General features: G+C 40.1%; 4 protein-coding genes and 1 long non-coding RNA gene across 13 annotated transcripts in view; 3 read left to right on the forward strand and 2 right to left on the reverse strand.

Annotated features, from left to right (window-relative positions):
- oxsr1b (oxidative stress responsive kinase 1b) overlaps positions 1–22,154 on the forward strand; it is a 52,636-nt gene extending 30,482 nt beyond the window's left edge. The window contains exons 5-18 of one of the 2 annotated variants that reach the window (XM_053611563.1): positions 4,274–4,329; positions 6,337–6,446; positions 7,741–7,842; positions 8,075–8,208; positions 8,311–8,359; positions 9,491–9,556; positions 9,687–9,809; positions 17,663–17,698; positions 18,196–18,330; positions 18,661–18,749; positions 19,055–19,107; positions 20,153–20,221; positions 20,719–20,783; positions 20,865–22,154. In XM_053611563.1, the coding sequence (XP_053467538.1) occupies positions 4,274–4,329; positions 6,337–6,446; positions 7,741–7,842; positions 8,075–8,208; positions 8,311–8,359; positions 9,491–9,556; positions 9,687–9,809; positions 17,663–17,698; positions 18,196–18,330; positions 18,661–18,749; positions 19,055–19,107; positions 20,153–20,221; positions 20,719–20,783; positions 20,865–20,939 (1,162 nt within the window). In that variant the 3' untranslated portion in view covers positions 20,940–22,154. The remainder of the gene's footprint in view (positions 1–4,273; positions 4,330–6,336; positions 6,447–7,740; positions 7,843–8,074; positions 8,209–8,310; positions 8,360–9,490; positions 9,557–9,686; positions 9,810–17,662; positions 17,699–18,195; positions 18,331–18,660; positions 18,750–19,054; positions 19,108–20,152; positions 20,222–20,718; positions 20,784–20,864) is intronic. The other variant, XM_053611564.1, reaches the window with a different exon arrangement.
- A 2,591-nt stretch (positions 22,155–24,745) lies between these two features.
- On the forward strand, positions 24,746–31,904 carry slc22a13b (solute carrier family 22 member 13b). 5 transcript variants are annotated; one of them, XM_053611704.1, is made up of 12 exons: positions 24,746–25,104; positions 25,589–25,647; positions 26,505–26,762; positions 28,183–28,286; positions 28,483–28,637; positions 28,812–28,980; positions 29,455–29,575; positions 29,660–29,754; positions 29,923–30,137; positions 30,516–30,624; positions 30,796–31,005; positions 31,181–31,904. In XM_053611704.1, the coding sequence occupies exons 3-12, from the start codon at positions 26,640–26,642 to the stop codon at positions 31,260–31,262; spliced, it is 1,383 nt and encodes a 460-aa protein (XP_053467679.1). In that variant the 5' UTR covers positions 24,746–25,104; positions 25,589–25,647; positions 26,505–26,639; the 3' UTR covers positions 31,263–31,904. The 5 variants fall into 5 exon arrangements, with proteins under 5 accessions (XP_053467679.1, XP_053467677.1, XP_053467678.1 ...); XM_053611702.1 differs by having other exon boundaries at positions 24,790–24,837; positions 25,031–25,104; positions 25,589–26,762; XM_053611703.1 differs by lacking the exon at positions 24,746–25,104 and having other exon boundaries at positions 25,113–25,647.
- Positions 31,905–31,990: 86 nt separating this feature from the next.
- On the reverse strand, positions 31,991–44,555 carry LOC128599767 (LIM domain and actin-binding protein 1). 4 transcript variants are annotated; one of them, XM_053611708.1, is made up of 9 exons: positions 43,944–44,555; positions 43,500–43,560; positions 41,739–42,137; positions 41,560–41,635; positions 39,789–39,979; positions 39,402–39,443; positions 33,500–33,630; positions 32,397–32,558; positions 31,991–32,272 (listed from the first exon to the last, which is right to left on the reverse strand). In XM_053611708.1, the coding sequence occupies exons 1-8, from the start codon at positions 44,060–44,062 to the stop codon at positions 32,402–32,404; spliced, it is 1,176 nt and encodes a 391-aa protein (XP_053467683.1). In that variant the 5' UTR covers positions 44,063–44,555; the 3' UTR covers positions 31,991–32,272; positions 32,397–32,401. The 4 variants fall into 4 exon arrangements, with proteins under 4 accessions (XP_053467683.1, XP_053467681.1, XP_053467684.1 ...); XM_053611706.1 differs by having other exon boundaries at positions 32,393–32,558; XM_053611709.1 differs by having other exon boundaries at positions 32,393–32,558; positions 39,834–39,979; positions 43,944–44,554.
- Positions 44,556–49,732: 5,177 nt separating this feature from the next.
- LOC128599846 (E3 ubiquitin-protein ligase TRIM39-like) lies at positions 49,733–56,289 on the forward strand. The gene is made up of 7 exons (XM_053611844.1): positions 49,733–49,865; positions 51,003–51,592; positions 53,154–53,249; positions 53,330–53,563; positions 53,646–53,793; positions 54,873–54,899; positions 55,017–56,289. The coding sequence occupies exons 2-7, from the start codon at positions 51,005–51,007 to the stop codon at positions 55,562–55,564; spliced, it is 1,641 nt and encodes a 546-aa protein (XP_053467819.1). The 5' UTR covers positions 49,733–49,865; positions 51,003–51,004; the 3' UTR covers positions 55,565–56,289.
- LOC128599847 (uncharacterized) lies at positions 54,065–56,633 on the reverse strand. The gene is made up of 3 exons (XR_008384477.1): positions 56,495–56,633; positions 55,055–55,367; positions 54,065–54,733 (listed from the first exon to the last, which is right to left on the reverse strand). It is a non-coding gene; the product is annotated as an uncharacterized LOC128599847 (long non-coding RNA).
- Between the last annotated feature and the right edge of the window lie 14,135 nt (positions 56,634–70,768).

Raw genomic sequence — 70,768 nt, forward strand, 5'->3', positions numbered from 1 at the left:
GTCTGCTCCAGGAAAGATGTCCTCGAACATCAGCACTCTAGGTTCAAGAAGTTGCCATATGGCTTCTCTAATGGAAAGAGCCGACGTTAGACTGGATTTCCCAGAATACAGTGCGGCTGTGCGACGCAGAGACTCGACTCTGCTAGTCAGTGATCCACGAGATGTAAAAGCGGCACATGAGAACGACGGTGTGAAACTCATTACACAGCTCTGCCAGGATCCAGAGATCTATGATGATGTTGATGGAACAGTGAGCGTGTCTTCAACAAGATGGACTGCTCCATTAGGCTGTGTACAGCACAAGCTTCCCCAGAGACCTTCTGGAGATGCACAACTGTTTCATCTGTTTATCACCTTCAGCACTGGACTTACTGCACTGTGTGTCTGTGGGGGGGATGGAGAGAGAGACTGAGAGAGACGGGGGAGAGAGATGGAGAAAGAGAGAGACAGAAGGAGAGAGAGAGAGACGGGGAGAGACTGACAGGGAGAGAAACTGACAGACGGAGAGAGCGAGAGAGACTGACGGAGAGACGGGGAAAGAGAGAGAGAGAGAGACGGAGAAAGAGAGAGAGAGACGGAGAAAGAGAGAGAGAGACGGAGAAAGAGTGAGAGACGGACTGATGGAGAGAGCGAGAGAGACTGACGGAGAGAGCGAGAGAGACTGACGGAGAGCGCGAGAGAGACTGACGGAGAGACGGGGAAAGAGAGAGAGAGACGGAGAAAGAGAGAGAGAGACGGAGAGAGCGAGAGAGACTGACGGAGAGACGGGGAAAGAGAGAGAGAGAGACGGAGAAAGAGAGAGAGAGACGGAGAAAGAGTGAGAGACGGACAGACGGAGAGAGCGAGAGAGACTGACGGAGCGAGCGAGAGAGAATGACTGAGAGACGGGGAGAGGGAGAGAGAGACGGAGAAAGAGACTGGGAGAGAGAGAGCGAGACGGGGAGAGACAGACAGACAGAGAGAGAGAGAATGTATGCATATGTTGTCATGTTATATAAGCACTGCAGGGTTTAACACAGCAGTTCTAGTCCTCGTGCTGAAACATTAGGCAGAACCATGTTCACGGATGATGGGAATGATTCTGTCCACTGAAATCTGTGCGTGTATGAGGACAGTTTTTTTGTTTTCATGTTCCTTTAAAAATACGCATCACTTCACCTGTACCTGTAAACTACTAAACAGTTTACCGTCCATGTTCTGTGTGTTGTTTGTCCTGCTCTCGTCTCACACTGTTGTGTTTGCACTTTGTGTAGTCTTTCCATACTGTTCCATGTTGGTCCTGGAGACATGCCGTTTCGTTCCAGTGTAAGTTCTGTAGAGGAATGACAGTAAAAACCCACTGGACCTGACTTGGTTCAGCTCGGTAGCTGCAGTCTGATACAGTAAGAGTTCAGATATTGTGATGAATTGCAATATGGACCAAAAAATATGTTGCTAATAAATAGAATCCAAAATGGCCTGCTATATCTTCAACTGTATCATGACTCAAAACTGGCCTGTATTAATAACCATAATGCTGTCTGTGTGTCTGTCTGTCTGTTTATCCATCCTATTGTATCATATCCTAATTAGTCTGTCTATCTATCTGTCTGTCTGTCTGTTGATATAATCTATCCTAGTCTGTCTGTCTGTCTATATCTATCCATCCTATTTTATCCGTCTCTCTATCTTTCCTGTCCAATCCTATTCCATCCTGTGTTGTCTGTTTGTCTGTCTGTCTACCCTAGTCTGTTCTATCTAGTCTGTGTGTCTGTTATGTATTACAGAGAGCCTGGTCAGATATATCTGGAGACTTTGAGAGGGCTGTTCATGGGCATGTTTCAGGTTTCTCCAATATCAGTACTGTTTATGAAGAAAGAATCAATCAGTGTGAGTCTATGATTTGGCTCCTCAGATGTGGCTGCGTGTTCGTGTGTGTGTTCGTGTCTGTGAGAGAGAGCTAAACATATTAGTTCTGTGCCTCTGGAGAGCAGAACTGGAGGCCACTTGTGCTACGGTATTGCCTGTTTTATGGTCAGGCCTACGTGACTCGTCTGAACATCTTGAGAAAATATTTCCTGTGCTGCCCCCACTTGGACAGTATGGGCGAGGAGATCAGACAGCATCTGAAAGGCCAACGTGTTCATTTATTCAGCCCTTTCACTGCTCTGACCTTTGATGATCGGTTCGGAGTCGATCCCGCTGGATTTAAAAGAAGCTAAATTGAATTGCGCTGTTATGAGGGAGGGGAAACGTGATTATGTAATATCCGTTCCAGAGTTCCTCAGAGGAGTGGGTGGTAGGTTAATAAATCAGGGAACATTTTACTGAAATATCCTTCCTGATTTACCAACCTACCACTCGCACCTTCTTATCTTGTAGATTTTCATCACATCACGCTGAATTGATATTTCACCGAAACTAGGCAGCTGAAGATTGGGGGGGCGGGAGAAACGTCCCCTGGTTTTTTTTCCCCAATCTTCAACTGACCAGGTTTGGTCCGCCTGTGTCCTGTCTATCCTCAGATTCCTGTTCTTGGGTGACGGGAAGGAAACCTGATGTGGTCTTGTTTTGTCGTTGGTTCGACATGTCCTCTGTTCTGAGATGCTTTTCTGCTCACCACTGTTGTAAAGAGTGGTTATTTGCATCGCCGTAGCCTTTCTGTCAGCTGTAACCAGTCTGGCTATTCGCTTATTAAAGGAGACCTATTGTAAGCCTTTTTTTTACAAGATATAATATAAGTCTCAGGAGTCCCCAGAATGTGTGTGAAGTTTTAGCTCAAAATACCCCACGGATCATTTATTTATTATACCATGCTGAAAATGTCCCTCTTTTGGGTGGAAGCAAACGCACACCGTTTTCGTGGCTACAAGGGAGCTGCTGCTCCCCGCCCCCTTTCCGGAAGAGAACAGCTCGTGCTTCGGATACTACGTTAGATCTCATTCGGACCGCAGCCCAGTGTAAAATGATTCGTATGAAAAGTACGCAGTTTTCAAAAAGACAATCAGCTTACTGTATTGTGCATATGCATCAAAGCGTTTCCGGGTTTAAAATAAAAATGACGACATAGCTCTGGTCTCCGTGGATACACTCCGAGACCGTGGTAGCATTAGCCATGGAATCTGCTAACAAGCTCATACGGAGAGGCGATCTGCAAACGTTCACAAACTATAAAGTACGATACTTGCGTCTTCTGGATACGAAGCTGGATCACGAATAGATGATGTAAAATGATTAAGGTTTTTTTTTAGGGCACGTTTCCTTCTACACTGCGTCTTCAGTGGCTCTGATGCCGGGAGTACACGAAGACTCTTACAGCCCAGAACAGAACGCTTACGAAGCCGAGACATTCTTCTCATCGCTGTAGCCACGCCAGAGCGGAGAACATTTCGGACTGCGTGCAGCTCGCTCAGGGGAGGAGCTATGGTAATGGGGCAGAGTCCCTGGGCGGGGCTTGTTCCGTTGTAGTAGGGTGGTTGTGTACACACTGCCGCCACAGAGTTATGTTCGAGCACCATTTTAAAAAGTGTTTTGCATAATAGGTCCCCTTTAAGCAATATAAATAGTAAAGCTTCCAGTTAGGAATAAACCAGAACATTATAGTAGAAATGTAGGGGGGCGGTGGTGGGCTGGCAGCTCGTAAAGAGGCAGAGGGTCTTAAATTAGCCGTAAAAACGCTTCAGTGTGGGAGTACAATTGAACAGAATTATGGCTTTGAGTCGTCTGGAGGGTTCATCAGGCAGTCTAGACACACAGACGGTTCACCGTGCTCTTTCTGTTCGTCTTCCCAAAACGATCCGTTTCCTTTGAACTGAGGTGACCTCCAGCAACAGCCTTGCTCGGGAGTCTGTCGCCATGACTACGGCTCGCAGGACAGTCCAGTTTGTGTTATAGCATCAAACACCACACACACACACACACACACACACACACACAGAGAGAGACAAAGCTGTCCTTAGCTGAATGTGCTCCTTGCCCACAGCAATGGACCCAGAATCCATTCTTAGCTACAACATCCGGTATGTTCTCTCAGTCAACAGAGGGGACTTTTGATTTAAAAGAGCGACTGCCTTTTAAATCAACTCCTCCAAAACTAAAAGACAACGATCCTGCCTATATTTTCTGCGTATATTATAGATTGTAGGTTTGACGTCGTTTACCGACTGGGCTTCCTGAGGAGTTTGTGGATCGTATACACACTTTACGTTTCCACCATGAACATTCTTGGGCCTCCCTCCCAAAAAAAAAAAGACAGCGTGCGCATGTTAAACTGTGCGTTTGTGTGTGTTGGCAGGGATCTGAAGGCTGGAAACATCCTGCTGGGGGAAGACGGCTCAGTTCAGATCGCAGGTATGTACCAACAAGCACACGCATTCCCATGATTCCACGTCCCTCGATTTACTAATTGGGTGTCACTCTTCAGTCGGTTTCACATCGTTTAGCAGAGCTCAAAGCACTCCGGATTTGAATGATCCGCTCAGATCAAACACACACACACACACACACACACACACACACTTCTTTGATAGTCCTTCTGTACTCACTGCTTTAGAAAACCAAGAACGAATGTGTCCAGTTACATAAACATGCTTACATACACGTCTGGAATGACGACAGTATTCCGGCTTGAACGTTAAACCCGTAACGACTAGTTCAAAGTCACTGTTACGTTTCGTAGTGGCCCTGGAGAGACGTCTTTTCTGATTAGTGTCTATTTCTCCAAACGTTCTTATTTAAACGTTCTGCTTTCGTTGTTTTAGACAAAGGAGGAATCTATGAGAATCTGTAAAGGCGCTCCTTTCTGATGCCTCTAACCCCGTAGCTGTTCTCTCGTCCCGTGAGCCGCCTAGAGGGAAACATTAATTGCTCTTTTTTTTTTTTTTTTTTTCCTTTCATCAGTGGAACAAAAGGAACAGAAGACTATTACCGTGGAAACAGCTTTAACTATTCAGGAATAAATGGTATCAGAGGTAGTCCAGCAGTTATGTTTACATTTACGTTTATTCGGAGAACAAAACAAGTAATGCTACCATGCGAGGTTTATAATTGAGTTCTGGAGTAGAGGTGTAAGAGCCAGAGTTATTTTGTTTTATTATTTATTTATTTCAAGGATAATGTGGGGTTGGCATTTTAGGGGTTGGTTAGGTGTTCACGGAATGAGGTGGGTCTTTAGCTGTTTTTTGAAGATGGTGAGAGATTCTGTGGTCCGGATTGAGGTTGGAAGTTCATTCCACCACCGAGGGTCGGTTAGTGTGAAGGTTCTGGAAAGGGACCTTGAGCCGTGATGAGTAGGCACTACTAAGCGTCGGTCGTTGATTGATCGCAGATTGTGTGAGGGAACGTAAGCCTTCAGGAGAGTGTCGAGGTAGGGCGGTGCTGATCCAGACAAGGTCTTGTACGTGAGCATCAAGGCCTTGAATTTGATACGGGCGGCTACAGGAAGCCAGTGGAGGGAGATGAAGAGGGGTGTGACGTGGGTTCTTTTGTGCTGGTTGAAGATGAGGCGTGCTGCCATGTTCTGGCGCTTGAGTGGTATATCTTTAGTTCATGTGCTGCACTTTAATTAGCTTCTCATACTTTATTGTTGCTTATTAAAGGTCAAATTACGTACCTTCAATTATTTTTAAAGGTACACTATGTTCTCGCTTTAACGAGGCTCAGCCAATCAGATTTATAAGGTCCTATACCGAATTTGAAATGCAAATGAGTTGATTCGTTGAGTTGCCTCCTTTAGGTGAACACGGAGAGTCGACTCGTTTTTTTTGTTTTTTTGTTTTTTTCTCTCGGGGCTAGGCGGCAGACATAGGCAGTGGTGTTAGTCTTGGGGTGTCGTATAATCTGACACTTTCCTGGAAACTCGTTTTGAACATCTGTCGGTGTCTACGAGGCAGCATGACAATTGAGTCAAACGATCTGACTCGCTGAAGAGAGTCGAGATTCCCATCACTAGTTTGAATACGCTTCACAAAGGCAGGAGGGAATGTTTGTAGGCCGAGATAAAACATTTGAAGATCAAAGTCTCGGGGGGAAAACAAGCCGAGTGTATCAAAGTGCATCGACAGGGGGAGAGATGTGTGTGCGTGTGTGTGTGCGTTCCCATAATTTGTAAAGTGTCAGTTGTATGTCCGGCGGGAATTTCTCGCTCACTGTTCACTCCACTGGGAGAATCTCTGCTTGATTAACGCCCACAGCTAAACGGCCTGTTTTTCCCGTAACCAGGACGTGAACACACGTTTTTTTTTTAGTTCACGCCGCAAACGCGTTTCAATCCATGTCTAATCTGGTAATCTAGAGTTAAGATGTTATGACTGTGGGCAGTTTCCACACCCTTGTTGTCTTTTCTTCTTCTTGATGCAGATTTCGGCGTAAGTGCCTTCTTATCCACCGGCGGCGACATCACCAGGAATAAAGTGCGCAAGACGTTTGTTGGGACGCCATGCTGGATGGCTCCTGAAGTCATGGAGCAGGTAAATCTCATTCTCCCACACACACGCACACTGACTCAGCTGGTTATTACTGCATGCATAAACAATGCTCAGGGAATTGTGAATAAGCAAGTCAAATATGCTGAATTTCTCGTCGTGTTGTGTAAGTCTGTACTGTTGGAATCCCCGAGACTCAACCTGATCCGTTTGTTGGCAGAAACCTTTACAGCCGTATTTTCAAGCACGATCAATCCGTTTTGCTGTAGATTAAAGCATTAGTGAAGATCTGGCTCCACATTGCTATATATCTTTAAAGAAAGACATGGCCAACAGTGTTGTGTCTAGTGAGCCAGGTTTTTGAATCCCCCTTAGGTGGAAAAACACGACTTATATGTTCACTACCACTCAAAAAAAAAAAAAAAAAAAAAAAGGTTCCCACCTGGCTTGCTTGTTTCTTATTATTTCGGAATAGTAACGAAGACACTGTGAAAGCAAAGATTCTTAATGTTCCCGTGCAGTGCCTTGAAACATGCAGCGTTATTCAGGAAATCAGGGCGGGACATATCGAGTGGCTCCTCCCCCTTTTGTAAATAGCCAATAGCGTTTAGTTCACCTCACTGCCCAAGAACTGGATGCGAGCAGGACGTATCAATCTGACCCAAGAACGGTGATGTTTAAAAATAATAATAATAATAATATTGGGGTGGGGCACTTCAGATTCTAGAGAGCATTTGATTGGACAGAGAATCTGATGAGCCGCTGAAGTGCAGAATGACATCATCAGAATTGTTGATCCGTACTGGTGGTAGAGAGAGACTGTAAATTGTGAATAAATAAATATATATATATATATATATATATATATATATATATATATATATATATATATATATATATATATATATATATATATATATAAAAATCCAATTTGTGTCCTTTGTTTTGGAACACACTAGCTTACAGATATCTGTAACTGTAATATATTCCTACTGAAAGGGAATTTTTGATTTGATGTGGACTTTATCAGTATTCCTCCTGCATCTTTACTCATTTTCTGCATCTTCTCAACCAGAGTTTGACACAGGAGGTGTTTCTTAAAGTTCTTAGAGTTATTTACAGCCTCATTTGCACCTGCTCTAAATGTGGATGAAGTGGAGGAGCTTGTTCGGGGAAACCAGTATACAGTATATATTCGATCTTGTGTGTCAACTTTTGGCCTGTGGTGTTTCTAGACATCACTGTGAGTTCCTGATTGCTCCTGCTGCAGTGTGATAATGAATAAAATCTCACCTGGAAAAATAACAACTAATCAGGAAACCTTTTACTGTGTGTGTAGGTGAAGGGTTATGACTTTAAAGCTGATATTTGGAGTTTTGGGATCACAGCCATCGAATTGGCCACCGGAGCGGCTCCCTACCACAAATATCCTCCTATGAAAGTAAGTGATGACGACATGTGACTCAGTTCGCTTCTCTGTAAGTCATGTCTACACGTTATTGTATCACCAGGATTGTAAGACGCTCCAACTAAGTTCATGTATGCGGAAGAAGGTCGATAGCTCTTTCCTAGTTCTTTGCTGTTGCCGTGGAAACGATAACACGCATTCGAGCCGAACTGCTGTCTTCTGGCCAATCAGATTCGAGCATTCAGGCTTTGTGGCGTGTTCGCAGGTATTGATGCTGACCCTGCAGAACGATCCTCCGTCCCTGGAGACGGGCATCACAGATAAAGAAATGGTCAAGAAATACGGTAAATCCTTCAGGAAGATGATCTCGCTGTGTTTGCAGAAGGACCCAGAGAAAAGGTGAGGGATTTTCTCAAACTGTGCGCAGGTAATATGGGATACGGGTTCTGTTCAGCAAGGATTGACTATTTGTTTTTTCTCTCTTGTGCTTATTTCATCCAGGCCAACATCACTGGAGCTCTTAAAACACAAGTTCTTCCAGAAAGCGAAGGTAAAACTCTGAACATAACTGAACTGCAGAAGTTTCTCCAAATGGCTAGGAAAGCGTTTCAGAGTGCTGGCAGCGAGCGCATGAATCTGCGGGGTTTTTAAATTTTTATTTCCCCTGGCTGATTCATTCAATCGCTATGGATGACATGAATTCTTTTCCAGCAATTTGGACAATTTCAGTAAGCTTTACTATTACACCGGGTCTCTGTAACACTCAGGCACTTCCAGTGCAGGCCAACAGGGGGCAGCACATTTCTTTTTCTTTCTTTTCTTTTCTATTTATAGATGTCACATATAAGAATACACTGCTGTTTCACCAGCTCCAGAATATTAGCCTTTTTCTTTTTTTTCCCCCTTTTTTTAAAAAAAAAAAAAAAAATGAAAAAAAAAATTTATGATTTCAGATGTGAAATAAAAAAAAAGGTGTCCAAACTCTTGGAGAAAAAAAAAGAGCTGGTCAGCACATAATTGTAATGGTACAAAGTCTTTTTTTAATTAGCATTTTTATTCTTTAATCTAATAAATGTTTTCATTAGATTAATTTTTTCTTTAATCTAATTTTTATTTCATGGATTTCAAGAAGATGAATCGTTATTAATAATAATCTTTATTAATCCTATTTTTCTTTTTTCCTTCCTGTTTCCTCCAGTTTTTTTAACCACTATTATTTGTTTGTATTTCTTGTATTTACAATTTTATTTACTGCTTAGGGTGCAAAATTAGTTCTTTATATATATATATATATATATATATATATATATATATATATATATATATATATGTGTGTGTGTGTGTGTGTGTGTGTGTATATATATATATATATATATATATATATATATATATATATATATATATATATATATATATATATATATATAAAGAACTAATTTTGCACCCTAAGCAGTAAATAAAATTGTAAATACAAGAAATACAAACAAATATATATATATATACACACACACACACACACTAGATTAAATTTTAGGGCTAAATCCAAAAGCCTGTACTGTTTGTGAACTTTTGCATAATATGTGCTGTACTTAGATTTATTAAATTTGTATTTTTTTTCTAACACTGAGTGGAAATTGCTTTTCTGTCATTTTCACTGCATTTTTTTTCTTTCCTGCTCTAGAATAATGAATTTCTACAAGAGAAGTTACTACAGAGGGCACCCACAATATCAGAAAGGTCGAAAAAGGTGAGGTTAAAATAAAATTAATTTTTTTTCCCCCAGAACATGAAGATGCAAGAAAATAAATAAAATTACTGTCTCACCTTGTGTGTGCGTGTGTGTGTGTGCGTGTTTGTGTGTGTGCGTACGCGTGCAGGTAAGGCGGGTTCCTGGCTCCAGTGGCAGGCTGCATAAAACAGAAGATGGCGAATGGGAATGGAGCGATGATGAGTTAGACGAGGAGAGTGAGGAAGGCAAAGCTGCCGTTGCTGCTTTACGGGTGAGAGTGACACAGACTCACACAATTAGACACGCTTTATCTCTCTATCTCTCTCACTCTGTCTACAGCTGTGCTCATAAATTTACATACCCCTTGCAGAATCTGCAATATGTTAATAATTGAAAAATGATAATAAGAGGGATCATTAAAATTGTATTTTCTTTTTATTTAGTTCTGCCCTGAATAAGCTATTTCACATAAGAGGTTTACATTATAGTCCACAAGACACCATAATACCTGAATTTACACAAATGAACCAGTTCAAAAGTTTACACACGCTCGATTCTTAATCCTGTGTGTCGTTACCTGGACGACTGTTTGTATGTTTTGTGATAGTTCTTCACGAGTCCTTTGTTTGTCCTGAGCAGTTAAACTGCCCACTGTTCTTCAGAAAAATCCTCCAGGTCCTGCACATCCTTTACTTTTCCAGCATCTTCTGGAGATTTCACCCCTTTCCAACAGTCGCTATATGATGTCGAGATCCATCTTTTCACACCGAGGACGACTGAGGAACTCGTCTCATACACGACTATTACAAAAGGTGCAAACGTTCACTGATGATCAAGAAGGTAACACGATACATTACGAGCCAAGGGGGTGTAAACTTTTGAACAGGATGATTGGTGTAAATTGTTATTATTTTGTCTTCTGCGAAACATGTAAATATCTCGTGTAGCTTCTGAAGTTCAGTACTAAATGAAAAAAAAAGATCTTTAAGTGTATTTACATAAAAACAGTCGTTGATCATCCAGATAACGACACACAGGATTAAGAATCGAGCGTGTGTAAACTTTTGAACCGGTTCATTTGTGTAAATTCAGTCATTATTGTGTCTTGTGGACTATGTAAACATTTATGTGAAATAGCTTATTCAGGGCATGACTAAATAAAAAAAACTATTTACAATTTTAATCATTTTTTTTTGTCAATTATTAACATTTTGCAGGTTCTGCAAGGGGTATGTAAATTTACGAGCACAACTGTATCTCTGTCTCTTTTTCTGACGCACACGTTCTTCCTGTGGCCTTCTGAGTGTAAAGTGGTGTGTCTGTAAACACCTTTCCTCTTAACTTATTATATCACCCCCCCCACACACGTGAAATATTTGCCATTGTGGTTTGATGTAGCCCTGCATTTTCATCATTTCAAGAGCCCCACATTTGAGTGCATGTGTTCGTATGTTGTGATATGTGTTTTGTCTTTGACACCCGAAGGAGCAGTTGCCCAAGTCGGTTAGCGCACCGCGGCGACAAGTTCGCTTCTCTCAGCCTTTGGAAGTTCCTCCAGATAGGGTTGGGCTTTTCTCCAGCACATACAGATGGCTCCATTAACAAGGAAACACTCCCTTCTAGGAGAAGCAAACTGTATTAGAATGACCAACAGGATGTAGAAGAGTGTACAAAGGGCTGATTAGACCACGAAAATGCTTACTAAAAACATAAATAGGTATTTCATCTACATCCAGACCAAAAAAGGGATTTTTTCTTTTTTCGGCGTTCCTTGACAGCCTAGGATTAGAATAATATATCCAGGTTGCAAAGACCGGGTCCACTTCCAAGAACTGATTTCGGTTCATCAGTTATCCAAAACTCAGTAATACTCAGAAGATGAGAATTAATAATTATACCACAGCAGTGTCAAATCTGACTGGTCAGAAGGTGTGGATTGATTTGATTTTTCTATAACAGCAGCTCTGACAGTAGCACTGGCAGCAAGATCAATCCCAAAACACAAGCAGCTCTTTCGCACGGACCAACAAATAATCTTTGGCTAGTAATAAACAGATTAAAATAGGCTGTTGTATAATGTAACAAGGAAACGTATAAAAAAGAAAAAAATAAGTTTTGATGTGGAAGGAGTCTCCAATACAAAAAAAAATATATATATATATATATATATATATATATATATATATATATATATATATATATATATAAAATGTGTATATGTATGTACTTTAATAACTAAAAAGCAATCTTTTTTTGGTCATCGTTGCCCAATTGCTGTGGTATAAAAGGAATCAAATATCTTGGGATGTGCTGTTATCGGAAAATAATCAGCATGTCTCGTCATATTTTATTTCTTATAATACATAACAGATAAATCTATTGAGCCAGTTATTACAATCACTGCTGATTGGATCACGGTCCAATCATGATTGGATCGTTTTCAGGTGGGGTGGGGGGATGGTGGAGGAATCATGTCCTGAGAAAAGTATTTGGTTATTAATACTCTAAACAGTTCTTGGAAGATGACTCAGACATTCAGAGATTTCCTTCAGCAGATTAAATATCGAATTTGATTAGTGAGGCCAGACAAAAAGATTCCAGCTTCCCCCAACACCCCTACAAGCTTTGCTAACACATAATAGATGTCTGCAGCTGTAATCTAAAAAATACAAACACTTAAAAATGTTCGTGTCTTGTCAGAATTGCAGTAAGTATCCAAGTTGAAATTGATCAGAGTTTACAGTTATCTGATTCAGAGGATGGTGCGAAACGTAGTTTCAAGCTTATAGTTATAAGGGGGGTGGTGGCTCAGCAGTCGAGGCTCAGCAGTTACTGATCAGAAGGTTGAGGGTTCAAGCTCCAGCACCACCATGTTGAGTCCTTGATCAAGGACCTTACCCCTCATGGCTGACCCTGCGCTCGGACCCCAGCCTTGTTCCACTGTGCCGTGATGTATATGTGATAAATAAAGGCTTCTTCTTCTCCTTGAGTTGTAATGTAGAATTTAGCATTATTAAAACGGTGTAAGATGCTCAGATATTGTTGTGTGACTACTAGCATCATAAGCTGCGTCTGAAGTGGTTCATTTTGCACAGCAGTGTGTTCGCATTAGGGAATCAACTGCAGTCTTTCTCACGATTAATACCATTTAATAGAGCACTATTAATACTGTTAATCAGTATTAAGTCAGCTCGTGTAACACAAGGGGGCGGAGCCAACAGAAGGCACTGAAGTTTATATACTATATTTTAAGTTTGTGCTTTTGATGTGTGCTTTTTGAACATCCCGTTCCAGATTTAGTTCCACCTTTGCTGTTATAACAATATCCACTCTTCCAAAGGCCTTCCACTGGATGGGCATTTGCGATCATTCACACTCAAGAACATTAGCGCGGACAGGCGAGGAGGTCTGGGATGCAGTCAGCGTTCCAGTTCGTCACAAAGGTGTTGAATGGGGTTGAGGTTAGGGCTCTTGCAGGATCCTCGAGTTCTTCCACTCCAACCTTGGTAAAAATGATGACTTTATGGAGCTGGCTTTGTGCACAGGGGCGTCGCCATGCTGGAACAGGTTTGGACCTCTTAGTTCCAGTGAAGGGAAATTGTAAAGTAACAGCATACAAAGACGTTTTATAGAATTGTGCACTTCTAACTTCGTGGCATCAATTTAGGGAACAACCACATGCAGGGTGTGATGGTCAGGTGTCCACATACTTTTGGCCATACCGTGTGTTTCAGCGACATTTTGGGATTTTAAAATAGTTTTAATTAGACGCAGCTACAGTGATCGTTATCTTCAATGTGGCCATGCGAGTTGCCATAGAAACGGCTCGTTTCTGTTCCGCCTCGACCCTAGCACTGTTCTTCCTGATCTTATTTCTAAGCGTGATATTACATTTTACCCCATCCTCTGAATCAGATCATTTTTACAGGACAGGAGGAAGTCCAAAAAAAAATAAAATAAAATAAAATACAGTGTATATTTTGGGAGGTTGTCTTTCCTGGAAGCCATTTGTATCGCTCTGTGTGTGTGTTCACAACTCACCTTTTAAATAAATGACTTCTTTTAACCATTTAACGGGTGAATAATCCGTGCTCAGGGTACAGCACTAACACACACTGGCTTCGGGCTAACGCACACTTTTGTTGTTGAACACTTTCACTGAAACCACTATTGGTGTCCTATTACACTGATCAGATATAGATTATATTTATATGTATTAGGAGACAAAGTTGAGAGAGTGATATATTTCACATGTAGACTACTCTATACAGGTGCATCTCAAAAAAAATTTGAATATAATTTTTTTTTTTGTAATTTAATTAAAAAAGTGGAACCTTCATATATTCTAGATTCATTACACGTAAAGTGAAATATTGTAAGCCTTTTTTTTGTTTTACTCTCAATGATTACGGCTTACAGCTCACAGAAATCAAAATTCCAGTATCTCAAAATATTCTAATAAAGAGTTTATAATATAGAAATGTCGACCTTGTGAAAAGTATGTTAATTTATGCAATCAGTGCTCGGTCGGGGCTTTAATTCTTTTACAGGAATTACATCAATGCGGCGTGGCAAGGAGGCGATCAGCCTGTGGCACTGCTGAGGTGTTCTGGAAGCCCGGGTTGCTTTGATAGCGGCCTTCAGCTCGTCTGTATTGTTAGGTCTGGTGTCTCTCATAGATTCTCTATGGGGTTCGGGTCAGGCGAGTCGGCTGGCCAATCAAGCACAGTAATACCACGATCAGCAAACCAGTTACTAGTAGTTTGGCACTGTGGGCAGGTGCTGAGTCCTGCTGGAAAAGGAAATCAGCATCTCCATAAAGCTCGTCAGCAGATGGAAGTGCTCTAAAATCTCCTGGTTGACGCTGCATCGACTCTCGACTTGAGAAAACACACTGGACCAACACCAGCAGATGACATGGCACCTCAAATCATCACTGACTGTGGAAACTTCACACTGGACTTCCAGCGACTTGGATTCTGTTCCTCTCCACTCTTCCTCCAGACTCTGGGACCTTGATTTCTAAATGAAATTTACTTTTATCTAAAAAAAAAATGATTGTGTTCGTGTGTACTGAACCAGACTGAGAGATTAAAGCCTCAGGAAACCTTTGCAGGTGTTTTCAGTTAATTCGCTGATTAGAGTCTTCTCAGGTCGACATTTCTGTATTGTAAATTCTTTACTCTAATATTTTGAGATACTGAATTTTTTATTTCCGTGAGCTGTAAGCCGTAATCATCGAGATTTAAAACATAAAATATTTCACTTTGTGTAATAAATCTAGAATATATGAAAGTTAAACTTTGAGTTAAATTATGGGGAAAAAATGACCTTTTCCACGATATTCAAATTTTCTGAGACACACCTGTCTATTCTAGTTTAACATCATACTGAGGTCTTTAATGTTGCTTCTAAAGTGATTGGCTGATGATTAATCTGACGTAATCAATACATCACAACTCCATTTAGATGTCGAGGAGTTTTAAGTGCTGAATAATTTTAATCACAGCAGACCTCCCAAACTTTGACAACTTGTGACTTACAGCACAGAATCCCCACGGCACACATCCGGGCAGAATCGAGCTGTAATAGGACCGTGGCCCGAAGATTAGAAACTACTTTGTTAAATTTAAACTAAAATAGTGTAAATAACGATTAAAACGAAATGATACAGAACAGCGATTAAATAAGGAAACCTTAAATCTCTGTGGAGCTTACTAATTGGTCGCTCTCAGATCCTAGTGCAACACTGATTGAGTGCTTTATTAAAAACAGGTGGACTGGAAAGATTTTGTATCGCACCACCCGATTTGTAGGTGAGCAAAAATATTGGAACATGCGACTGACCGGTGTTTCTTGTTACCCAGGTGTGTCCTGTTAGTTTGATTGATTGTTTAAACAGTAAATATCTCTGAACATCTATTCTTGGATTTAGCCTTCAGTTTCACCTGTGAAGACTGTTGTTACAAAGGATAAACCAACATGAAGATCAGAGAGCTGTCTATGGGAGAAAAGTGGGAAAATCAATCAGAGGCATTGTACAAAGATTGGGCAATGAAAAAGAAACAAACCACTGGTGTACTGAGCAACAGACACCGAGTGGTTCGGCCAAGGAAACCAACAGCAGCTGATGACAAACATTGTGAGAGCTGTGAAGCAAAACCCGGAAACAAGAGTTAGTGACATCATCAACAACCCAAACAGGGCAGGGGGGGATGTATCACAACCCACTGTTCGATGAAGACTTCGAGAGCAGATATATAGAGTTCAAAATCACTCATCAGCAGTAAGAAAGGGAAAGCCAGATTGGAATTCACAAAGAAATACAGAGATGAACCACAAAAGTTCTGGAACCAAGATAAACCTATACCAAAGTGTGGAGAAAGAAAGGATCTGCTTGTGATCCATAACATACAAGCTCATCTGTGAAGCATGGTGGAGGTAGTGTCATGGATTGGGATTGCACGGCTGCTTTTGGAACATTCTCACTAATCTTTATTGATGATGGAACTCATGATGGTAGCGGCAGAATGAATTCAGAAGATTACAGGAACATTTTGTCTGCTAATTTACAGAGCAATTCATCCAAATGTCATCATGCAGCAAGACAGTGATCCAAAACACAGACCCCTCAACAATGGGCTTCATCGGGGGGAAAAAGTGTAAGGTTTTAGACCGGCCAAGTCGATCACCAGAACTTAACCCAATTGAGCAGCATTTCACCTCCTGAAGAGGAGACTGAAGGGAGAACTACCCTCCGAAACAAACATCTGAAAGAGGCTGCAGTAAAAGCCTGGAAAAGCATCACAATAGAAGAAACCAACAATTTGGTGTCAGGGAGTTGTAGGCTCGATGCAGTTATTACAAGCAAGGGCAATGCAACCAAATATTAACTGTTATTTACTTTCATTTACTTCAAATCTTATCTGTTCCTATACTTTTGCTCACCTAAAAATTGTGTGGTCTGATACAAAAGGCTCCATGTTTTATGCTGTTTAACACGTCTAGATGTAAATATCAGGAAATAAAAGCCGAAATCCTAAACTCTCGTCTCATATCCATCTTCTGAGCTCAAACCCAAACGTCTTTGGTGTATACGGCACAAACAAAACGAATAGGCCGTGTCGTTCCAATAGTTTCGTAGGGGACTGTATGTGGTCCATGAAGTGTGTTATAATGATTTAATGTCTATAAAGATAGAATTATAAAGATTTTTGGCTAGATTAGATTAGATTAGACCTAGAACGTTTCTAGGATTTCTCACAATTAATAATAACCATCACGTATTCCTATTTCTCATTTAGATTCCCGAATTGTAGAGAATTTGAAATGAGGTCATTTAAAACTAAAAGGCTGAAATCTCGAGTGTGTAAGCACTTTTGACGAAGTTTACAAGTGCAGTAAACGGTGGCTGTTAAAATCATTCATACGTCGCATCTGAGTACATTATAAATAATTTAAATCTCACAACCGAGCAAAATTGAACCGTTAAGTGACGTTTATGTGCGGAGTCCCTCAATAAATCAGCCTGTAAAAGGAGTAATATAATGTATAATAGATAAGACAAGCGGATAACGCCCTCGATCCTCCGGCATCATCAAAAGCCGATCGCTTTTGCACCCGAGACCGATTCGAGAGTGAAAGCGATGTTTGTGGATTTAAGACCACGGTTTAAAACGGTGCTGTTGAACGCAGACAGATTCGTGACAGGTCTTTGTTCTAGGAGCAGTTAGATCTGTGTGAAACTCTGAATAGGCGTGTTCATTAAAAGCCGTAGGTTGTATATTCATACGAAGGAGATTTAAAGGATGGAGCCCTGTGAGCTTGGGAATAAAACGGCCGTTGTGCAGGAAGCGGCACAACACTAATGATTTCTGTTTGGAATTTGGGTTTAATGGGAAATTAATAAGTATAAACCCCTTTATACACATTGTATCACAGATATGACCCAATCATCATCGATTTTCAAAACTAAACCGTCATAAGAAGTGCATTTCAAAAATGAACAAAAGTGTGTGCATTGAACGCATAAACATGGCAGCGCTTGGTAACCTGATGATCTTCCCCTCTACTGCTGCACCTTTAACATCTCTCTCTCTCTCCCCCCCCCCCATGTGTTTATAGTCTCCAAGAGTAAAGGAGGGCACTCAGAACTCGGAGGTAAGGACTTATCTTTGAATCTGAATTTTCATAGAGTAGTTTCTGGAAATGCATGCTTGTTCTATTTTGTTGTGTGTGGAATGAAGTGATATTCATATTTAGCGCCTCCCTCTCGTGTATATTGCCAACCCCAATCAAATTGGCCAGTGGATAATGTTGTGTGAGATGAATGTTTAAGTGCTGCATTTTTTTTTCTTTTGAATGTGGAAGACAGTAGATCGCTCTTTCCTTTAAGTGTAAAGATGCGGTTGGCGGTATTCACGTGTCTCAGAGGAAGCACGTGTTAGCCCTCACCCTCCCCAGTTAGTATCTGTGGTATGATTGGGTAGAGAGCTGGCAGGTGGGGTGAGAATTGGCAGGTAACCAAATTGGGGAGGAGAATGGAGAGGTATTAGTTGCTCTGGAACATTCGGATCATTGTAGATGATGATGATGATGATGAAAGGAGTTTGACTTGTTTAATAAGCATCTCTGTGTCATGTCGTTTTGCCCGTCAGCAGCTTTTCCAGCCAGCCGAGCCCTTCGTCAGTCACCTCCAGACGGGTGTTCCTGCCCAACCCGATTTACCTCAGTCTGGTGGGCAGGCCGTGCCGCCCTTACAGTGCCCGCCTGCTCCTGCTAACCCCGCCCAGGTAAACCTTCTAATCGGTCCACAGATCATTCCTGATGCAACATTTTGATTTGCACAGGAGGACATGAGATTGTGGTGGTAAAAGATGTATGACATAGGGCTGTAGAAAATTGTATATCTATATTAATAATATGGATAATAATAATAGTAATAATGATTTCATATCATATCGCCCATTGTTGTGTAATTTGTGTCAGAATTAAAAGTCAGTCTATACAGGATTTCGCAGAGGTTTTTATGATCATCGCGGACAAAAGTATCTTTTTTTTAACAAGAGTTGAGCTCAAAAGCCACTGCTGGAATGCTCACACATTTGACCTTTGACCCTCAGGTTCCAGCGCCGGCCCCTGCCCCAGTTCCTGCCCCTGCCACTGCCAGCGATTCCTCCAAATCACCCATCAGCCTGGTGTTAAGGTTGAGGTATGTGCTTGTGTGTCTGCTCCGTCACTGAGCCTCATTTTAACAGCCGGTCTGCTGTGTGGCATAAATCTGCATTCACATTCCCATCATTAAACCCGTCCAGGGTCTTAAATATGATGCTAGTGCTCATCTTCTGTCAACGCCAAATCACTAAAGGAGTCCTAACGTCAACATTTTGACACAAGAAAGTAAAGATGGGAAATTCTAGAGGATAAACATGTTGAGGAACAGTAAATAATTAAGGGCATTTGCTACACCTATGCTTTTACACATCATCACTAGGTGTTCTCTCGTCTGTTCTCCAGAAACCTGAAGAAGGAGCTCAACGACATACGATTTGAGTTTATGCCTGGACGAGGTAAGCAGTTTGAATTACTAATTGGATTTTTCTTTTTTCAGATCAATGTACTACTTTTAATCACATAAGAACCCATTTCCTAAACGTTTCATTAAGTGACCGTTATGCTCTGGGTTCTCAATAAATTGCTTGTTTTACATTTTTTTATTTTGTATATACACACACACACACACACACAGACACACGACTGAAATGTTTCACATGAAATGTGTTTTTTTTTTTGTTCGTTTGTTTTTGACTCTCAAATGCCGTTTTATTGGACTGTACTGTGTATAGTGAGCATCTGTAGTAAATAGGAAGCAATTTGGAATTGGGTCTTGGAGTGTTGCATTGTAATGAGTATGAAACATTAAATAAAGTTAATCTGAAACATTAAAGGTAATCATTAATTTATATTACATTCCTGGGGCTTTTTTTGACCATAGAAAGCACTATCTTGGTCAGCCTAACATTATAGGCATTTGAATGCTAATATGAAATTTGGAGATCGCCTTATTTTAGAAGGACACATGCAAAGATTTTTCAAATCTGGCCAAAATAAGGACGTCTAGAAGATGATGTTTTTAGGTTTATTACCTTCTAAAGCCACACAGTTTCCAATCACAACAGAGTAGACCAATCAGAACAGACTGGGACATCTGACCAATCAGAGCAGAGTATGCTCTGTGAAAGGAGGAGTTTAGAACGAATCCTTTAGAACGGATCATTTAACGAGTCGTTTGTGACACCGGGGGGAAAATATGTAATGCTGCAGTTTAAATGATGAGCACCTTAAAGTGTTTTTAGACCTAGGATGCGTGTAAATCTATTGTATGAGACCTTTAAAACAAAACTAGGCACGTTTCAAAACCCTAATAGGTGTGCTTTAAACAAATCAGGCAAGACATAAATAGAAGCTAAAGATCTCTCTTTATGGTGAAGTTCCAGGTCTGTGTGTTTACCGTTTAAGTTGTTGCAGGAAAATTAAAGTATATCGTTATTCAACACTGCAGTCGTTCGTCTCTCATCCCTCTTTCTCATTTACTTGCTTTGTGTTATTCTGTAGACACGGCAGACGGGGTATCCCAGGAGCTGGTGTCGGCAGGTCTGGTAGATGGGAGAGATTTAGTTATAGGTAAGTAACCATTAGAATATTTCTCAGCCTTTGTAATGCCCTTAAAGTTTTTCATAAAAAAAAAAAAAAACAACCCACACAATTACTAATTGATCACGATTTCTCAGATGGTGGGTTGTTTGTTTTTTTTGTTTGTTTTTTTTTCCCACTTTCTGTTAAATAATACATTTCTTCATTTTGTACTTGCATAGAAAATGTAGATGATTTTTTTTCAAAAAAGCCACAGAAGCACCAACACTTTCTGGTTTAATAATATGCGTGGATCGCATTTGTCTATTGGCTCTCATATTTTATGATGCAATAAAACATAGCTGGGACATGCTGCTATTAATGCAGATATTCTGCTCCTCGATTCTTAAACGAATCTAACAAAGCATCCAAAAGGAATAAAAACTTCAATGAAATCTAAAACATGTTTTATAATATTTCAATTTAAACTGCTGTTATGAATATTAATCATCAATGTGTTTTTTTTTCCTTTTTTTTTTATTATAAAGTTGCTGCTAATTTGCAGAAGATAGTCGACGAGCCTCAAGCCAATAAAAACGTCACTTTTAAGCTGGTGAGTTCCAAACAGTTGGCTTGTTCCCATAGAAACGAATACCGTTAAGCAGGAACCATACCAACTTCCCTGTCTTTGCAGGCATCCGGCGTCGAAGGCTCTGAGATTCCTGACGACGTCAAACTCATGGGATTTGCTCAGCTCAGTATCAGTTAAAGTTTGCCTCCATGCGTGGACCATGACTTGCCTAAAAATGTGAAAAGCAAACAACAAAAAAAAAAAAACACAACCAACACCACACCAATAGAATGACACATTCATCCCCTGCGCACCATTTGAGATACCACTTCTGCCAAAGAAAACCGTACCGTGTCGTGAGCCCATAGGATTTAACCCGAAAACCTCCCAGCTGTGGAAGGCACTGGGGTGAAAGGATGAGATCAGAATCTATAGGAAACAGTCAACTAAAGTTTACAGTGTATATGTAGAAGGATGTTTTCTTTCTTTTTTTTTTTTCTTTTCTTTTCTCCATCATCAACCACGTTGTGTTCATTTTCATTTTTTCCTGTTTCCTCCTGTAATATACGTCCTGACATTTGCACAATCTGAAACTAACGCCCTAAAATGTTGATTAATGTAATCATGGCCTTATATTCAAGAGCTACTGAATGCATGTTTAAGGAGAAAGTCCTAATGAATTGTGGAGATTTCATTTCCACACAGAATAATAAAAACAAGACAGCTCGCACACTTCAACTGAAGTGAGTGCCGTACTCCAGCACACACTTTTAGCCTTATTGTGACCAGACGAATCTGCAAATCTGCTTTCAGAAGGTTCTCGTGAACCACTTATGTTCCTAGGCACTTTTTTTCTTAATTTTTCTTTCTTTTTTTTTTTTTGCGTTCTCAGCTGCTGTACAGAATTCCTTGTCTGCGTGATGCACTGGTATTTATCGCAATGCAAACATCGTGCTGTTTAGCAGCCCGCATACACGAGTGGGTGCACACAGAAGACACACTTGTACCTGATCGGGGTGGACAAATCATAAATGTATTAACTTGCCCGCCAGGCAAGTAGACTGGAAACTGACTGGACTAAGCAAAGAAACAAACTGTTTGTAGCGTGTCATGTTTGCGACTTCGATTAAAAGTCAGTCATTGGGCAACACTACGCTACAGACTAAATACAAATGTTTGTTTGTTTTGCTAAAGTCAGTAAGAAGTAGGTTTTTTTTTTCCTTCTCCAGTTGTTGAACCTACTTGTCTGCCAGGCAATTATAAATAAAGAATTAATAATCTGGTCACAAAATCTGCTCTTCCCCGGGCAGCCAGGCTACAGATCTGTCCACCTCTGTTAATGAATTTATTGATTTAATTAGTCACTGATTATGCCTGCCCCTCTCTCTCTCTCTCTCTCTCTCTCTCTCTCTCTCTCTCCCCCCCTCTTTCCCCCTCTCTCTCCCTCTCTCTCCCTTCTCTCCCCCTCTCTCCCCCTCTCTCTCCCCCCTCCTTCTCTCTCCGTCTCTCTCTCTCGCTCTCTCTCCCTCCCTCCCTCTCTCCCCTCCTCTCTCTCCCTCTCTCTCTCCCTCCCTCTTTCCCCCCCTCTCTCCCTCTCTCTCTCCCTCCCTCTTTCCCCTCCCTCTCTCTCTCTCTCTCTCTCTCTTCCCCTCCCTCTCTCTCTCTCTCTCTCTCTCTCTCTCTCTCTCTCTTCCCCTCCCTCTCTGTCTCTCTCTTCCCCCCCACCCACCCCCCCCCCCCAACTCTGCAATCACTGAAGAAAATTTTTCCAAAATGTAAATAAAATGTGGTGTTAAAAACCTTTTCAGGTTTTTAAATATTCCCGTCTGCGAATTTTAGGGTTTCAGGTCCTTTTTGTGTACAGTCCCGTGTGGAAATGTAAGTTTAAAAAAAAAAGAAGAAAAAACCTCTTCCCAACACAACCCCCCCCCAACCCCATATTACACATCTTTGTGACTCACTACTCCGTAAAATTAAGTTATTGCTTTTATACCATGAACGATGTTGCTTGGGGATGAAAAACAAAACAAAAACATGTATCTGTCTTTCTGGTGTTACCGGCGTCTGTCGTTTTTAGTCCCCCCCCTCTCTCTCTCTCTGATGTGGCTGAACCAGTACTTGATTGAATCTGCTCTTGCCTGTAAATAACGTGATTTGGGTTTTGTTTTGGTTGTTGCACTCATTGTCCCCCACACCTTTTTTTTCTTCTTCTTTCTTTAACGAATGCGGTTTGTGGGGCGTGACGCCAGGCTGCCAAAGCACACCGAGCTCTTTAGCTCTTCCGTTCTCGGCCACCAAATCCTGATGGGAGCAAACATATCCGTTTCCTTTCCGTGTGGAGGAGGTCTGTCGGATTTGCAAACACCCCCCCACCCCCACCCCCGCCCTCGCCCCACCTCACTGAATGTATCGTATAGTTCACGACCACAGCAGCAGGATAGCGAACAAGCTGCTCATCTTGCTTTAGCACGTAAAGATCCAAAAGCTCTGGCTTTTTATTTATTCTTTTTTTTGAATGCATATCAGTCTCCCATTTCCAGTCATCTGCGTTCACAGTCTGCTTTTATTCATTCATGAAAATCTGACGTGTAACATGTTATAAATGTTCACTATAACTAAAGGTAAGAATTTGAAAGATCACACAAGACGGCTGTCATTTCCCATAACAGCGCTGAGGGCTCACGTGACTCATGTTAAGACTGGGGAAAGACTGCACTTACATGAAGGTTGGAAGATGTTTCTTTCAGGTTGAAGCAGCCTTCACATCTGATTATGCCCCATTTGTGCATCAGTTTTTGGTGGAAAATCCAGTATTGCTGAGGTATTCCTATTTATAGTCTTGAGTTTCCTAGTAATGGCCTTGTTCATTCTTTTACCTTTGAGTATAATTCACTGTCAATCATGCCAGACACTTAAAATGCTAGATATAATATTAAATAATAATAATAATAATAATGTAATATTCAATTATTGAGGATTTAGATCAAGTACCCTTGTATGCTGATGTCATGAATTCCATTAAAAATATATGAAATAAAATCTTTTAAAAAAAAAAACACCAAACTTTTATTTTGCAATTCACAAGCATTATTAAAATAACGAGAAAAATCTGATCGATGACGTCATCCCCCGTTTTGCTGTAAACCTCACACATCCATCCGTTCTTTCTTTCTTTTTTTTTTTTTCTTTTTTTTTTTGCTGAAATGTATAGCAATGCTGTAGTGTTTGGACAGACAACCTTCACACTCGAATTATTACAGGCAATAACATCCAACTGTAAGATATTTCATCTTTGCGTTAGGTTGGTCACTTTTATTTCGCTCATTCGCACTCTTGTTGGTTTTGAACTTGGATGCATGTTTCTCTGATTATTTTAAAAATCAATAAAGAATGAACATATCAGCTTGTTTGAATTGCTATAGTGATGTTTACTCTGTGTGTGTGTGTGTGTGTGTGTGTGTGTGTGTGTGTGTGTGTGTGTGTGTGTGTGTTTCAATAAAGATCAATTAGGGATTGATTTATTGTGGGTTTTAATACAATAATTGAGCCCTTATTAAATATCTCACAGCCTTGTGTTTACTGATACAGAACTTATGTCCGGTGTTACAGGCTGAGATCCAGACCAAAAATGTAAAAGGATCAATTTCAGAATTTTTGAACATTATGGCCAACAATATTTCAGATACCCTTTCACCAAGAAAAAGAAAAATAAATTTTTTTTCTCTTATATCTGCAAGAACATATTGTCCTTCTACAAACAATTCAGTATTATTTGATTTATATACAGTGCTTTTTCTTTCCCTTATCTGCAAGCATTCTTTGGGGTTTTAGTCACGCTTTTTAGCTTCCTGAACTTTCCATTGCTTTCTTTTAAGCTTCTCCATAGATAACAAGTTATACCATGCTCTCACAGAATACTCGATTCTGATTGGATGGAAGGTGTGTGTTAAAACCGTATGCCTATATATCACAGGTAGTTCCGGTCAGTTTAATCCACTGTTCTAAATTAATACGCTGCTTATAAACACCTGTAACCATAGTAACATACAGTTAAACTCGCAGCTTCATTATTAGTAGAGATGCGGCACAGACGCAGGTAATTGACACGTGCAATATCTCTCTCTCTCTCTCTCTCTCTCTCTCTCTCTCTCTCTCTATAATGTCTGTTTCTTATAATTCATTCAGGAAAATGTAATCTTATCGCACTACTTTATTTCTGTGTATGATTTGGAACAAGTGCACCCGTATATAAAATAACTAACAAAAATGAACCGTTATTGTTCTTTCAGTCTAATTTTCTGCTGAAAACAACAATGACTGCTTTAGCTCGTCAGTGCTAGCAAGTGACCGTGGTATAAGTGAGGTAATCGACGATCTTAATGCCCCTTCACGTCATGTAACGCACACCTAGCCGTGGATTATCCCTTCCATATATTTATGGGTCTTTGTATGATAGTTTTCTAAAAGTAGTCTTCATTGCAGGGTTTTGCATAGAACTTCTGGTTCCCTCAAAGAGGTGAACTCAAGAAACCACCTTTTATAGTGTGGAAGAATGTAGGAAATAGCTTTTATCCGTTTTTCAGTTCCATCCCTTATGTTTTCTGTTTATTTAAGGATATGTGTAGCTTCATTCAAGTTCATGCTTTGTGTACATGTTCAATTTGCTTCATTTTGCGGTATACTCTATATAAATGATAAGTTGTATCCGTTCCTTTTTTTTTTTTTTTTGCTTCATGTTTATTCATATTAGGGGCCCAAGAACTCTCATACCTGTGTTAGAACCTCTTTTCCTTATTATTCTTCTTCTTCTCCTTTTCCGCTCTCTTTCTCCGAAATGAATCATGCAGAGCAAGCCGTATGTTGTACAGAAGTGACGTTGGGTCAGTATTCTCATCGGAGTACTGGGGTAAGTGAGATGAATCTGATTGCCCTGATGGTGGCATTACAGCATTTTGTGTTTTGTTCCATATCGTGAGAATATTGAGTTACAGGGCGATTTATTTATTTATCTATTTATTGTCTGATAGCAAACCAGTTTGTAATTTGGATGGCGCATCTGCACAAAAATATGGTGATCTTTGTGAAGGGTGCTCGGACCCCGCAGCTCTCTTGTGGCTCTATGTTTTTTGTTTTGTTTTTTTTATTAAAGATCTCGTATCGACTTATTTATTCATTTCTTCAGCTGATTACAAATTAACCATTGTTTTATTATAGGTGGTAAATGCGAGTTATTGATACTCACTTGTGTATTGGCTCTACCTTTGCTGACAGCTTTTTTTTCCTTTTAAGTGTCAAAGTGCACACATGTTTTTTTGTGCTCCAAAGTCCCTGACATATCTCACACACACACACACACACACAAGTGGAGCTTGATCCTTAGAGTCTCTTAGATTAATGGCAACTGCAGAATGGATTCAAATCATTTTTTCTATTTGAAACTTACAAGAACTTACGAAGAAGAAGAAAATATTTAACTTTTCTCTTTGTTTGTCCATAGCTCACTCTTATGTAATATGAAATGGCATGTCATATTACATAGATATTACATAGTTAGATTAGCCTGAACCGGATTACAGATTTAAATTCATCTCCACATGGGCAAACTCCTGTCTTAACTGCAAAGGAATTGCTCTGCTCTAGCTCAAGATGATCGACTTTAGCCAGATATTATCAGCTATTGGGGATTTCGGCCCATTCCAGAAGCGCCTGCTTGGGGTAATATGCCTCCCCAACATCTTCTCAGCTTTTCACATGTTTGTCCAGGTGTTTACTGGCCTGAATTCCCCACACAACTGTAATACTGACTGGATTCGGAAACAAGGGCCGAACCTGACTTACGAGGAGCAGTTAAATTTGACAGTTCCTAAAGACCCAGCTGGCAAGTATGAGAGCTGTCAAATGTTCACTCCTGTTGAACTTGAACTTGAAGTTATTGAAGCCTATGGACTAAACGCAACAGAGGAATGCAAAGATGGCTGGATTTACCAAGTGCCTCAAGGGACTAGCACCTTAATTACAGAGGTAAGATGTATTTCTTAAAAATACACCATTGTTTTGAATGTCATTTTGCATTTATTCTAATATAAGCAGTGTTGCTTGATAATGGTATGGGGTCTACTCAATTCTCTATTGGGTTTATCCCTCTCCATAATTGAGTCATGACCAATTCCCAACAATCCAGCATGTCTCCCTTATCACAGAACAGCTACCAACCAGGGAGGGTGAAAGTTCGCGGACATCCACGATTGGCTAGTGTCGCTGTGATTGACAGGGGAGAAAGAGTATGTCCCTTCTTGAGCGCACAACCAGTTTTATTTCTTAGGCTCCCATTCTCGGATGGCTGTGGCATCATCGGGATTTGAACTTGCGATCTCTGGATGATGGGATGAACGTTTTACTGTTGTGCCCCTTTGGGAGAATACGGTTGGAACCATACCACTAAAGATATCCCTTTCAGAAAAGCTTCCTAGTAGAACTTTTAGAAAACTAAACTCCTATCTAGTCAAAGAATAACTAAGGAACCTTAAGATACTCACTAGATCAGTGGTTCTCAAGCTTTTTCAGTCCTCCCACCCAAACTGCAGACACTGCATAATTAGTAAAGAGAAAACCAAATGAGAAAGGAAATGCTAATTTTTTTATTTATTTTTTTTATTTTATTTTATTTTTTTTTTACTTCTGGGATTTTTGCACTAGACTCTCCTTTACCATCACTTTCACTTGACAAAGTAGAACCTTGCTCATCACAAACCATTTAATGTCAACCAGTGGCTGACACGCAGATGTTGTAAACTGCTGCTAGACATTTTTGTGATTTGCACTTTTTGGGTTTGAAATAACCTAGTAAAAGCCATTAGCTTAAGCTTCCGACCTTCAAGGGTGATTATTGGTATAAAATGAAACAAATTCTTCTAGCAGAAACAGCTAGCGCTCGACCAGGACGGAGGCCACCATCTTTTATTCTGGGATTTCCAAAATTGTCCATAATGGGCTCCAGGAAAACAAAAACCCAGATAGATTTGACAGGTAGATCTTTAATAGATTTACAAAACACAAGATCAGAGGGTCAGAAATACATAATACACAACTGAAAACTGCAAGAAAGAAAAAAAAAAAATTCTAAGAGCTTAGGCTAAGACAACTTGCGAACTGTCAGAGCATACAATCAGGAAACTTTGCATGGAGATAGCGGAAATAAAGATGTATTTGTCCACCAACAGACGAGACTAATAGAAGAGACGTGATAACACTTGTCTAGGATGTTGACAATGCAGAGGAACTGGAGCTGGATAAGTTTCCTCAAGGCTTCCTTGCATGAGTAACCAGCTTTCTAGACCCTTTAGGATGCTAAATGGATTTGAAAGTCGAAGGCTACTGGGACACCAACTTGTTTAAATGCTTGCTTTGACATTTTTACTCTCTTTCTTTATTTTCCTTTTAGTTTGACTTGGTGTGTGGCAGTAAGAGTCTGAATGAGACCTCGCAATCTATCTACATGGCTGGACTCCTCATTGGGGCTCTGCTGTTTGGGCCAATGTCTGACAAGTACGTGTGCTTCCTATGAAAATATAACCTAGCGAATGGATAAATCCATTGTTTGTGCTATTGCCCACCATAGTGCATGACCATTCTATACTTTTTTTTTTTTTTTTTCTGAAGATCACAAAACTGGGGTCAGACTAGTTACTATGAGGACATGAAGCTGAAGTATTGACAATGGTAATGTGTTCTACCTTTGCAGATATGGCCGGCGTTTTGTCTTGTTACTCTCATTGGCGGTGCAGTTCTTGTTCGGTGTGGGTGCTGCTTTCTCCCCCAACTTCTATGTTTACATTGCTCTTCGTTTTGTGGTTGGCATCACTATATCCGGCATCACCATCACTACCAACATCATAGGTACTGATGGAGGACGTCATTCGTATACCATTCCTTTTAATGCCATCACGTTAGAGATTTTTTTTTAAAATCATTATTAAGATTAACTTTCTTATAAACTCCAAACATATGCAGTAGTCTTAGATTTAAGATAATTCCTCTAGCAGGTCAAAACGATGGCTAATCTTTTCGTAGGCCCTGAGTGGTGTGGTCCATCTCGTCGGGCCCTCTTCACCATCCTGTCTCACTCTTGCTATGCCCTGGGGCTGATGTTACTATCCGGCTTGGCGTACGGCATCCGCAATTGGAGGATCCTCCAATTAGTTGTGTCCGCTCCAAATCTGGTCTTCGGCGTCTACTTCTGGTAAGGCTTTCACTCTGAACCTCACATCCATCCTTCATTAATGTTGGCGGGTGGGTTTGTAGTCTTTTCAGCTAAGGTCTTCAAGAAAAGTTTGCTGTGGAAATTCGTTCCAGTGTGTGGGGGAATGTTGGGTTAACATACCATTTGATGATATCAAGGCTCTAGGTTCTGCATCTCAAACATCCCTAAGAAAATAGATTGTGATTGTATATCTGGTCTTTTAGCTAACAAGGCATGTATGGGACAAATTCTAAACCCATACACTAGAAGCCAGTGGTACCTGGTAACTCGGTAGTCAAGGTTCTGCGGAAGATCTGTTTTCAATGTCAGAACTACCAGAGACCCCTGTGAAGCCTTTCAACAAGGACCTTATCCCACAACTGCTCAAGTCTATAGTTTGATTGTTGTCTGCCTCGACTGGAAATCTTTGGAATAAAGATATACTCCAAATATGTAAGTTCTCTCTGTTTTAAGGATCCTGCCAGAGTCGGCTCGATGGCTCCTCACCCAGGGCAGACAAGAGGAAGCCAAGAAGATAATCCTGAATGCAGCCCGGGTCAACGGCAGGAAAGTTTCAGAATCTCTGCTTGAAAGGGTAATGGAAGTGTCTCTCAGCAAAACATCATTTCATTCTATTTTTTTAAATGGAATTTGTAATGTGAATGAATTTGTCCATCAGCTGGAGGCAGAGAACACGGTCAGAACTGGCAACATGCTGGACCTTTTCCGAGTGAGGAATCTGAGAAAAAGGACCTTGATCATGTGCTACATCTGGTAAGATGTAGCACACAAATCACTCCTAGATTCTGGGCATCCAGTATATTTTACATAATGCACAATGGTGTGCAATGCAGATGTGTATCTTTTACATTAATTCCAGGATACAATACATTCTAGTGTTTCCCCACAACCGTTTTGGTCATTGGTTCATCCCTTTGGCAGGTTTGTGATCAGCCTGGTGTACTATGGGATCAGTCTGAATGTGGGAAACTTTGGCCTGGACATCTACCTGACGCAGTTCATCTTTGGCATTGCAGAGCTTCCTGCTCGTCTAAGCTGCTACCCACTCGTTGAACGCTTTGGCAGAAGGAAATCTCAGAGTGCAGCGTTACTCCTCGGGGGAACTGCGTGTCTGGTCATTCTTGCCATCCCAGCAGGTACCATGTGTTAGATGAAGTTGATATGATATTCTCTTAGTATCATGGCGTCCCATCCAGGGTGTATCCCTACATTCGTTTAGTGTTCCTGGGATTGGCTCTGGGTCTACCTCAACCCTGACTTGGATAGACAGGCTACTGAGGATGAATGAATTCATTTGTATATCGAGATCTGATTGGCGCTTGTGTTTTATCACCCCATAAATCTTTGCATGTCGCATATTGAGTACTTATCAGCTTATCTCTTTCTTAAGAGAATGAGAAAATCAGGATTTCTAGAACTAGTAGTTGGGTGACTTTAATGCATGTACAGGTCTTTTCTATGTTATTAATACACTGTATGTGCTGAAACCTCAAACTTCAAACCTTTTCTTCCAGAGTACCCCATAGCGGTGACTGTCATAGCGGTGGTGGGCAAATTCTCAATCGCTGCCTCCTTTACCATAGTCTATGTGTATACTGCTGAGCTGTACCCCACTGTCGTGAGGTAAATAATGACTAACTTGCATTCCAGGTTAATATGGCATACTGTATTTGTATATTCAAGATACATATTTCCATGAAGGAATCTGCATTGTTCAGCATTGTTGTTTTTTTTTTTTTTTTGCTTACATAGCTTGTCTTTGCCCTGGTTGATCTGTTAACATTGTTCCTGCAGGCAGAATGGGGCGGGATTAAACGCCATGTTTGCCCGTGTGGGTGGGATTCTGGCTCCTCTAATTGGTCTCTTGGATGTCTATCATCACGCCATTCCAATGGTAATCTATGGGAGTTTACCATTTCTGGCTGGAGCACTTTGCTTTATGCTTCCCGAGACCCTGAACACCGAGCTTCTGGATCACACTGACACTCTCATGGATAAGAACATGTGAGTGGATACAGCCTTGATTCGTTGACTTACGGTTTTTACGTTGTAATTTTGGCGTACGTGCACGTTTGAGTTACTTTAAAGTTGAGAGTTATTACCCAGATGTAAAATCACCTCTGAAACGAATATCTGATTCTTTTTTATAAAAAATATATATTTATGTATTTATTTGTAGGAGGTCAAAGACGGGAAGTGTTGAAAACGGAAGAAACGACCAAGAAATGACTGAAGAGTCACCACAGGACACTGAATTATAAAGCAGTGTTTGAAGAAATATTTTCAGAAACGTGTGTTGAATTATTTGCCATGTCATTGATCACATATTGTTGAAGAAATACCGAAAGACCAAAGTAAGCGTGTTCCAAACATCCTCTAATGACGACAAAAGAGCTTGTGGATATATGTGCTGTAAATAAAATAAAATTTAATTAAAAAAAACCCCGAAATATGTATTTCTATAAAACATCCCCAAAGTCTAGCAGCTTGTCGACACTACTCATGAGTTTTATTCATTTTTCTGTTGTGTATTTGACCAAAGGTTCAGTATTAATACATAATACAGCTCTAAGACTCTTTGACTTGACTATTGATGGATTTCTAGTGAACACAGAAATAAATACAGATGCGCTTCACCCGTCCTGCTGACGGAGGAAGACGTTATAAAACGTATTTTTGTTCATGGAATAAAGAATGACAGCACATTTTATTTGATCGTTTTTGTTCGATTTCTTGGAATTGTGTTAAGGGTGATGGATTTTATTGTCTTGTATCGTTACTTTCTTTCAATGCCTTGGTTTCAAAACACAGACAGAGTTATTGTGAAAAACCTAGCATTTTTCTTAGCATTATGTTTAAAATTAACAGTGAAGAATCAAATATTAAATCTCATTTTATTTTCATCCAATTCCTCCTATGGATTGTTTCTTTATCCAAATCTTTAAGTTTCTAGATACTTTATAGTATGCGGTGCCTTACAAAAGTATTCACACCCCTTTTGAACTTTTTCACAATTTGCATTGTTACAGCCTACAACAGAAATGGCTTTTATTGGGGTTATATGGCGAGGGAATACTTAGACACTATAACTCTCTAAAATTGGTGTATAAAAATACAGCAGACCTGAAATACATGATTTTTAAAAAGAAATGAAGAAATTTAGCTTTAGTTTCAGAGCAAAGCAGACTTTAAGAGGCTCCAACATTCTCTTGAGATGTCATTCATCGCCAGTTTTGTACTTCAGAGCTGTTATAACCGTCCGTCTCATAACCTGAAAACCCCAGAGGAAAAGATCAAAATAGTTTATACTATTTCTCTTCTGTTGAGTGTGTTTTAAATGTCCGCTTACAGAATTCATATTGCATCCCACGCGTTCCGCACACTTCCTTACCTACTCGATTTATAAGAGGTCGGTGTTGTTTGTTGTGCTCAGCAGCCAGCGTTTCTTGTGCTGCTCGTGGCCAAAGCCTTCATCATAGTTGCCGTTCTTTCTAAAGAGCTGCTGGTAGTGAAACACGCAGTAGAATTCTCCATAGTGGGTGGTGTAGTTACGCAGACTAGATCCATGCAAGAGAAAAAATTACTAAGCAAGACAAATTTTACTAGTATCTTACTTAATATTGTAGTACTTACAGTTTTGCATATATAAGACATTATTGTAAAAAATTTTTTTTTTTTTACGTTAATAAAATATATTTAATTTACTGGACTATTAGAGTAGTACTAAAATAGACTACAGAAATGTTTGAGTATTACTCGCACCTGAATATATCATTTTGACAGTACAATATAATTGTACATTTTACCGTAGATATAAAATCTAGAATATATTGACAGGTTAATACATTGTCTGGACATAGCACTTAAATCACAATGTAATAAGATTATTGCAGTATTGTAATTACGATTATACAAATAAAATGAAAGCAAATTCTTTAAACTTAGAATATATATTTTTAATTTTTAGAGTTAGTGTATATATAATTGTATAATGGTGCTTGATTCAAAAGTCCTGATAGAATAACAACAAAAAAAAATTCTATATACATTCCTGAATATTTGAGAATTTGTGTCACTTGATACACAATTTCCAGTTATGTAATTAAGATTCAATTAAAAAAAATAATAATAATCAAATGCATTTCTGGGAAAGAAAAAAGAGAAGGTTCTGATAAAATAGAACTATTAAGCTTTGGAAAAAAATCTGATTTTGCAAGTGGAATTCCATGATTGGGACTTGACTGGCAACAATTCAGTTGATTAATAATATTCTACTACTATAGTCAATAAAAATTTGTTGGTTAATTATAATTTATATGAATCAAATTCCTGAAGCTTTAGAAAGACTAACTTAGAAGACTTGCAGTTTTCAATCAACACTTGGGAGTAGATTATACACACAGTATTTATCCATTTATAATTATAGAGTCCAATTAACATTGAGCTGTTTCTGTCCAGCTTCCTTTAAACTATCAGAAGTTGCGTTTATGATTCTTACCTGAGTTTTTGGTTGCAGTGCTTGCAGCAGAAACAGTTTTTGTGGAAAACATATTTATCTGCTGCTATTTTCTCCATGGAGTAAACTGGTTTTAGGCATGCAGTGCACCTGTCCTGAACAACCGGCTGAAACTACAGGCACATCAGGCATTATTAATACTGTACTCTACTGGATGTGGATCACAGTTAGGATTTGGAGCTTCTCAAGCCACTAGTATGTGCTCTTGATTTGCATAAGCTTAAACGTAATTGTATAAATAACCAGCACTATCCCAAAGTTTTAATCAGAAATACATACAACAGAAAATATAGTATAGACAAACTATTTTTTTTTTATTCTTATGACAAGGTCTTAATGTGGTTGAACCTCCCATAATGTAACGAGGTTCTCTATCCAGTTACAGTTTATTAGTATTTTCACATTTATGATCATTTTCACATTTATTGTACACCTTAAAAAGAATGTCCTGTGTCAGTTGACTGTTAACACAACATGATTATATGGAATGGGCTAAGATGAATGGCAAAAAGTGAACAAATAGCTTTTTATCACTGTAAAAAGCCATTACGTGTACAAAATTACAAAAGCAAATATAACAAATACTGTGGTGTTTAAATCCTTATATTAAAGATGAGATAATACTGTGTTTTATATATCTTTAAGTTAGAACATTTCCAAGAACACTGATTTAACACTGAAAGACATACACTGCAGTTCCACAAAAAAAGGTTCCATCTAGCCCCCTAAATGCTCTTTTGTTTTGTCCGTCTGGGAGAACCTCTAAAGACGCTGTGTATAATCCTGGAGATTTATCTTTCAGTAAAGGTCTCAAGTAGAACCCATAAAGGGTGCTAGGATGTTAAAACATCCAGAGACACCTTCAGGAACCCATTGAGGAACTAACATTGAAAACCATGAATGACCATATTAAATATAATATAGGAGCCGTTTTGATAAGAATGTACGCCTAATTATAAAACCAAACAGATCCACTAAATTTGAAAACCATTTATAAGAATATTAAATATCAAATTATTTAACCCCATCCTCATCGTTTCCTCATGGTGGTGCTTGGCCCCCTTTAATAGAGGGTGTGTTGATTCTTGGATATGCAACAACTTCAGTGGTGGTTGGATTGGTCATAATCTCTCTCCTGAAGCATGTTTTGTTATCAGGCTGAGTGGTCATGACAGTAGAGGTCGTGGAAGAGTAGAACTTGTTGCCAAAACAGTCTGTTTCTTCATACTCTCTGATGGTCTTGGTGCCAATGACCGTTTCAGCCTTGGGGACTGTTTGCACTTCCAGCGTACTGACCTGACGCTTTTCCTTTTCAGCTGGAACGTTGTAGCAAGTCAGAGCTGTTATCGAGGTTTGAGATTTTGGATATGCTGGTGTTTCTGTGTTCTTTCTGGCAGTGGATTGGATGGAAATAAAAGAAGGTGAGGAAGGAGATCCTGCTCTTGGCTTCGTTTCTGGAGGACTGAGCTCTTGCTTCGATTTCTCGACTTTCTGCACTCCTGGTTCTGTGCTAGAACTCTTCTGGGCGAGTCCTACATTATTTGGACTCTGAGGATTTGGAGATTTGCTAGATCCAATGCTAATTTTACGTATATTACATGAGATGGGCAAATATTGCCCAGCCATCATGGACTCCTTGAAGAGACCAGATAGCCCTACAATGTCCGAGTCAGATTTCAGTGTAGAGACGGAGTAAAGCGCTTTCTTAATGGTTTCTTCTATTTCCATCAGTCTTGACATGGTTTGTTCTTTTAAAGTAATGATTGCAGCACTTGCTTTTTCAAGGTCTCCAAACGCTACTTGCATGGAGGACAGCATTTCTGATTCACAGACCGTTTCAGATCTCCCTGCTTCCTTTTCCATCACCCCATTTTTGGGATTGATATGTTTTTGTGGCGCAACCCAATCTGGTACACTTTCAAATATCTTTCTGAGGTCACCATCTTCCTGAACAGTCTCTCCTTCAATTTCCTCAACTTTCGAGAGGATAGTTTTCAGCTCTTCTTGCTTTCTCAGCTTGTCGAAGATTTCCATAGCTGCATTTGCATTTCCCTTCATGATTTCATCCATGTGAACTGATAGCCTCTGCCTTCGTTCTGCTTCGCTCTCTCTTCTACCTTTCTTTTCTCTCATTGTCACATTGCTCTCTGGTCGCTCCTTATGTTCACCTGGTTTGCAGTTAGGGTCCAAAAGAGCAGGATTTACAACAGCATCATCTGTGGTCATTTTGATTCTTTTGGGCTTCACTGGTGGCACTGCTGGGCCTGTCTTTATGCCAAAGTACTGCAGGGAAGCCTGAAACCCTGAACTACCCTCACTTACTTCAAGCATTGGATCCCTCTTCTCCTCAGTGGCTACATTTCCCTCAGGACTGCTCACGGTTATGCAATCCTGGCTCGACTGGATTCCGGCGGCTGTCGCACCACTAGGTATTTTAATATCTCCATTATTCTGTGGTACTTTCAAGAAGTCATCTTCTTGTGCTGGTTTCAGATTTGTGAGCTCTGCACATTGTTCTGCAGAGTTTGATTCAGGTTTGGTTTTATTTAGACCTCCTGCATTGGTTGCAGGAGATTGGTTAGAGCTAAGGGTTGTCTTTAAATAGTCTGGTTTTGGGGGAATGGCTGGTTTAGGCCCAAGAGGCTTTTTACTTTTCTGAAGAGAGGCCTGTTCATTTGTTTGGTTTGTCAGTGGGGAGCATGCTGACGGTTTATTTGCGGGCTGGCCTTGAAATGGTCTAGTTTCAGCACCCTCATGCTGTGTCTCGAGAGTCACCTGTCCAGGCAGAGGGGAGGATGGGCATGCTTTGATCCCTTCTGAGGGGACAATCATATCACCACTCTCTTTGACAGCAGTCTCCATATTTATTGTTTTTTTCCCAGCATGAGTTTTTCCTGAGTTCCTGTAAATCATTGCAGCTTTAAAATCCCCTTTGGTGACATTAAAGCTAGATTTTTTCAGAGAATCCAGAGCTCCTTGGACACTACCTTTCAAGGTCTCTTCTCTTCCTTCTTGTTTCTGTTCAGCTTCAAAATTCTGCGAGGACAATTTGGTATCTTCATTCATGGCTCCTGTGAAGTATTGGTTTTCTGAAAATGCTGAACAGGTGTCTTGTTTCTCATAAACACTTTGTTGAAGAGCTTTTGCCTCCAATGTGGCCTGTTGGAGACTCACGATAGCTGCTTGAAGATTCGACAACGCTTTGTCTTCCACCATGTCAACTACCTCTGGCAGAGTTACAGTATTTTCATCTGTTTTTTCACTGCACGTGTCTTTTCCATTTTGACTGTATAAACGTCTGCCAGGTTCATCGACACTTTCAACACTACATTTTTCAAACTGTCCATCAGCTGATCGAGTATATCCTCCATTTGCTGTCATTTCCATATTGGTTTTTAATTTGTCTTGGGCATGCTTCTCAGACTGCAAAGATGACCCTGGATTTGCAACAAGCATTGCTTTGATGATCTTAAGATTACATGGTGCAATCAAAACATTTTGCTCCCCTTGCCCAGACTTGACACTTAAATCTTCATCTGATGGACTTTTCTGCAGACTTTTTAAGTAACCCAGATCTCCATTCTCAATACAGTTCTGGAACAGTTTCACATTGCTTATCCTGTTTCCATCATGTCTGACTGAAATTGAGGCATCGCCATGAGTAAAAGGTGGTGGGCTGCACATTTGGGGTGGAGTGTCACAGTTTCGACTTATCAAAAGATTAATTTCTCTCGGCTCCAACATATTTTCATAATTTCCATCCATCACAGTCCCATCATGGCTGTCATGTTTAAAAAGAACATAAACTAATATCTCGACAGATCCCGTTGCTTGTTCTTGTATTAAAACTCCTTTTCCAAGACATGTTTCTTGACCAAGTAGGTCTTCGATGACCTGAACCATGTTTGTGGTTCTGTATTCTTTGTCTTGGTTAACTGTGAATGGTAGTTGGTGAGTTGGTATGTCTACGTTCTTGATTTCCACATTTCCTTGATCATCCTCTTTTAAGAAGGCTATAACTGGGTTAAGATTTACTCTTGCCAAAAGCTGAAGCAGAATACCCTTCATACTTCCCATAACCACTTCCTCATGTTGAATTTCTGGACCTTTTTCCTGGATAAAGCTGTAGTTTGCCTTTCTCACATGCCCAGCCTCACTGGCTTCAAGAAGGGCTCCATGAGAATGAATGACATTGAAGCCATGAAGAGACGTTAAGGATTTGTTCATGTTCTCGTCCATGGTGTCTGATTCTGCATCATTTTGCCAATTGATTCTGTCCAGAGGTGTTGATTCAAACATATGGGTTCTGTTCTTTACATTAGTCTTTAGAGTTTCATCCTCTATGCTTATGTTTTCATTTGGTGGTAAGCTGTTCTCATTGTCAAACCCCTTTTCAAAAACCTCTTTGGCTCTCGATATACCTAGGTACACTTCACCACAATCTTGATCTATGTCTGTAATATCTATAATGCTAAGGTCACTGTTTCTTTTCATAGTGGCGGTTTGGCATGTTTCAAAGTCCCTCTTTTGCTTTTGTACTGATCCCTTTTCATCTTCTGAGATAACAATCCTCCCTGGAAAGACATCATCTAGGTCCTCTCTTGAAGTTTCAATCAACTGACCTTCAAACATTTTCCGTTTGGCCTTAACATCCACCCTGAAGTTCTCCTCTTGGGTAAGTGCTTCACCAACATTTTGTGGGGTCTCATCAATCTCTGGGTAAATGGTTTGCTGTTTGGTGCCATATATGCACCCTTCTTCCTTAAAGCAATTCAAGAGATGTTCAAATGCGTGTTCTCCTTGATTGCTATTCTCCATCAAATGTGTTTGCTTCTGGGAGTCGCCGGTGTTGACTGTACCATTCTCGAATAACCAACGCCTTGACTGGACCTCGCCCTGGTATGCGATATCTGTGGCAATGCCAGAGTTTAGTATGTCAGCAAACTCCTCCTCCACCATGTTTCCCAGGCCCTTCAGCTCAGGGCAAGTGTGTTTCAGGAGTCGCTTCAACTCACATTTTTGTCGTTGTTCATACAGTGTAGAGATAACCTCTTTTGAAGGGGGTGTTGGAATGGGTGACTGGCTGTCAGCCCTGGAATTGGGTTGCAGGATGGGAAAAGTTAGATCTGGCTGTGCTGAATCATCTTCTGAGTATGGGGCTTGCTCAAAGTCTTTTGGTGCAACATCAGCCATCTTAAGATGAAACAAAGTGTTACACTCTGTCATCGTCTTGGTCTTCAATAAAATAGATTTCTCCTCAACCCAAGCATTCATGCATATGTGGAGCTTGTATACATACCAGGGATGCAAACCAACATGCCATTGAAATCAGCATTCCATATGAAATGTTCCAGCAGGCCAGGTGAAATCATTAGTATGGTTGTTCATATAGTCGTAGTCTAGCTTTTTGAAATGTATAACACAACGTGTTAGCAGTGATATTTCTTTCATTCAGGACTGCAAATATTGCATTGTCTGGAAAGTTTTCGCCCCATGTTCTCCCAATTTTGCCAATTCCCACCCACTATTGAGAGCAGCTCTCCCCTATCGCACTCTAGCCGGGGAGAATGAAGACTTGCACATGCTTTTTAAATTGCTGTTTAAGGTCATTCAATGATTGGTTCACAAAGAGCAAGTAAAACATTTTACACACGCTAATGTCTTTAGTAGATCAGTGACTCAGTTTGCAAGTTAGTAAGTTGTCACAGTAATGTAAGGTCAACAAAACAGTGACTCATTTCTATATGCATTACATGCATTCATGTGACCTTGGTTATCATTGACAGAAACTACTACTACTTAAGACAGGCAGTTTTCATTTTATAACTGAATTCACGAGCATTTTCAGTGAAAAACACGTGTATGAATTTATTTCTTTTCTTACCTTGCAAACTTTTTGAGTGGTTGGAGAAGTACAATCTTGTTTCTGTAGAAACGGAAAGTAAAAGATATGTATTTATTTCTGGATGTATTGTGCATGATGTATTATTTATGTATTATCATTGGATTACTCCAGTTGAGCTAAGTTACTTAATTAAAAACTTTCATTTGTACTATTTCAATTTGGGCTATTATAATATATTATATATATATATATATATATATATAATATGAGAGAGAGAGAGAGAGAGAGAGATCATCAGCTTCTAAGGATTTGTTGTCTAATTACTATTATTTTCATAAATATGGTTTGTCTAGTGACTGATTTCTACAGAAAACAAGTCAGAAAGGCCCGGCTGCTTCTGCCTGACCCATTCTCCCATTCACTGACCTCTGGTTTAACAAATGGAGCAGAAGAACAGAAACAAGTACAAACTGGTTTTAAAAGGTTCCCAGTCGGATCTGCAGCTGCCACTTTCGACAGATATAATGCGGAGATGGCTTTAACAGAAATAGGGAACTTCTCCTGTCCATACAGAGCGGAGCTGTCTCGGAAGTCTGCGATTGATTCCCGTTTATCGTCTGTGGTACAACAGAGAGATGAATAAAACATGAGGTTATTATTTATTTTTAAAAGACTGACAAATGTCTGTGAAGACTCTGTACCAGTGCTACTGTGACACTGATGTTTGGACTAGAGAGCACAAAAGAATGTGTGGGATGAAACATATATGTCACTGGGATGCGAGTAAGCATGAGATTATGCACTCGTAGACAAAGAAGGCTGAGGCTGAATGTACATGCTTTAGACACGGAGGTGGAAGACCTCAAGAGTGTGTTCTACCACCAGGAGAAATTATTCAACATTTTATACACATTTAAGAGGAATGCCAATGATAAAGTCAGCTTGACTAAGCAATTAGGCTCATTGAATGGTTTGAATTGAAGCACGTTTGATGCGGTTATGAAATATTTCATACATATTTCAACTACATCTTCTTCTTCTTTTTTTTTTTTTACATAATAGAAGTGACTCACAAATAAACATTAAACTGATATCATTTTTGTCCTGCATTAAATACATACTGTACACTTTGCTGAAAAATCATCACAGACTTTACAAACCAACACTGGTTCTTGATTGAATTCAGACATGAATGTCATGAATCTGAAATAATTATCTATACATGCTGTAACGTGAGATATTAATATTATTATTAATGTAAAGATGAAAGATTTACTCACCTGGCTACACTCTTTCCTGTTTGTCCTTTAATTCCCTAACTGAAATGATATGCTACTGCTACTGTGTCCGTGCTGCGTGGTCCTTAGCTGTGCCTCTAAGTGTGTGTCCTCTGTGTATGTCAAAGTGCCCATGGCTGCCTGTATTCTGGTGACAGCTGACTCTCTTATCCCAGTCACTCATAGGCTGAGGTTATTTTAGGCCTAATATTTCCCCACCAGGCTGAGTCAATCAGGCTCTGGAGCATATAGTGGTGAAAAATACCATAACCCCCATCCTCTCCCCTACCCTCAATATCCCACTTGACCCTGGAAGTCACTTAGACCTTATTTTAGCTGCTGCATAGTCATGTGTGGCCTCTAGCTTTGCTCGTTTGAGAACAGTATCATGAGGTCATTTGTTTACTTTAGTCAGATGCTGTATATACGTACGTACAAGTCTTGGCACTTTTTAATTTATTTTTACGATCACTGGTTCCAGCTGGCTCACAAAGTCAATCATATGACACCACTATCATAGTTTGCCTAATGTTACCTAGCTTCCTAGCAAACTTGTCTCGTGTTACTATTCTGCACATACTCATTGGATAGTCTTATTTCCTATTTGCAAAGTTAGAATTACGAAGTCTTTCCATACAAGTGCACCAGAAATGCTAGCAACTTGACTAGCATGATCTATTTTGGTATTTTCATAACATTTGTTATAAAACAATTATTTAAAAAAAGGCCAGTGGTCTAGTCATGTGATCAAATGTAGGTTTCGAATGAAGCTTCTCCAGTGTTGCTTGGAAAACTTCAAATGTGTGTCTATATTGTGACTGCTAGTATTTTAATTGGCTTTTCATTTAAAAAACAATACAAAACATGTTTTTACTGTAAACACTTATGATTTATAAAGACAAAGTACAAACTGTACTGACCTCTTTGAGGAACGATTCTTTCAGTATATACTCCTGTTGAGGTTTTTCTTCGTTCCACCCGGGGAGCTCTCAACACCTTTAAGAAAAAATATTCATATTGTTCAAAGTATTCATTTGAACACATTGTAGATAATCACACTTTAATTCTTAATATTTAACTAGTAAGCCATTTATGGTACCTTTGGTGTCACATTCACCTCTTCCTCTTTTGGTGGTTCAACTGATTTCTCATGGTTCTTAATGCCGTTTGCTTCTATAAACACCAGCAGATCCTCGGTGCTTTTATGATTGATCCCAGCGTTCTGTGTAACTGGGGCGCTTTGTGGCTTGTCAGTACTCTTTGGTTTGTGAACACTCTTGGGCTTCATGGCAACCTTTGTCTCAAAGAGTTCTCTGAGAGCGCTTGTGCTTATGGTTCTTTGGCGAGGAAGAACCTCCATCGACTTACTGCGTGTGAGATGAGTGCTGGTGCTACGATCAGCCCAAGAATATGGTCTTTCTTTAGTGCTCCTCTGGATCAGAGCCTCCAGTTTAGACTCGGTCTCTGTGATGGGGATGGCAGCAAACTGGAGGGTCTGCTGGAAGAGAGCGGGTAGGAAAACCAGATTTTATAGCATTGTGGTGCTGCTTCAAATCATTTTGGCTTGCAGAAGAGCAGCTGTTGATCAGAATTCTCGATTCGGATTGGTCAGAAGCTGTTTTCTAAATGAATCAGGCTCTGACAGTAACGCAAATCGCACTTATATATCAAGGCACTCGTTCTAATACATTATCGTTTCTATAGTAACTGCTTGCACAAGGACTTGTATGGCGAATGATCCACATACCGGATTTAAAATAATGTGTGTAACAGTAGATTAGGAGACTTTTATTTAGCATTTACAGTATGAAAGGAGTCTCCAGTGTCAGTGGTAAGTAAGCGGTGTGTAAGGTTAAGTTTTCCAGACTGTCTTCAGGACAGATGACTTTGCACTTTGTGGTTTCTGGGTAATATTTTTGTCTTATTAACTTCAAGAGAGAAAAGAAAGGTAAGGGAACGACGGTTTATCAATGCTGTAATGTAAAGGCACGTTCACGCATGCAGCGACTCGTAGCGACAAAGCCACCAGAGACCATTCATTTTCAATGAAAGCTGGTGATTTCCGGTGACAGAGATCGGTGACTAGACGGGGGCGTGTCCGGCGACACGATAGAATCGAGAACTTTATGCACATTTGGAGCGACTTGGTACAGCTGCTCCCCTACCAACAGGAGTGAAGACAATAGAGCGCATGATATCCATAGCCTCACATGCTCAATAGCTATTATTTTGCTTTAAACGCGCTAAGGCCATAAACTAAGCTAAATTAATCGCTGCAGATTGATGTCCGCAATTCCAAAGAGTGCACGTCGCTTCTCCATCATCTCGTCGGATATGATGCACATGTACACTGGGGAATTTTATACACAGACGCTCTCTCTTCAGAATGTTTCATTTTAGTGGCAAGAAAACTGGTTTGTTGGGAAAAGTCGAATGCGACTGAATGTTGCTATAGCAACCAGTATTAGGAACGCCTACTTCGCAACTTCGTATTACAGCGACTGGCAAATTTCATCGGTAAAAATCGCTGCGCATGTGAACGCACCTTCAGTGATAACAGGAATTAACCTGTTTCGCGGATATTCCACAACATTAAACGTAATTGTAAACAAATTTAAAATATGACATGCACATTCTTTATTAAATAGAAAAATTAATTAGCAAATGACTGTTTTATAAGCGTTCGGGACGTGCTGGTCAAGGAAAATGATCAAGTTCAGGGTGGTAACTGTTGAACTGTTGCTGTTGTTCACCACCCTGTTGTTGATTATTTTTCTATAACAGCGCGCCCCATTATGTTGTATTCCTTACATAATGATTCATCCACTTAATCAGTTCAAACAATGTTTTTTTTCTTCACCTTTTGCTTGTTTTCCACTGAATCCCCTGCTTTTGCTTTTCCTGTAACTGCATTCTGATATCTGAAGGAAACAAAACTGAAGTCTGCATCAAAACAGCGATAAACTGTTCCCCGTACTGGATTTGTGACACTGACATTTTATTTTTATCACCACACTCACTACCTTATCAGTGTTTCAGTGGTTCACTGTATCCTTGTATCAAGTTATTATAATTATTATTAATTATTATAATCCCTGGTCATAATTCAGAAAGCTCTTTTAAATGCTGGTGAGGCAAACATTGTTGATCGTTCCTGGTCTATAAGAAACGTTCTTCTTCTTCTTCTTCTTTCTTTTTTTTTTAAAGTGATATATGTCTGTCCTAAAAAAAAAACCCAATGTACTGTACTGTTAGTCTGTTTTGCATTTGATCATAACATCTGATGACGGTAAGCGGTTCTTACTCTGCCACAAGCTGCGAGACGGACTTCCTCCTGTCTCTTAGTCCTGCCTCCGTCCAGGACAGAGTGTGCTCAGTGGCAACACACCTCAGAGATTGGGTTTTCCGAAGGTTTGTCTCCATCTCGATCACAAACACACATATACACACACACACACACACCACTACACCTGCACACAGGATACACACTAGATAGGTTACAGATCTGATTTATGACATCAGGTCACTTGATCAACTAGCATACACCTGCAAACCTTGCTAAAGTTTTGAATTTTTATTCTTTTATTTGGCGTATGTAATTTTTTCCGGTGAGATTGGATTTGCTGCCTTAAGATGATCAAATTACATCATTTGTATCTTATTCATTAATGTTAATATTTCTCTCTACAGCATAAGTTTGTGCAGAATTAAAAGTATAAAATATAACCTGAAACCTCAGCGCAAATGTACAGTATGTAAACCGAGTGGCCAGTTTATTAGGTATAACTCAGTGAATCAGACTGTGAATGAATTCATCAATCCATTGTCGGTAAATATACTAAGTTTATTTAACTTGCTGAGTTTACACCATGTTTTGCACCTGAGCCAAGTCATATTAATCAACAACCCAACCTTACATGAGAATCAGCATTATTACTATCCTTACATAACAGCTTCAATGAGAAAAAACAAGAGAAATGTGTTACCTTTGTTAGGGATGAGAATTTACGTCCATTCAGAGCAATGCACAGAGGAGATTTGTGGTGCATCACGAGGTGCTCACACCGTGCAAAAACTAGTGAACAAAGTCCTGCTCGTTTATTACCACTGACGCCGCAAGGTTGCTGCAAAAAACAGTTTTTATTCTCCGAGTCCAATAAAGCACATAATAAACCAGTTATGTCATATAATGTGTGTGCAGTTATACTTCAGCTACAGTTCTCCTATGGTCTGTAGTCTTGTAAACATCAACCAAGGCTTCTCATCTGCTTATCAGCTTCACACGTTACCTTAACACGTTTCATGTCCTTTGGTCATTTGTTTCTGAAACGATTATGTAAAAAAAAAAAGAAATTTATTTCATTTTTCCACTTCTGAGTTAATCGTTTTAACACTGTGCTAGTAATGTGTCATGGAAAGAATGACATGCTTCATTGGTCAATACAAATGAGGTTTTTGGAAGAGGGCATAGTGCAGATCTGGTTGCTTCTGTTTCAGCTGGTCTGTCTTCTTAGAGTCAAGTTCCTCAAGTTTCCCATTAGGAACTTGTGCAGGGTGAAAAACAGTGACCTGACTGTGGCCCGTTGTGGCCCAAAGCCAGAGATCTCAAGATCCGCACGTGAAGTGTAGCCTCCCGAAGGACCCTGAGGCATGTTGTTGTGTCTCAGCTATGTGTTATTTATAGGAAGTGGAACACTGAACAGATGCAAAGTGAACTGACGGATACATTTTACTGAAGAAAATAAAATAAAAGCTGTTCAGTGCTATATTGGTATAACATTCTCATGTGATTATTCATTTTGTTGCGACATGAGCATGATTTTGAATTTACAGTTTAAATTAATCAACACCTTCTCATTTAAGAATTCACAACAGCGTTCTGGTAGAACTGTGTATTAGGCATGAGACTTACAGAGCCTGAATTACTGTATCATCAGGGTGATTGTTAATGTTTGTCAGGATTTGTTAATGGTGTAAAGCCATTGGTATCCATGTACTCTCTTTATGAATGAACTTTGACCCTTGTTGTCTGACAGCTTTTCCAATGAGCTGATGATCAGACGGAAGTAACCACACAACTGACCGTACTTATTTTTAACTTGTACTTATTTTTAATAGGTGCAGTAGCCACTGACTGCTTTCACGACACATGGTTTCGGAGTTGAGTGGAGTGAAGAGATGGACTGATGTGTGTGTGGAACGTGTTTCCTATCATCATGATTCACCTGTGACACACACATACACACACACACACACACACACACCATACATGCAACCCATTTGCATTTGTACAATCTCATTAAGTAAGAAAGCAAAGAATTTCAAAATTGTATGTAATTAGAACGGGTCGTATTCCATGATATCAATCAGTTAAACCTGTCTTAGAAATGTTATCAGGTCTAATGGACATACAGTTAAGTGCAAAAAGCCTGCATACTTTGATATGATGAACACTTTTAGTGTGAGTTTATCGTGGATAGCAAACAATCAAAATGATATTTCTGGGGTATCTGAGTGATGTTACAGAACAGAGTTCGGGCCTCTCTGTGTGGGAGGGATGGCATACTCTCTCTCTCTCCTGCCAATAATACAGACACTAGCCAGTCACGATCTTCTATGAAGTCATGTATGTGGAAGAGGGCAGATAGCACTCTTCTTACACAGGTATAGAGATAGAGCTAAAAAGCTATCTTCTTCGATTATTATGCAAATATAGACTTTTATTCCACATGCCCCTAATGATTTTTTAGGTCTCCTGTTGTTTGTTTTGGACTTTTGCCAATCTGGTCGTTCCAATATTTGTTTTTCACGATTCCCATTGTCTTTTGATTGCTCACAGCAAGCTGCTTTAAGCCCGTTTGAACTTCCATGCCCTAAATGAGACCTAAAATGTGAAACTTTTTGGCAGTTGGACACATTCACAAGATACAGTCATATAAATTAACTAGAGTATGTCTCTACTTAACATGTTTGCCTCGCACCTTCAGGGTTGGGGGTTTGAACCCCACCTCTGCCCTGTGTGCACGGAGTTTGCGTGTCCTCCCCGTGCTTTGGGGGTTTCCTCCGGGTACTCCAATTTCCTCACCAGTCCAAAGACATGTGTTGTAGGATATTTAGTATTTCAAAATTGTCCGTAGTGTGTGCGATTGTGCTCTGCGACGGGTTGGCACTCTGTCCCTGCCATGTGCCCCAAGTTCCCAGGCTCCCCCCAAGACCCTGTGTAGGATAAGTGTAATTTAAAATGGATGGATGGTGTCTCTACTTATTAATAAAGTTGAAATAAAGTAATACTTTGATTGTTGTAATTAAATAAAGTATTATATAGACATGGAATTCGGTTTTGTCTATACACTTTTTAAAAAAAAAAAAAATCAGAAACAAAAGAGGAAGCAAACATTAGCACTTAACCGTTTTGCAAAATGTCAACACAAACTGCACTAAATACCAATGACAAAATATTTAACACCAAACTATTAGGGTCTACTGTAAAGCTCGGTATTTGGATTCTAAAATTTAAACTGGTCCTATGTTGTTATATAAAATGTTCATGCACATTCACTTCACAAACAGAGTACTGTCGTAGTGCTGAAAGTTCTACTGTTATCTGCATTTAACACCAAAATAGATCAGTGCCAGGCCTCATTCCTAAAGGGTTAATGGGGGTCAGAGAGAGGCATTTCTCTGTCTGTCAAATGGCTTCATGCTGTCCTTTGCATTTATTCATGATCATTTTCCTCTCACTGTGTTGTACAGAGTAGAAAAAGTGTTTTCAGCTTTTATTTCCTCATATTTATATGTAGATGTGTTAAACAACTTAGAACATAGCACATTTTGTATCAGACCACCCAATTTGTGACTGACCGGTGTTTCTTGTTACCCAGGTGTGTCCTGTTAGATTGATTGTTTAAACAATAAATAGCTCTGAACATCTACTCTTGGATTTAGCCTTCGGTTTCACCTGTGAGGACTGCATTTTTTTGTTAAAAAGGATAAGCCAACTTGAAGATCAGAGAGCTGACTATGGGAGAACAGCAAGCCATTTTGAAACGTTGTACAAACATTAGGCATAGCCAATACAACAATTTGGAATGTCCTGAAAAAGAAAGAAACCACTGGTGTACTGAGAAACAGACACCAAATGGGTCGGCCAAGGAAACCAACAGCAGCTGATGACCCAAATCCAAAAGTCAACAACAACCTCCACAGGGCAGGGGAGGAGGTATCACAATCCACCATTATAGAGGCCATACCACAAGATGAAAACCACTCATCAACAGTAAGAATTGGAAAGCCAGATTGGAATTCGCAAAGAAATACAGAGTTCAGCCACAAAGGTTCTGGAACCAAGATGAACCTCTACCAAAGTGACGGAAAGGCCAAAGTTTGGAGAAAGAAAGGATCTGATCATGATCCAAAACATACAAGATCATCTGTGAAGCATGGTGGAGGTAGTGTCATGGTTTGGGCTTGCACGGCTGCTTCTGGAACATTCTCACTAATCTTTGATGATGATGGAAATCATGACGGTAGCAGCAGAATGAATTCAGAAGATTACAGGAATGTTTTGTCTGCCAGTTTACAGAGAAATGCATACGTTCAAGAGGAACTTGATCCAAAAAACACAGCCAACTCAACAATGGACTTCATCAGGGGGAAACAGTAGAAGGTTTTAGCCTGGCCAAATCGATCACCAGAACTTAACCCGACTGAGCAGCATTTCACCTCCTGAAGAGGAGACTGAAGGGAGAACTACCCTCCGAAACAAACATCTGAAAGAGGCTGCAGTAAAAGCCTGGAAAAGCATCACAGTAGAAGAAACCAACAGTTTGGTGATGTCAGCAAGGTATATGTTCCATGTTTTATGTTAAAAGGTTCCATGTTTTATGTTGTTTAACACGTCTAGATGTAAATATCAGGAAATAAAAGCTGAAATACGAAACTCTCGTCTCATATCCATCTTCTGATCTCAAACCCAAATGTCTTTGGTGTATACAACACAAACAAAAAATGAACTGACCTCTGATGACCTGACTGTTCCAATAGTTTTGAAGGGGACTGAACAAAACAAGACCATTAAACCCTGATATAACTATTTTGGTTTTTAATTCTGCTTCATTAGAAAAGCTGTAGGGTGCACGGTGGCTTAGTGGTTAGCACGTTTGCCTGTTCGCCTCACACCTCCAGGGTCCGGGGTTCGATTCCTGCCGGGGCCGTGTGTGTGAAGGTTGCATGTTCTTCCCGTGCTGTGGGGGGTTTCCTCCCCCAGTATGAATGGATGTGTGAGTGTGCCCTGTGATGGATTGGCACCCTGTCCAGGGTGTACCCTGCCTTGTGCCCGATGCTTCCTGGGATTGGCTCCAGGTTCCCCTGTGACCCTGAAGAAGGAGTAAGTGGTAGAAGATGGATGGATGGATGGATAGAAAAGCTGTTGTATAATGCTACTTTGTAACTACATTTGAGAGGGTCAGAGGTTGAGTTTTTAATGACCACTGTGTTGGTTTTGTCACTCTGGTGGTTTTCCACTGATTATGGGTTTGCTTAGTGTGTAAATGTCACCCTCTTCTGGATCAGTTCATGTGTACATTAAGCCTGCTTACTCCACGGCTAAATTTAGTTATTGACTCACTCAGTTTTAGGTTTCCCCATCTTCTTACTGACAGTTGAGGAAGCACAACCCCGGAAGTGATGATGAGAAACTGACTGACTGAACTCGGATCACAAATCAGCTGATATCCTGATAACCTGCAGTTATTAAACTTTAGGGCAAAAGCAAAATGTGTGTGTGTGTGTGTGTGTGTTGAATCGAAACCGAATTTTATAAACAGTAAACTCCGGATTTACGTCCGAAACAGCCGTGACGTCATCACAACGTCCTCGCTTTTCATTCTACAGCTGCTTGTCCTGTATCGGTAATCATTACCTGACAAAATAAAACAGTTAACATAATAACCAAGTAACGAGTGATTTATGAAAATATATCCAACATATCTTTCATATGAGTTACTTACTTAGCCGAAGTTTCATCTGTAATCTTGCTCTGTGTTATTTATTTATTTATTTATTTATTTATTTGTTTGTTTGTGTGGTGTTGTTTCACTATGTATTCCTGTGAAGGACTGGAGATTTGTTTCAGGAGAAGTGAAACTCGTGGTATTAAAAAGCGAACGTGCAGCGCCAGTTCTCAGTTGTGAAGCTTCACTTCTGCGAGAAAATAAAGCTCCTGCAGGTAAAGTAGAAAAGGGAACAGATAAAGGGTTCCGAATAGAAATAATATAGCTGTTAGGATTTTACATCCTCTCAGTGATTACAGGTTGCATGTGTGTATTTTGTTTAATATATATATATATATATATATATATATATATATATATATATGTATATATATATATCAGCATATAATAATATATAATATATAATAACCTAAAAACAACAACAACAAAAAAAAACCGACTATGATAATTAACTGCTTTTTGTGAAATATTTACATATTTACTGTCTGTTGGAAATTTGACGAATAAATTCATTCTGCCTCTAAACAATACTCCAACACACTCTCTAATTATATCTGGAATTTAATTTGTACAGGATGTGACGTGGAATTAAATCGCTAATGATTAGTGTCGGTTGTTATTCATTTTTGTTGTCATTTTAAAGCGATTATCTTTAAATACGCGTTCCCGCGACGAGAGCGCGTTCCCTGGCAGGGCTAACGTCTGTTAGTGAGTATACATTGCGCATGCGCAAAGCGTGGACACGCAGCAGCAAGACACCGTGGGAAATGGAAAGATAAAGAAAGAACAGTTGTTTGGTGTATACAGAGAAGCAGACAAAAAACTAAATATTGACTCTTATTTGCGTTTGTCGTTTGCCAGACTGAATGGAATAATTGAATGATCGGATTTCTTTAACTTTACAATAATTATTTAAATGTAACGTTTTATATTTTAATAGCCTACTTTATGTAATATTGTAATGTAATATTTTATACTGTACTATGCTTAAGTATTTTGATCAATGATAAAACTCATTAGAATAATATAAATGTATACACCAACATGGATAAGATTTAACCTAGCAAATATAGGTTTTAATGTAATTTATCTTCTGTTGTAACAAACACAACTGAACAGGGATTTTAATCTTAACCTTTCATTAACCTTTTAATCTTTAATTTAAATCCAAACATCTGATTTTTATTCTATTATTCTAAACAGCAAAAATGCTAATCGGCAGGTTTTTTTTGTGAAAACTAGCATAAATATATTCTTTGAGAAACTCAGGTATAATATATGATAGAGTATATGTGTGTCGGTCTCATGTGATTTTTCTCTGTGTGTGTGTGTGTGTGTGTGTGTGCGCTTAGTCATGGCGTCCTCCAACAGTCTTCTGTGTGAGGAGCAGCTCCAGTGCGCAATCTGTCTGGATGTGTTCACTGATCCAGTGTCTACTCCGTGTGGCCATAACTTCTGCATGTCCTGTCTCAGAGAATGCTGGAACAATAGTTCATACTGCCAGTGTCCAGTTTGTAAGCAGGATTTTGATAAAAGGCCTGAGCTTCGTGTGAATACCTTTATCTCTGGACTGGCTGTTCAGTTTAGGAAGTTGGTTCAGGTGAAATCCAGCAGCAGAGCAGAGCAGCTCGGTTTCGTAGGTACAAAGGTGCTGTGTGACTGCTGCACAGGGGAGAAGCTGGAGGCTCTAAAGTCCTGTCTGGACTGTGGGGTTTCTTACTGTAACACTCATCTGATGCCTCATAGAAGTGCAACTAAACTGAAGAAACACAAACTGATAGATGCTGTGGAGAAGCTGAAGGATTACATCTGCCAGAAACATGAGAGACCCCTGGAGCTGTTCTGTAGAGATGACCAGATGTGTGTGTGTCAGTTCTGCACTGAGGGAGACCACAAAACCCACAGCATTGTTCCTATAGAGGAGGAAAGTCAAGCAAAGAAGGTGAGAGACATTTAGACATGACACATAATTAAAATTTTGCTACAGATTTTTATTTATTTATTTATTTATTTATTTACAATTTTCGAATATGAATGCTCAGAAGTTGATTAATTTTCCGAAAACAGCAGCTCTGTCAATAACTACGGCTGCAAAGATTATAATGACGCATGCTTTCTAATACAGTATCGTTTCTATGGTAACAAGTCATTCACAGGGACTTGTATGGTGGACATTACATATAATCTAAGACTAATAAGAAAAGGATTTTAAAAAAATCTTTATTTAACAAAGAAAAAGGTATAATCATTGATATGGTGGTGTTTTCTGTGGGGACATGTTTATTTAACATTTTTAAAAGGAGTCCGAAGAGTCAGCACTTTGTAACCGTCAGAAGTAAAGCTGTAATTTGAAGTTTTCCACCACAGGAACGTCTTCAGGACTGAGTGCTTTGCAGTTTCCTGGTAACATGACAATACGCACTTTCTTTTCTTATTAACTTAGAGAAACATATGGGAGGCGGGTGAGGGAATGAGTGTTCGTAGATGCTATAACATAAGTGATAATGGGAATGTTTTGTACTGTCGATGTTCCACAACATTAAATTTAACTATAAATGGATAAAAAAAAAGGGGGTGAAGTTTCATTATTGTTGACAAACTCATGTTGTGTAAGACAAATAAAACAATACAGGATGTGTTGTTATAGGAAAATAATCAATGTTAGGGTGGTAACAATGACTCTTATCATTTCTGTAATACAATACATAATACAGTTCCTTATTAGCTGGCTCATATCCAAGCCACTGCTGTATTTTATCCCTTGAAAATGTGTGATGTTGCCTGGCGAATGAACATGAATCTTAAATCCTGTCGCTTTCACAAAAGCTTTCATAGAGGCGGATCAGCTACTAAAAGCAGTTTTCCATCGCAAGGTACAGTTATGAACCCAAATCCAAAAATCCAAAAAATTCCTGTACCCTGGTTTAGCAGCTATGCACCCAGAAAAAATATCGGAATGTTGTGAGGTGGGAACTAGTGATCGACACAAGTAATAAAAACACTCCGTGAAACGTATTAATTCAAAATAAAATCCAAGGCTCCAATAGAGTACAAGCCTCAGCAAGTATGTTGTAATGACATGGAGCACACCAAATGAAACCAAGGGTGCCAATACTTTACAGGCCTTTGAAAGAGAGAGATATTTGAGTGCAGGTTTTGTCAAAAAAACAAAAGCAGAAGAACTCACTACCTCAGTACAGTACGTTGCACTACATACATTCTACAGTATATATATATATATATATATATATATCTCAAAGGTAAGAAATGTAATATGAAGCTAAATACTGGTACAAAAATACTGTGGATAAATAAAAATAATTGTGAAACCTTTAGTTGTATATATTTAAATTAAATGTTTTTTTAATCATTATATTTCCTTATAATTATTATAATAATTATTAGGATCAGCAACACTATGACATAATATGCCATTTTTAAATCTGGAGTTATATTTGTGGATGAATGTTAATTTAAATCCCTGTGAATAATATTTATTGTAGTCTTTGCTAGGGATGGCACAGGCAAAAGGTCAGCAGATAATCCAGGATCGAGTGAAGAAGATTGAGGAAATCAAACACTCTGTAAAACTCCATAAAGTGAGTTTCAACTTGTTACATAGGTTTATTCTTCGCTTTATGACAAGGATGCATAAACGAATAAGTTTGTCTTCTCTTAGAGAAACACAGAGAAGCAGAAAGTAGACAGTATGAAGATGTTTGATGATCTGATGCGCTGTGTTGAGAGGAACCAGGCTGAGCTGCTCGAGGAGATGAAGGAAAAGCAGAGAGCAGCAGAGCGGCAGGCTGAAGAGTTCATTAAAGAGCTGGAGGAGGAAATCACTGAGCTGAAGAGGAGAGACACTGAGCTGGAGCAGCTCTCACACACTGATGATCATCTTCACTTCCTGCAGGTCTGAGTCCCTCTGTTTCTAAGACATAATGGTGCGCATGGCATGACAGCACTCATTTATTTTCTCTCCTGCTGTACTGTAGATGTACTCATCCATGTGCAGCCCTAAACACATCAAGAACTGGACTGACATCAGGTTTAACCCTGAGATGAGTGGCGAGACTCTAATGAGAGCTCTGTCTAAGCTTCAGGAATATCTCAGTAAGGAAATGGAGAAACTTGCTGAAATGAGTAAGTCCTTTTCATGGTTAGTAAGAAGGTTGGTTAGGCAGTGAATTAATTTTGCAATATAGAGAAAGAATATCACGTTTACGTCCTAATTCAAGGAATGTCTACTTGGTATAAGGTGACTTAGACGTCTGACATCTCCATAGTTATTAGCACCTTCCTTGAAAATGAGCTAAATTGAACAGGACAATACTGTACATATATATATATATATATATATATATATATATATATATATATATATATATATATATATATATGTTTCAATGGCACAATGTGCTGTTTCATTTGAACAGTCTTTTTCTCAGACATTTTCTCACAGTTAATATTTCGTAAAGCATCTCTTGGTGAGAATAACAAAACCGAGCCTCTTCCTTTAATGACGAACAAGGCTAGGTACATTTATAGCGAATCCTGGATCCGCCATGCCGAACATCCATGCAGAACTTCTTTATATTCTGATGGTTGTGCATGTGGACTGTCCTTTTCAAAATTTCTACTGCAAAACACCCATATTTGGATTGATTTATAAAATCTCGAAAGATAATATCTCTAAATGTTTATGGGCAAGTCTTTTAAGCCAGACTATCCTGGTACTTAGAAGATTTTATGACCCAACTAATTTTCACAAGGGTCCCTGGACTGCAAACCACTAAACAGCCCCAAAGCATCGGTGAAAGCCTCCACCTCCATATTTCAGAGTGGGTTTGGATGATGTTCCTTGTATGCATTCCTCATTTTTTCACCTAGCATGCTGCTGATGTTTACACACAAAAAAAAGTCTGATTTTGACATCATCTGACCAAAGCAAATGATTTGAATTCTGATCTTCTTCTTTTTTTTCCCCCATCACCATTATCCTCACAGTGCATCAGTGAAGTATCATAAGCATCCATGAATCACTGTGCCAGTCAATGTTGGTCATACTCTTGAAGGAACTTTTCTGTTTTAAAAAAATAATAAAAAACAGCCAGTTATTGTTTATCATTGTGTGTATCTTTTACAATATCTTTTACTCTTCGATTAAGCAAAATATAAGATCTGAAACCATTTTTTAAAATCCATTTTTCTTTTCCAAACAGAACTTAAGAAAATTCAACAATATGCAGGTATGTGTGCTTGTGTGCGTGTGTGCGCGTGTGTGTGATCACATGACTAAATAAATACATCTTTATTACTACATGCTGTATAAATCTTAAAATGGGTTTAAATTGTTACGCTTTCAGTGGATGTGACTCTGGATCCTGATACAGTTCAACCTTACCTCATTTTGTCTGAAGATAGAAAACAAGTGACATGTGGAGACTGTGTACAGAGTTACCCTGATAACCCTGAGCGGTTTAATCGCTGTCCCTGTGTGCTGGGGAAGGAAGGATTCTCCTCAGGGAGATCTTACTACGAGGTACAGGTCAGAGGGAAGACCATGTGGGATTTAGGAGTCGCCCGAGAGTCCATTGTCAGGAAGGGAAAGATTACAGCCTGCCCTGAGAATGGATACTGGTCTCTGTGTCTGAGGCATGAGACTGATTATAAGGCGTGTGAGTCTCGCTGGATTTCACTCTCTTTGAAACAGAAGCCTGAAAAGATCGCAGTGTTTGTGGATTACGAGGAGGGTCTGGTCTCTTTTTATGATGTAAAGACTAAGACTTGTATCTACTCTTTCACTGGTCAGTCTTTCTCTGAGAAACTCTATCCATATTTTAGCCCCTGTCTCAGTGATAAGGGTCAAAATTCAGCACCTTTGATTATCAGTCCTGTTAAACAGTCTGCATGAAATGTTCTTCCTAAAGACACAAACTTTACGCCAACTGATACTTAAGAAATTGTTACTGATACGCAAGAGATTTTTCTATGGAATTGCTGTTTATCAGCCTGAAGTAAATCTAATATAAAGTGCAAGTGACTTTATCCTAAGAAGGTTTGACTCTGTCTTGCAGTAATTGCCTACCATTATTTAACATTAAAGTAGCTTTTGCCACATCTGTAATTAAAGTAATTTATACTGTAGCTTACTCTAATGCTTAGTGTGTCATGACTCACTTTCTACACATTAACATCAACTGAATATGTAACAAAAATGGAAAACATCAGTAAATAATTAAATGAAAAGAAATGCTCGTTTTTTCCTTTTTGTTCCCTGCTGTTCTGTGTGAGTAGCAGACTTAGCAACCTAGAAGTTTTGAACAGAAGGCAACTCAATCAAGCACGCTCATGCTCATTAGAATATTAGGTTACTCCTGCCTGGACAATTCTCCAATTAAATCTTTGCTAGACGTTTACTAAGACAGACGCTGTGTCCCAGTTCGCCTAGCATCCAAGATTAGAATAGTGTGTCCCAAATTGTAGTATGTTGAAACTAGGGCTGGGTGATACAACAAAAATATCATATAATGATACTGATTTCTACGATACACCCTGCATATCACGATATATAATTTATCTAACAAACGGTCTGAAAAACAGTAGTAAAATAAACCAAAAAATGTTAAACTGAGTTTGACGATATTTTTCTTTAATTCTTTAAAACCCATAAAATCCACGACATCCAATCAGTACCTTTAATTTGTAATTATTAAAAACGTTTAAAAAGAATCACCATACCAACGATATCTCAAAAACGTGTATCGCGTAATCATTTATCACGATATTGATATTATATCGATATATCGTCCAGCCCTAGTTGAAACGAGTATCCCCAAGGTACCTGGATGGTCTACTATTTCTGGTAGGTTTTCAAAACTTGGACAGTTTTTCAGATAATCCCCCACAACCCATTTCACGAGGAAGGAGGAGTTTTGTGATGTTTTGCTTTGCCTTGCTTGCAAACATGGCGCTCAAGTGTTTGTCAAGGAGTTTGTTTATGGTGACAGTGTGCGTAACTAGGCAACAACGTTTTCATAACGTGTACTTGCATACTCTTTTGCTACACACTCAAAAGTAGGTACATTTTCTTCACAAAAAGAGTATATACTTTTAGTGTATTGTATAAGTAGGTAAATTGGGACGCAGCAAGAGACTTGGTAAGACTTGGGGTCGTAAACTAATTTTTTACATGCAAGGTGAATCTGTAAATGAGGCCAGAAATGTTAAGACACAAATGTAAAACATAAACTCAGATCATGAGCATAAAACTCTGCTTCCCGTTACATTTAAAAGGTCTGTACAATAACCTCATAGATGAGTGCAAACGTTTGTATAAGTTCTGGGCAAAATGTTAGGCTTTACAGATGTTCCTACATTATCGTTAACAACAAAAATAGTTAAATAGCATATGTTTTTATATATTGTGAGAAAATAAATATATCACTTCAAATGTTTTCATCACCCTTTCTAAACGTGGTTAGCACGTTCGCTTCACACCTCCAGGGCTGGGGGTTCGATTCCAGCCGCTGTCCTGTGTGTGTGGAGTTTGGATGTTCTCCCCGTGCTGTGGGGGTTTCCTCCATGTACTCCGGTTTCCTCCCCAAGTCCAAAGACATGCATGGTAGACTGATTGGCATGTCCAAAGTGTCCGTAGTGTATGAATGGGTGTGTGTGATTGTGCCCTGTGATGGATTGGCACCCTGACCAGGGTGTACCCCACCTTGTGCCCGATGGTCCCTGGGATAGGCTCCAAGATTCCTGTGACCCTGAAGGATAAGCAGTATAGCAGATGGATGGATGCTACTTTTCTGTAGATTTTTCCTGATTGCATGAGACCCACATTACATTTCAAAATTATTTAATTAGATTTTTGCTTCTTCATTCAATTTTCCTTCCAGCTAGAAACTTTACAGGGTGCAACTTTTGCCTTCAACTGTAATTATCCTCTGTTTTATAATGCACACTTAAAGCCCACAAAATGGCTGACACTCTTTGTCTGTTCTAAATTCAGCTATTGTTGCTCTACCATACTGTATGTGTACTGTTGCTGCTGAGCGTTTTTGGAATTTCTCCTTCAGGCCTAGTGGAAGGGCGAGAGCGGTCTCTGGAGTCTTGCCCTCCTCTGGTCCTCCCCTTTGAAATCTCCCTTGCAGTGGCTTCCCAAGATAGTGCAGACATGAAAGGGAATAAGTGATGCACAGCACTCTTCAAAGCCTGAACTCTGGGGGAAGACAGCAGGCCTCGCAGGCAGTTAGCGACTCCCTGCTGCTAAAGAGAGGCCTGTGAAATGAGCTGACGGTCAACAACACAATTTTTTAAATCCAGCTTACAGCTGGAAAGAATGAGAAATATAACAGGTTGTTCTAAACCAATATATATTGCACAATTTTGCATGTCGTGCCATTTTATAGTCAGAAAACCATTGATAAGAATATACAGTGCACCCACAAAGCCCTGCAAAAATGTTAGTGTCTTAGATAGTACCAACAATGCCTTTTGGCATTTATAGAGAATATGGACTAGGGCACTTTTTGGATATGTGCACATTTAACCAAGACGTGTTTGGTATCTTAAGTTTGCTTCTTTAATAGTGGAGCTACAAGGCTAACACACAATTCTGCCCTCAAACATCAGGATATAATCAAGTCTATTTGAGTGTGTTAACCCTGCTGGAAAATCCAGCTGAGTTTGACCAGCTATAGCAGCTCCTAAAACACAGGCTGAACTGGTCAAACTGGTAGAGCTGGTAAGTTATTTTCCAGCATAGTCTTTTACATTTAACTATCAGTAAAGGTTTGAAAAATTCCAATTGCCTTATTGTTGTGTTATTTTCTTAAAATCTCTTTAATCGCACATTGTGGTTGTATGAAACAGTATAATTCACTTTTATACTACATTACAACAATACATACAACCTATACTACTTGAAACTACATATTCTCATTATTTAAAATAAAGTTCATAGCACATAAATGGTGTGATTGTGTGATTTAAATGGATTTCTAAGAAGCTCTAAAAATGCCTACAAGGTGTCAGAAGTGCAAGAAATGCTAAAGTCTTTAATGTTTGGTTTCTGTTCACTAACTACTAATGTACAGAAATGTAAATCTAACTCTTATATTTATTACAGGCAGCTTTCTTATCAAGTCAACATCATTTAACTTTAGCTTTCTGTTGGCTACACAGTGCTAACACTTTTCCCGCTATTTTTCCCCTACTGGGGTCACGCACAGTTTTAAGTTCATTATTCTTGCGCTAGCTGCAAGCAACCAATAGGTGGCGACAGGACGCCATTTTGTAACCATCTCGCCAGTGGAAACTCACTTAAAAAAAAAGGAGATTATTCACTGGTTAAAATGGTAGATTAGTAAAAAAAATAAAATAAATAAAAATAATAATAATAATAAAAAAATAATAAAAAAAGGGGGGGGGGGGGTTGTGAAAGGATATTTGTTGGTCTCTTTTACTGACATATACTATTTACTTTAATTTAAGGAAACCTTTGTTTTTTTGCTAGTTAAATGTTCATGTTGTACACAGCAGTGTATATTTTAAATGGGCCTGTAAGTGCCTAACCTGTAAATGCTCAATCCCATGCTTCCTAAAGCTAATTGTTTCTTTACAGCTTGAATTTCTAACACAGAAAAGTTTCTAAAATGCTCACTTTTATGCTTTCTCGTGTTTTCGGCGCCTGGCAGACTGCAGATTGACTCAATTGGGCCAACAGCTCGCTTGGCACATGGCACATATGACATGCTGTCCAAAAGGTGGTCACATTTGGCATTGGGTCACTACCACAGTCTGGAGTGGGAAATTGAGGTCAGCGAGTAATTCAATCTGTATTCGTCATGAACCCCGTTTCTGAGACACAGCACACTTGTTATTGAATATTACTTTATATACTGTTACCGTTTTAATATTGTCTGAGTAACTCATAAATGCAACTCTGTGTAAGTTGCTTTAGATGAAACCTTGAGCCACATGAATCCATTGTATTACTATATGTGATTGTTATATTGAAGGGGCATGGTGGCTCGGTGGTTTGCACGTTTCAGCTCCACCCTGTGTGTGCGGAGCTTCCACGTTCTCTCCGTCCTTCGAGGGTTTCCCCCAGGTACTCTGGGTTTTCTCCCCCAGTCCAAAGACGTGTTGTACGCTGATTGGCATTTCCAAATTGTCCGTTGTGTTAATGTGTGTGCGATTGTGCCTTGAGATGAATTGGCACCCTGTCGAGGGTCTCCCTTGCCTTGTGCACCGAGTTCCCAAGGATAGGCTCCTGGCTCCCTTGCGACCCTGTGTGGGATAAGCAGTATGGAAAATGGATGGATGGATTTTATATTGACTTGTTCTTTTTCTACACATAACCCTGACCTTATCCTCAGTATAAAAAAAATTAAACTAAAAGCTTTCTTCGTAAGCTGGCCACCTCACAGCTCACACCTCACACGCCCTCTGATTCGATCCTAGCCCCCAAACCCCCCCGCCGCCATGAATAACTTAAAATTGCCCCTAAGTGTCATTGAGTTTGCCTGGTCCCCTGTGTGTCCCAATAAAAATATATCCCCACCTCACACCCAGTTTTCTTCATGGGGATCAGCCAAATTTCTCAACAATGTCAAAATGGTAATGTATTCCTGTAAAATCATCATGGGGCAGTTTGTAATTTGTAAATCAAGGCCAAATCAATCAATGCTAATATCCGGTGCATTAATACAAACAGATGCTGCCCAGAATCATCCTGTCCACACCATGGCAACAGTATGTATCACGTCATTGAAGCGATCCCTTTCCAAGCTCATCATAATGGTGGCTTTTCACTTCTCTAGCGTTACACACACATCTGTGTGACAATGCAGACCTAATTTTTAGAGGCTCTATGGCAGGTCAGGATTTGACCTCGCAACCTTCTGACACATACCACTGCACCACCTCCCACCATATAAACTACATCCACTTGCAATCAGACTCAGTCCTCTTTTTAGTTACTCAGTCAGAAACAGTCCAAACAAGACACACACACACACACACACACACATACCAAACACAGCGCCAAGCCTCCCATTCTTCTGCTTCTTGGCTGCCTCTTTGAATTCTTCAGCCAGAATGCGTTTACAGCACGGACGATTCAGATTCCTCACATTCCTTCCTCTGTCCTTTCCCTTTTCTGTCCTAAGTTTCAATTCGTTCTCAAGTCAGTAGAGCTTTACTGTATCAGTTTCAGTACTGACAAAGCCTAAATGCTAAGTGTTGAAAGTAGAACGAGAATGATATAATGTAATATAATAACACAGTAAGCACTTTGTCATTATCTCATCATGAGTCTCAAACAGCGAATAAAGTACAGTAAAGTAGGCACAGTGTTTACTCTTCTGGCTGTGTATGGAGGTGGAAGAAGGTCAGAAGCACGTAGGGTGCCTGATATTTAGGGATGATGGAGGAAGGGGGAACAGAGTGTGAATCAGATCTGAGTCACAGGGTCTGTTGACTCACTGTTCACTGCGTGTGTACGGATTAAACATCAGCAGTGTGTAACACGACACGGCAAAGAAGCCTGAGGCTTCGCGTCGGATCTGTTGTGAGAGGTTGGGAAAAGTAATAATGAAGCTGAATCACCGTTTTTAATTGACATTTCATATGTAGAGTATGTCACACTGATGGTAATGGTGTTACTATCATGAATAGCTATGATGTCAAAAGCTGAGATCAGACCCGTTCATCATAGTGGTGATGAAAACTGTAATAGATGATTAATTGTATTGCGTCATTTAAAGACACTCGTTGCAAAGTCCATAGTGAGGATGATGGTGGCAGTGATGAATGGAGAGGTCAAAGTTAGGGTACTTGTAGAGGCATTGTCGAGGCTTCTGCTGAAAGATAGATGGAAAGTTGTATAACTCAGACTGGATCAGACGTGTCAAGAATCTCATGTGTAATCAGCTGTTCATCTTAAGAAAAATATACAGTAATACAGTAGAGTAATAAGAAATAATGAAGTAACATCATATTATGAAAAATGTGTCCTTAAAACAAAAGTCTCTTAAGGGGGAAATGTCCGCCTTAAGTTTCTGAGTTCCTGGAAAACATTCTTGGTTCTTTGTGGTGGAAACATGCCTAAAGTTTCTGAGTTTGTAAAGTTGTCCATGGTTCCTGAAATGGTTCCTGTGGTGTACAGTAAGTGTGTAGTGTACGTCTGAGGATCTTTCTTGGTTCCTGAAAAGTTTTTCAAAAAGTTTCTGAGGTCCTGAAAAACTTCCACAGCTCCTGAAAAGGAACAAACTTTATGGTATTGAGTTTGTAAAAAAAACAAAAAACAAAAAACAAAACAAAAAAAACTTTCATGGTTACTGAAAGGGTTCCTGTGTCAAAATTGACTGAAAAATCCTAGGGTTTTCAAAAGGTTCCTGTGGAGGAAATGCTCATATTTTGAGTTCCTGAAAAATATATTGTGCTTCTGAAAAGGTTCCTGTAATGAAAATAAAATGATAACATTCATGTAGTGGAGACATAAAAGGCCTAAGGTTTTGTAGAATGTAAAAAAAAAAGAAAGTTTCCTGTGCCTGAAATTGTTGGGTTCCTAACAACATTCTTGGTTCCTGGGGTAAAAACATTCTTGAGTCCCTGAAAAGCTTCCTTAGTTCTTGAAAAGGTTTCTGTGTTGGAAATGCACACATTCTCAAGTCCCTGAAATTCGACAAAAGGACAAAAGTTCCTGAGTTCCTGAAAAATTCTAAGGTCCTCAAAAGGTGGATATATGCACCTATTTGTTAGTTTCAGGAAAACATCCATTAAGGAAAAAGGTTTTCACGGTGGACAGCAAAAAGTTCCTGCAAAAAAACCCTCCCAAAAATTGTCTTGTTTCCTGAAAACAGTGCTGCAATGGAAATGTGCCTAACATTCCTGAATTCCTAAAAGACTTCCTGCTTCCTGAAATATTCCTGTGGTGGAGTCATGCCTAAATTTCTTGTCGAACATCCTAAGGTGTTGGAAAGGTTCCTGGAGTGGAAATGTACTAAGCATCCTGGGTTCCTGACAAGGTTCCTGGATTGGAAATGTGCTTACTTCAGGGTACCTGACTGAATCGTTCTCTTCCTCACTTATAAGTGGCTCTGTATAACCGTAATAATGTGATAATAGTTTATTTATTGTTTAGAGCACTTTTCTCACAATCCAGGTTGTTTCAAAAGCCAGGTTTCGAGAGTGTTTTTAAGCACGTAGTGTCCAAGTAAAACAAGTGAATGTGGATGACGATCAGAGTGTGTGGAATAATTCTGCGTTCCAACACAGGGCAGTACTTTTTTTTGTTGTTGAGTGTGTGTATGTGTGTGTGTGTGTGCGTTGTGTTCACTCCCCTCTCGTCCTCTTCTGGGAACAGGAATATCAGGTTTCCCGTGTGTCCGCACAGTGCGTGCTCGCCGCTTCCTCCGTGTTCTTTTGCTGTCAGAGCAGAGCAGAACCGTGTCAAAGCAATGTGATTCACTCTCCCCGCTCTCCCTGTGTCTGTGTGTGTGAGTGTCTTTGTGTATGCGTGCTTGTGTATTACGATCCTCACATGGGTATAGTGGCTAGACTTTGGCTCTGGATGTCTGGGTCTGGGTGGAGAGCCCCGCTGTACTTTGGTTATCGATTAACAGCACACGTTAGTTTCACACGTACGTCGCATAAACAAACAGCGACAGCTGCCTGAGACAATTACAATTACAGAACTCAGAAGGGACGCTATTAGTGAAACGAGGAGTGTATTATTATATACGTCACTGAATGTTCATTATTTAGATGGTAAGCAATAAAAAGCCATGTTCATGGCTAGCTTGAATGACCACAGTGTGGTTAAATAATGGCCAAGTGTAAATATCTGGTATGTAGGTTATGAATCTGTGACCACAACAAGAAATTTGCATAGTAGGCCTACATTTCATTTCAGCAGCATGCTAATGATAAACTTATGATTATTTTTTGCTTAATACCGATTTCTTGAATATAGTTTTACTGGACCTTAATATTATATAATTATTATAAATATAATATAATAATTGGTTTAGGAATGTAAAAATGATCATGATAATAACGTGATTGATTGTGCAGCCCACTGTTTAAATTACTTTCAAAGGATTGTGCTAATGTCGATCAGTTAACTGTTATTAGTGTACTGAGCGAGTGTACACTGGGACTTTTTAAAGCGTACGCTGTCTGTATTCTGTATATGTTATACATTCTGTATATGTGTTATATTGTGTAACACTGTCATATACTGTCTTTAGTTTGTTTTAATTACGTGGTTGCTTTGAGTTTCGTTACTCATGTTTCCCTCCATTTCTTGGAAAATGGAGGCGTGTTTAGGCGGCGCATTCCACTGGGCAAGCTCTTTGAGAAAACAGGGCCAGAGTGCAGAGTTCATCACTGTTCTGGGCCCCTGACCCCCAAAGAGAGAGGGAGAGAGAGGTGGAGGGGGAGAGAGAGAGAGAGAGAGAGAGAGAGAGAGAGAGAGAGATACCCCCCAGTAGTATTTTATTTTACTCTATTTTATTTTCTGTATTTTTTCAACTGTTTTTACACTACCATTCCTTTGTACATGCATTGGCAATCGAAATGTACAATTATATTTCACGCCAATAAAGCATGAGAGAGAGAGAGAGAGAGACATAAAGAGGGAAGTGGTTGGGGAGAGAGAGAGAGAGAGAGAGAGACACACACACAGACACAAGGAAAGACATGGACTGAGAGAGACAGAGAGATGTGGAGTGAAAGAGTGAGAGAGACAGAGGGAGACATGGAAGGGGAGAGAGAGAGACAGAGAGAGAGGTGGATTGGAGAGAGGACATGGATGGGAGAGAGAGAGAGACAGAGAGAGACATGGATGGGGAGAGAGAGAGAGACAGAGAGAGACATGGAAGGGGAGAGAGAGCGACAGAGAGAGACATGGAAGGGGAGGGAGAGAGAGAGACATGGAGGGGAGAGTGAGAGAAACAGAGAGAGCCATGGAGGAGAGAGTGAGACAGAAAGAGAGAGACGTTGAAGGAGAGAGTGAGCGAGACAGAGAGAGATGTTGAGGGAGTGCATGAGAGAGACAGAGAGAGACGTGGAGGAGGAGAGTGAGACAGAAAGAGAGAGACATTGAGGGAGAGAGTGATACAGAAAGCGAGAAACATGGAAGGTGAGAATGAGAGAGAGAGAGAGACGTTGAGGGAGAGAGTGAGAGAGACAGAGATATTTAGGGAGAGAGCGAGAGAGACATTGAGGGGAGAGTGAAAGAGACAGAGAGAGACGTTGAGGGGAGAGTGAGAGAGACAGAGATGTTTAGGGAGAGAGGGAGAGAGACAGAGAGAGACGTTGTGGGAGAGAGTGAGAGAGACAGAGATGTTTAGGGAGAGAGGGAGAGAGACATTGAGGGGAGAGTGAGAGAGACAGAGAGAGACGTTGAGGGGAGAGTGAGAGAGACAGAGATGTTTAGGGAGAGAGGGAGAGAGACAGAGAGAGACGTTGTGGGAGAGAGTGAGAGAGACAGAGAGAGACGTTGAGGGGAGAGTGAGAGAGACAGAGATGTTTAGGGAGAGAGTGAGAGAGACAGAGATGTTTAGGGAGAGAGTGAGAGAGACAGAGAGAGACGTTGTGGGAGAGAGGGAGAGAGACAGAGATGTTTAGGGAGAGAGGGAGAGAGACAGAGAGAGAGAAGTTGAGGGAGAAAGACAGAGAGACGTGAAGACTATATATCTTCAAATCTAAAGTATATGTGTCTTAGTGAACTGTTGGACCACCACAAGATACCAAACAGCTTCAATGCCCCTTGGGATCGATTCTGCAAATCTCTGGGACTGTACCGGAGAGATGAACACCGTCCTTCCTAAAGATCTTTCCTCAGCTCCTGTTATGATGATGATGATGATGATGATGGTGGAGAGCATTTTCTAATACATCACACCAGAATCTCCTATAGATGTTTAATTACGTCGAGATCTGGTGACTGTGAAGGCCATAGCATATCATCTACATCATTTTCATCCTCATCAATTCATCAGTTCAGCGTGTCTGCGTGCATGGTGGATGGGGGCGGAGTCATCCTGGAAGAGCTCAGTATAGGAGTGTTTCATCATAAAATAAAAGTGATCACTCAGCAGAACGTTGTGTTGATCGCAGTGATGCTTCACTCTAAGAGAAAGAAATGATGATACACTATAATGCAGAAAATTCGGCAATGAACAGCTCTAATGAACATGTTTTAGAGAGAGCATAACGCCACGTTCTTTCCCCTGACCCGTGCAGTTAAAGCCCTGTGGCCAGTAGTAGCTCAGTGGTTAAGACACTGGGCTACTGATCAGAATGTCATGAGTTCAAGCTGCCACCCCTGGGCCCTTGAGTAAGGCCCTTAACTGTTCAGACGTGTAAATGAGATAAATGTAAGTCGCTCTGGATAAGACCGTATGCCAAATGACATAAAATGTAAAGACTTCCTGTTTTTCCTGCTACACTTAAAAACTGACAAATGTTTGAGAAACAAACAAAAAAAAACCCCTCACCAATATCATAGATGATGTTACTGTGCTCTTTCCGTACCTCTTTGTTTATCTTGAGTTATGTTTGGGTTTTTAAATTCTTTTTGCAATGGAATTTAGGAGCCAAATCATCTGAAATAAATCACTCCAACTCCTCGACTTGACTGTTTTTTGTTTTTTTTAATCTGTGTTCTGCTGTTTTGCTTCATAGCCACCACACTGAGCAGCTTTCAGCGCTGCAGACTGCAAGTGTTATCTGTATTATAGAGTATTTGTCTGCATATTTGGTCTTGTGATAGGATTAGGTGAAAGGGCCGCAGACTGGCAGCTGATAGCGTCTCCACTGCAGGCATTCCCCCCCTCTGCTGTGTGTGTGTGTGTGTGTGTGTGTGTGTTAAACTCCTCGTTTCCTTAATGGTTACATACACATTCATGCTAACTCACAAACATGATAATTTCTTATCTTTAACCCTGAGCAGTGACGTCTTCGCTGAACCCCCCCCCCCCCCCAAAGGCCTCCCTTACAGACGTACACTTTATTTTTAAAACGCATTTGAAGAACGTCCCTACTTTTGACACTTCTTGACACTTTCTTGAATCTTCGTACATGCAGTATATGAGGTGTTTTTTTTGTTCGTACTCTGTAGTTATTCGGTCTGCTTTTGTTCTTTTGGCATTAGTTACAAAATCCGATCTGAGCGTGCACACACAGGAGCAAGGACAGAGCCATGATAAGATCTGATCAGTGTGTGATGTTGTGTGTAGATTGCCTTCCCTCAGTGCCATGCGCCCTGGTAGATAAAGAGGCTCGTTTCCCAGACGAAAGGACCAGTGTGGACCTGAAGGGGGCAGCGTGAGACGTCCATTGCTGAGACTCCTGGTATGATAGAGGCCGGGGGTTGCCAGGTTAGAACATTTTATACAATTTGCAATAAATAATAATAATTAAAAAAAAAAAAAAAAACAACAAAAACAAATAAGATTCGGACTAAGTTAGACAAATGGTTGGTAATACTCACTGACATTGCATGAGTGTATTGTATCTTCAGTGAGGGTTTGTTGCATTGAAGTGCCTTGTTGAGTAGATCCAGTTAGTCCAAGCCTGGTACAGATTTGTTGTAAAAGTCTTTCCAGAGTATTTACTGTGGCACAATTTCAAAACTTACCCCAAGTGTAATTGCCAAGACATGACATGCCAGGTCTCCACTTTTTTTTTGCTCAGTGGTGCATCCTAAATCATCACACACACACACACACACACACACACACTCACCTCAGAACATCGTCATAGTATTTGTACATAAACATACCACTAGTTTTCATAAAACTATACTTAACAGTTCTTCACCAAGTCTGGTGCTTGTAAGTGACACCAGGAGGAAAATGTATTCCTGTATGTTGTTTAAGGCAAGTGCGTGATGACGTGCAGTTTGATCGACTACATTTCATTGTTGAAACTACGCAAGCTGTTCCTTACAACATAAACGGTTAATGTTACTCAGTAATGTATACAGCGAAAGTCTATATGTAGATGTTTTAGGTTCATGATTTACTCCCAGAATAACTCTATGCTAAACACTGCCCTCTCACTGTACATGGGTTTTGTGCCAGCTTGTTTTGGAAGCTGCTCTGTCATGTCATTGCTCGATTCCTCTGCCCAGATTCTGTGTGTGTGTGCGTGTATGTGTGGTCAGTCCTGCACTAGATAAAGCTTGATTAATGGCCACAGTCAGGCGGGGACGGACACCGGAGCCGAGCCGGAGCCATGCATGACCAGTCGCTAATATTAGAGCCTGCGGTAGCTTTAAACAGCAGCCAGTGGTTTTGTTGTCACACCTCCTTTTTGGGCCTCTGGGGAGAAACGACTCCAGCGAGGTAGACAGGAGACGCCCGGACTTTTGTAGAACATGTGAGAGGAGTCGGACTTGGCAAGCGTATCACAAACAAGATGAAGCAGACGGTGTTGTTATGACTGTGTTTTGTTTTTTTCCCCCTCTTCAAGCAGTTTGTGTTTATCAAGCAGTGCTTGTCTTCAGCTGTGTTAGAGGATGTAGGACGGATATTAAAGAGTGTTATATAGGGGTATAAACCGTTTGGGTCAGGCACGATGCAGAGGCCAAACATCAATAAAGCCACTATGAGTTCAGGATATTTTACATTTCTGCATTTACAAATGTCTGAACATGATCAGGAAATGAAATCAGACAGATAAATAAATAAATAAATAAATAAATAAATAAAGAAGGAAGAAAGATAATGGCATAATGGGTCATTAACCTCCCAATCAGCTACTCAAGAGATCTAATTTATCATAGAGGAGCCTTCTATAATCTCTCCTTTTTGTGTTAAACATTCAGTCAGCGAAACCCCGAGATCCCCCAGGGGTCTAAGCTGTGTATAGTTATTATGATGTTATTGTAGCTATATGTTTAATTGACTGGTCACATGAATCGAATAGATTTAATAGTAAAGCTCAGTGACTTTAAAACAACAATAAATAAATAATGCAAAGTTGAATTGTAAGTGCAGTATTAATAAAACTGAAAATGTTTATCTTTTTACATAGAATTAGGCTCTGTAGGTGGAAAGTTCAGGAATTAAGAGCTGAAGAAGTATGATAGGTACAGTACAGTATGTGTCTGATATTTGATCAGCACTCTATGTATAAGGGAGCCCTTAGAACGTTTTCTCTACAGCGAAAGGTGTCCTTGCGAAAAAAGTTTACAACCAAAATAATATTTGCAACAAAGCCAAAAAAGCGTATACGCCGATCAGCCATAACATTAAAACCAGATTGTGCCGTCAAAACAGCTCTGACCCGTCGAGGTATGGACGCCACAAGACCTCTCAAGGTGTGCTGTGGTATCTAGCGCCAAGACGTTAGTAGCAGATCCTTTAAGTCGTGTAAGTCGCGAGGTAGGACTTCCATGTATCAGACTTATTTGTCCAGCAGATCCTACAGAAGCTCGACCGGATTGAGATCTGGTGAATGTGGATGCTGAGTAAACACCTTGAACTCTTTGTCATGTTCCTCAAACTGTTCCTGAACAATTTTTGCAGTGTTGCAGGGCGCGTGATCCTGCTGAAAGACGCCACTGCCGTTAGGAAATACCATTGCCATGAAGGGGTGTCCTGCAACAATGTTTAGATAGGTGGTACATGTCAAAGTAACATCCACATGACTACCAGGATCCAAGGTGTCCCAGCAGAACATCGCCCAGAGCATCACACTGTTCTGTTTCTGCTGGCTTGACTTCCCATTGGTAAGCGACGCACACACGCGCACACACACACACACACACACACACACACACACACACACACACACACACCATCCACATGATAGAAAAGAATACATGATTCATCAGACCAGGCCACCTTCTTATGGTCAAGTTCAAGCTTCTGAAGAATTTGATTCAAGAATTCACCACCGCTGTGGTATAATGTGCTCAAATGAATAAGATATCGTCAACCACTGGTGCTATTATATATATAACGCACATATCAGCACATATAGCTGTATATGTTTCTACAATCAACGGCTGCCTCCTGTATAAAGACATACACATGTGATTTGTGTGATGATGCCATTTAATGTCCACCACCAACATGTGCACCAGAAAAAGCCCACAGATTACAGTTTGATCTCATGATCTCATCCTGGCCATGACAGAGCCGGCTGTGGATATTAATACACCCACCGCTCCTTTGCATGCACCATGCACATATGAGAAAATATCTTACAGGAGCTATTTATAGTCCCACAGACAGGGATCTACTCGGACTGAGCGCCGGCTATTTCGGTGAGCGTCACTCACAGAAATAGCAGCAGCACGTCGAATAAGAACAAAGAGGAACAAAGAAACCTGGCTGCGCTTTCGTGCTATTTATAACTCGACAGTAGCAATTAGCAGACACGAGAGTGCGCTTCATATACGGATGCTGATGATCAGATGCTCTCATTTCTGCTAGAGCTTAGCATGTACTTTGAGATCAGACCAAACAGGAGATCAGAATTTTAGGAAGTAGCATTTCAGATGAGCGTAATCACATCCGGATTCGGCCGAACGCTTTAAATCAAAGCGACCGCAGAAGATGGTCAGGAAGCAGCGAATGTGACCTTGAGCCAATTTCCTCATGCCCCTCCTGTGTTGGTGCCCCTAATGAAGGAGAGCTGTACAAATTCCCCTGAGCATGCTACCCTCTTCACCTTGGCCACAGCAGGCACTGCAGGTGACCAGCAGATAGCAGCAACCATGGAGCATAAAGCCATGCCTCCTCATCGCTCAGAGAAAGTCCCAGTATGAAGAATGCTCATTTGGAGCCATTCATCAGAGCTGACACTTTAATAAGAGGCTCTTGCAACGGGGTCTGAGCCCACCGCTACCTGGCAGAAGCAATTTTCTCCTCTGCGTGCTCCTGGACAGTGAAAAAGGGGTGAATGAAGTGATATCTTCTTAACCAACTCTCATATCAGGGTTTCCAGAGCCGCTGTGTTTCATTACGAGGAAATGTTTAGCCCATGTCTCATTAGTTTAAGACTTGTGTCTGTCATCAGATTATTGAATGTTGCAATTAGCTTGGAACATGCTGTAATGTAGTTACTAACAAAGACAGCGGTGCTGTAT

This window comes from Ictalurus furcatus, chromosome 23 (genome assembly GCF_023375685.1).
Source record: "Ictalurus furcatus strain D&B chromosome 23, Billie_1.0, whole genome shotgun sequence".
Taxonomy (NCBI): Eukaryota; Metazoa; Chordata; class Actinopteri; order Siluriformes; family Ictaluridae; genus Ictalurus; species Ictalurus furcatus.

Bases quoted from the DNA above. Each gene is read 5' to 3' on its own strand.
- slc22a13b (XM_053611702.1), top strand. From the start codon at position 26,388: ATGATCGACTTTAGCCAGATATTATCAGCTATTGGGGATTTCGGCCCA. The intron at 29,755-29,922 runs GTAAGATGTAGC...TCCCTTTGGCAG, and splicing joins TTGATCATGTGCTACATCTG to GTTTGTGATCAGCCTGGTGT. The intron at 30,625-30,795 runs GTAAATAATGAC...TTGTTCCTGCAG, and splicing joins CTGTACCCCACTGTCGTGAG to GCAGAATGGGGCGGGATTAA.
- LOC128599767 (XM_053611708.1), bottom strand. From the start codon at position 44,062: ATGGAGACAAACCTTCGGAAAACCCAATCTCTGAGGTGTGTTGCCACT. The intron at 43,561-43,943 runs GTAAGAACCGCT...TGTTTCCTTCAG, and splicing joins GTCTCGCAGCTTGTGGCAGA to ATATCAGAATGCAGTTACAG. The intron at 33,631-39,401 runs GTAAGAAAAGAA...ATGTGCCTGTAG, and splicing joins CCACTCAAAAAGTTTGCAAG to TTTCAGCCGGTTGTTCAGGA.
- LOC128599846 (XM_053611844.1), top strand. From the start codon at position 51,005: ATGGCGTCCTCCAACAGTCTTCTGTGTGAGGAGCAGCTCCAGTGCGCA. The intron at 53,250-53,329 runs GTGAGTTTCAAC...GTCTTCTCTTAG, and splicing joins ACTCTGTAAAACTCCATAAA to AGAAACACAGAGAAGCAGAA. The intron at 53,794-54,872 runs GTAAGTCCTTTT...TTTTCCAAACAG, and splicing joins GGAGAAACTTGCTGAAATGA to AACTTAAGAAAATTCAACAA.